We start from the raw sequence: 56,868 nt of genomic DNA, 5'->3' as shown, positions 1-56,868 counted from the left end.
TAAGGCATTATCGGCAATTTAATTATGCCTTTCCAATGAAGTTCTAAGAGAGGTTGTTAAAGAAACAGCAACCAAGAGTATATGAGAGAAGTTGGAATCACTCTACATGGCCAAGAGTGTTACCAATATGCTACTTTTGAAAAGTAGACTCTACGATTTACGCTTGGAGGAAGGTAAACCTTTGAAACCTCACTTAGATGAGTTTTATTCCATTGTTATGGATTTGCAAAACATTGATGTCAATCTTGATGATGAAGACTTGGCAATTTATCTTTTATGTTCTCTACCCCCTTCTTATAAAAATTTTAGAGAAACTCTACTTTATGGTAGAGATAATTTGAGTAGTGATGATGTGAAGAGTGCCTTAACACAAAGGGACCTTATTGATTCACAATTATCACAAAAGTCACAAAGCAATGCTAGTGATGGGTTGTTTGTGAGAGGGAGGTTACAAGAGAAAGGTTCCACTAGTGGGAGTGGAAACAAAGGTAAAGGGAGGTCCAAGTCCGTTAGGCCAAATAAAAATAAAACTTGTAATTATTGCAAGCTTAAGGGCCACATCAAGAAGGATTGTTGGAAGCTTAAAAAGAAAAATGAAGAGGAGGCTAGGGAAGGAACTAGTAATGCTAATGCTAGTTATGTGAATGATAGTGATGATGGTGATGTTCTTGTTGCCACTCATGAGTACAAAAATAATAATGAATGGATTCTTGATTCGGGGTGCACATTCCACATGACTCCCAACAAAACTTTCTTCCATACTTTTGAAAGTGTTGATAGGGGAAATGTTACCATGGGAAACAACACTACTTGTAAGGTTGTTGTTTTTGGGAGCATTAGAATGAAGATGTATGATGGGATTGTGAGGACCTTAACCGATGTAAGGTATGTCCCGGGGTTGAAAAAGAATCTTTTGTCTTTGGGTACTCTTGACAAGATCAAGTGTAGAATCACTTGTGAAGGTAGAGTTATGAAGGTTGCCAAAGGCTCAATAGTTGTGATGAAGGGTAAGTTGAATGGGAGTTTGTATGCTCTTCAAGGTTCAACCATTCTTGGCTCGGCAAATATTTCCACAAGCACAATGTCCGATCATGACACCAAACTTTGGCATTTGAGGCTTGGTCACATGGGCGAAAGAGGTATGTTTTAACTCTCTAAACAAGGTTTATTTGATGGGAAGAAATTTGGGAACCTTGGTTTTTGTGAACATTGTGTTTATGGGAAACACAAGAAAGTTAGTTTCAAGCCCGCCGTTCACAGCACTAAGGGAATTTTAGATTATGTCCATTCCGATTTTTGGGGGCCTTCTCGAATGCCCTCCCTTAGTGGTTGTAGTTACATGTTGACCTTTATTGATGATTTCTCCGGGAAAATTTGGTGTTATTTTATAAAACATAAAAATGAAGTGTTTGATGTCTTCTTGGAATGGAAGAAGATGATTGAAAAGAAAACCGGTAGGAGCATCAAGACCTTAAGAACCGACAATGGTCTTGAATTTGTTGATAATAAATTTCTCAAATATTGTTCTAATGAAGGTATTGTTAGACATAGAACTTGTGCAGGTCGTCCTCAACAAAATGGTGTTGTGGAGAGGATGAATAAAACATTGTTGGAAAGGGCTAGATGCATGCTAAAACAAGCTAATTTGGGGAAGCAATTTTGGGCCGAAGCGGTGGCTACGGCGTGTTATTTGGTCAACCGTTCACCTCATACCGCCTTGAAATTCAAGTCGCCACAAGAAGTGTGGTACAACACTCCGGTAAACTATTCTAGTCTTAGGATTTTTGGTTGTCCAGCTTATATTCATATAAATGATGGTAAGTTAGAACCTAGGGCTAGAAAAGGTATTTTTGTGGGATATGGAGTGGGTGTAAAGGGGTATAGGGTGTGGTGTAATGAATCAAAGAAAATAATTGTTTCTAGAGATGTTGTTTTTGATGAAAATAGCATGCTTGTATCTAGTGTTGAAAAATCTTTTGATAATGATGTAAATGATGATGCACAAGTGGAGGTTCAACCTTCTAATATTGATGATGAGGAAAATTATGATGATGTTCAACAAAGGTCTCCTCCTTTGTCCACAACTAGGCAAAGAATGTGATTATGTTGTTTATGCTCTCAACATTGATAGCGAAGTCGAAGGGTTAAATGAACCAAGTACGTACAAGGAGGCTATGGCCTCAAATGACTCAAGCAAGTGGTTGATTGCCATGAAGCAAGAGATGGAGTCTCTTGCAAAGAATGGAACTTGGGATATCGTTGTTGCACCAAAGAAAAAGAAAATTGTGGGGTGCAAGTGGATATTCAAGAGGAAGGAGGGTCCTTCTAGTGATATTCCTCCCATCTACAAAGCAAGGGTAGTTGCAAAGGGATACTCTCAAATTAAGGGTGTTGATTTTCATGAGGTTTTCTCACCGGTGGTGAAACACTCTTCTATAAGGGCATTGCTTGCTTTGGTGGCGATGGAGGATTTGGAGTTACATCAATTGGATGTAAAAACGTCTTTTCTTCACGGTGAGCTTGAAGAAGAAATCTTTATGAAGCAACTGGAAGGTTTTGAGGTAGCCGGTAAGAAGAATCATGTGTGTAGATTGAAGAGGTCATTGTATGGGTTGAAGCAATCTCCAAGGCAATGGTACAAAAGGTTTGATTCCTTTATGATTTCACATGATTTTATTAGAACTTCTTATGATAGTTGTGTCTATTTTAAGAAGTTTGAAGATGGTTCTTTATTATATTTGCTCTTATATGTTGATGACATGCTAGTAGCATGTAGTTCTTTGTTTAAGGTGGAGAACTTGAAAGAGTTGCTCTCAAGTGAATTTGATATGAAAGATCTTGGTGAAGCCAAGAAGATTCTTGGGATGGAGATTTTGAGAGATCGGGCTAAGGGTATCCTATACCTTAGTCAAAGGAAGTACATTGAGAAAGTTGTGCAACGTTTCTCTATGGATGATGCTAAAGGTGTGTCTACTCCTCTTGCTTCTCATTTCAAATTGTCCAAGAATTTGTGTCCACAAACAAAGGCGGAAGAAGAGCAAATGGTAAGAATTCCGTACACTAGTGCCGTTGGTAGCGTTATGTATGCTATGGTATGTTCTAGACCCGACATTGCTCATGCGGTGAGTTTGGTGAGTAGATATATGTCTAATCCGGGAAAGGGACATTGGGAGCCGCTAAAGTGGTTATTGAGGTATTTGAAAGATACTTCTAATGTTTGTCTCATGTATGGGAAGAATGCAAGCAAGCTAACCGGGTTTTGTGACTCGGATTATGGTGGTGATCTAGATAATAGAAAGTCCACAAGTGGGTTCGTGTTTACTTTGGGTGGTTCGGCGATAAGTTGGCAATCATCGCTGCAAGATGTGGTTGCTCTCTCTACAACCGAAGCGGAGTACATAGCCGTGGCCGAGTCATTTAAAGAGGCAAACTGGCTTAAAGGTCTTGTTGGTGAAATGTGCAATAAGGTGTGTGAGGTAAGTGTGCATTGTGATAGTCAAAGTGCAATTCATTTGGCTAGAAATCAAAATACATTTCATAGAAGGTCCAAGCACATTGATATTAAGTATAATTTCATCCGAGATGAAGTTGAGCACAAAAGGGTGTTATTGAAGAAGATTGACACTACGGAAAATCCGGCCGACATGATGACAAAGTCATTACCTTCTACCAAGTTTGAATTATGTGTTGACTTGGTAGGTTTAGCTCCTTGCTTGAAATAATGCCCTCTTGGGCATTTTGAGGTGTGTATGTTTTTATGAAGTGGATTGATGAATGTTTTGACTTGGGTGAACTCAAGTCAAGGTGGAGATTGTTATGAATGGTAGTGTGTGACTTGAGTGCACATTAAAGGAATGAATTCATGAGTGTGACTCTTGGATGGTGGTAACTAAATGGGTGTAATTATGTGTGGAGTATTCATGAAGAATTATGGGTGTTAATGAAGATTAATGAAGAAAATGAAAGGGTTTGATTTATTGTATGCTCGATCAAAATCTGACAGAGGAAGCAGTAAGGTCGCTCGACCTACCCGCTCGACCGAGCGAGTCATTTTGGTAGGTCGAGCGGTCAGACAGAATGCCCCAGTTTTGGCTGATACTCGCTCGACCGAGCCGCTCGACCGAGCGAGCTCTCTGATCCGGTCGAGCGGATTCTCTGATATACATGGGATGCTTGTTTTCGACCTTTCAAATCCTTAGAGTTATTTCATAGTATTCATTACTCAATAGTTTTCGACCTTTCAAATCCTTAGAGTTATTTCATAGTATTCATTACTCAATATTAACTATGTATTCAATTGAGCTATTCATCTTCATGTACCTAGTACTATAAATAGGGCTCTCATACTCACACATCAAATACATCAAACACAACCCCTAAGCCAAACACATAGCCATTTTGTTTGTTATCTCTTTCTCAATTGTAATTCTTCATTAAAAAGTGTTGTTTGTATTCTTTTGATATAATATAAACAGAAACTACACACCACGGAGGACGTAGCCATCATTGGGTGAACCTCCTTAAATCTTTGTGTCCTTTTTAGTTACATTGTCAAACTTTGTTTTGTTCGTTGTTGTTTGTTCTTAGCATCGTAACGATATTGGCACACATTTCAATAATCTTTTGATCTTACTTCCCATCACTAATACAAAAGAATAAGTTAAATTTTTATTTCCATAATTATTGTTATACATTTGATTTAATCATTTAACTATTTTCGTCATACTATTACTAAATAAAAATTAATTAATATGTCATGCATACATTTCTCAACCAATGATATTTTTCAATTGTCATGCTTCCTTAGAGGATGATGCTTGGAACTTTCTAACATTTTTATAATTTTTTATGATTTGTTTCCATAATTATTGTTATATTTTTTAATTTATTCTTTTACTTATTTTATTCATACTATTACTAAATAAAAAATTTATCGATATGTCATGTATTCATTTTTTAACCAATGATATTTTTTCATTTGTTATGTTTCCTTAGAGGATGACACTTAAAGTTTTCCGACATTTGTATAATATTGCATGATGATATGATGATTGTATGATATTTGTTTATGTCAAATACTTATTATCTATTTTTGTCAAGAATTTTAACAAAATTAATTGAATATATAAATCTATATATTTGTGACACTTTTTTTTTACATAGAGTCAAACACTTGATCTCCATACATGTAATAAAAGATTACATACATAATTATTTGATCAAAATTACCTTTGTTTGAAGATATCTAATTAATTTATGCTTTTATAATGCTCATAATATTCTTACTATTAATATATTATTAATAAATTGAGATTTAGATTTTGAGGGTTAAGCCTTAAACATCCACATTTCTAGGCTTAAATATTATTTATTACCAATTCATACCCTATTAGACTCACTAATTAATATCATTATTATATATATTAGTTAATTACTCCTACAAAAGATATATTTACCAAATTATGCAATTGTATAGGTATCTACAAACATGCAACCATGCACTACTTTTTCCATACACTATATAGAAAACAAACATAACCATTGTAACCAAAATAAAAAAAAAAAAAAAAAAGAAAAAACAATAATACAATTTCTTACAAATTTATTATTTATGTATAATTTCTTAAAATTATCTAAATTAAGCAAATTAGATCGAAACATTGAAACTTTTAAGCTTCAAATCCACTATTTTTGCTCAAAAAAACACTCTTCTTGCCTCAACATTCTCATTTTCATTTGTTCCTCTCCAAGTGTTTAAGAAAATCGATCAAAATTACTAATGTAACTTCCAAAATTATTCCTCCCCATAAACCAAAATTCTTCATACCTCTTAATTTTTTTTAAAACATGATTCTAATCCTTATGTTTCTATATTACAATTACAGTTATAAATCCTGATCCATCTTGGAGAGTTTAATGATACACCGAAGAACACGATCCCATCGTGGACAAGTGCATAAAATAAGCATGGCTTTATGTAAGAACAAATTTTGGTTGCTAATTATATTTTTGTTTACAATGTGGTCTCTTTTGATTTGCTTAAATTATTCATCTTTGATTGATAGTGTAGCATCTGTAGCTAAATTTTATGTATATTCTGTAAATTATAATCAAGATATTCCCATTCTTACTAATCGTGGGGAGATTTCTGGTACTAGTAATATTCTTAATGTTCATGACAAAACAGAGGAAAAATCAGAGGAAAAAACAGGGGATATAGAGGAAAAAACAGGGGATATTGAATATGATGAGATTGATGAGATTTTGAATGTAGATTTGAATGATCTTATGGAAAAAAATGATCATAAACAACCTGTTAAGGTTGAAGTGAAGATTAATCGGCGTCAACCCATCAAAGATTCGAGAATTGTTAAGGAAACAAAAAAGGAGATTATTCAGAAGATCGTAAATTCTAGGAAGAAAAAGAGAAGAGGGAAATCAAAAAGAAGAAAGCCTCCTAGGAATGTAGCAATTCCAAAAGTTGTTAGTACCAATTTTAATAAAGATTCATCATTGAATAATAATGGAGTGGAGGTTGTCGCCAATGCGTCTCACCCTCCACCCCCACCACCACCTCCTCGAGTGTGCAAACCGACCCGAAAATCTGACCCGGAATCATGTTTGGGACGTTACATCTATGTACATACCCTTCCTAGGAGGTTCAATGTGGACTTACTAAGAGATTGCAAAAATCTAGACTTATGGATGGATATGTGCCAGTATGTGAAGAATTCGGGTCTAGGACCCGAGCTTTTGAATGTGGATGGGGTTTTCTCCAAATATGGGTGGTTTGCAACAAACCAATTCTTATTAGAAGTGATCTTTCACAACAGGATGAAACAGTATGATTGCTTGACTGATGATTCTTCTAAGGCAGATGCTATCTTTGTACCATTCTATGCGGGTCTTGATGTGGCCCGACATTTATGGAATACGGATTCTGGAGTAAGAGATTCGGGTGGGTTTGAGCTAGTAAAGCTACTAAAGAAGAAACCCGAGTGGAAGAAATGGTGGGGAAGAGATCATTTCTTTATAGCAGGAAGAATTACATGGGATTTTAGAAGATCCGCAAATAAAAACGACCCAGATTGGGGAACCAAATTCTTTTACTTACCCGAAACCAAAAACATGACGGGTCTAGTAATCGAATCATCTCCTTGGAATAGCAATGATTTTGGGATACCATATCCAACATATTTTCACCCAGCAAATGATGCAGAAATCTTCCAATGGCAAAACAGGATGAAAAACCATGACAGGAAGACTCTGTTTTCCTTTGCCGGAGCTCCAAGACCCGACAGACCCGACTCAATCCGTAATCAGTTGATCAAACAATGTGAAAACTCAATCAAATGTATGTTGATTCATTGCAATAACTGGAAGAACAAGTGCCATAAACCAGCAGAATTGATGAAAATGTTCCAAAATTCTATCTTCTGTTTGCAACCACCAGGAGACTCGTACACAAGAAGATCCACATTCGACTCCATACTTGCGGGTTGTATACCCGTTTTCTTTCATCCAGGTTCAGCTTACATTCAATACTTATGGCATTTCCCTAAGGAGTTTACCAAATACTCAGTTTTCATCCCAATGTATGAAGTAAGGGATGGGAAAAAGAACATACAAAGTGTTTTAGAAAATATTCCTAAACAAAAAATAGAGAAAATGAGGGAAGAAATTATAAAGTTGATACCTAAGATAATATATGGTGATCCAAGGTGTAAATTAGAGAGTTATGAAGATGCATTCGACGTCGCAGTGAAGGGGGTTGTGGAGAGGGTGAAGATGATTAAAGAAGACATGAAAGAAGGGAAAGATGATAGTTTTGGTTATGATGAAAAGCAAGCATGGAAGTATAGATGGGTTGGGAACTTGCAGGAACAACATGAATGGGATCCTTACTTCTCTGGATCTTTTGATACTAGAAACTTTACTAATTTTTAGGTTAGTATGTCTCTGTTTTGGAAGGTAAGAGGAGCATTTTTATTGCTTTTTGTTTTTGATAGTTTTTGTGATGGAAAATATATGGATGATCAGTTTTTTTCAACTATTTCATTTGCAGAATTGCAAATTGCAATTGTTCAGACTATGCATGATCTTGCACTGTACTTGCTTTTTTACTGATACCTTTTCTTTTTTAAGTATTGGTGTGGGATCTTTAAACAATCCAACATGAGTACAACTCAGGGCCGACTCCATAAGGGACAAGAGGAATCTGTGCCGAATCATCCAAAAAATTAGAAAAAATGATGCTTTGACATTTAATATTTAGGGGCCTGTAATAGACAATTGTATATTTACTAATTAGGAGCCCATAATTAATTTTTTCTCCCGGACCTCCCGATTCTCAAGGTCGGCCCTAGTACAAGTACGAAATTTGGACATTTTTTTCAACACAAATTATTAGGGGTAAAAACCGAATATCAAAATACTCCCTCATATTCACCTAATGTGTCCCATTTAACTTTTCACCAATTTTTAGGTGGTCAAATGAGACTACATGTAAAAGAAAAAAGTATAGTGTTTTTAAATTTTAATAGGGGTAAAATAGGGTTAGTAGATGTAAAGGTGTGAAAAGGTTAAGTTTAGTACGAGTAAATTAATAAAGTGAGCAAACCCAAAATAGAATTGAGACATTTAGGATGACTTGACTAAATAAGAAAATGAGACACTTAAGATGAATAGGAGGGACTATCAAAATTTGCAATTTAAATAATTTGATTATCCAAATTTTTCGATATTTAAATATTAAATTTTAAGATTTTTTTTCTCAATTTAAATTTAAATTAGTGAATGTTAATGTAAAGTTGAGTTTTCTCTAATAATATTTATAGTTGAACACCAAGTAAATAAAGTAGTAAATATATTTGGTATGCATAATTACTTAGACTCCAAAGTTCTGAAGCTACTGCATTGCATTTTTTGTTTGCAAGTTACTGCCTAGATAGACGATGGCCATACGCCCATACGGTCATACCCCTTTATCTATTATCCTAAGGTTTTTTTGTTAGCAAGCTACTGCCTTGATGGCCAATTGCGAAACCCCTCTTTCTAGTAACCTAAGCAAATGCTTTTAAGGGGGTAAGTTTAGATTTTAAAATGTCCTCTTTTGTAGGATTATATTAGGTGCTATTAGTAAAATTTAGATAATAATTATCTATCATTCAATAAAATGATCACATGCGTAATAACAACAATCGTGTCAGAGTCTTAATCTCAAAAGATTAAAGTTGACTACATGAATAAATATATCAGTTTCAATGGTTGTTCATATGGATGCATCTTCTCCATTCATTTTGATTTTTACTATATTAATTTGTAAATATGAAACTCGAGATCTTTCATATTCTTTTCTACTTCTGTCCAACAAGTCATATTTAATCTTCCTTGTCCACTTTTTAAGTCTCAAGAGCTATAACTTTCTATATTTCTTGTTTGTTCGCTAATACTTCAGTCCAAGGTTTTTGCACATGCACAAGCCATTTTGAACCATTCCCTCCACTTTTCCTCAATATTCGCAACTATGAAAACCTTTTTATGTCTTCGTTTTGAATTATTTCCATCGAAACATTCGCATTTCCGCTACTATGGATCATACAACAACTAATTTTAGGCTTGTAAAACCAACTTTGGGTGTTAAAACACCTACTTTGGTTCTTAAATCACATACTTTGGGTCTTACAACATCTACTTTTACGACTTATAACACCTACTTTATTTTTAAAACACCTACTTTAATTTTAAAACACCTACTTAGAGTATTAAAAACACCTACTTTTTGAGACTTACAACACCTATTTTGAGTCTTATAGCATTTGCTTTTATGACTTGTAACACCGATTTTATGTGTTAAAACACCTATTTTGGTTCTTATAATACTTTTCATCTCATACTTCCTCCTTAGATATAAAAACGTCTACTTTTGTATCTTATAATATCTACTTTTAAATATAAAAATGCTTAATTTTAAAATAAAAACTTATCATCTCAATTAGAGATTGTGATGAGCAGTGGCAAACTAAGTATCATATGGGTTTGTCTTTGTAATTCTAGACACTTTCAATTCTCCAACAAATTTAATTAAAAAATACATGAAAAAAGATCAAACAACAACAGCAACACAAAAACAAAACAATCAAAATCAAAACAATGGTGTTCATCTATGGCGTCCGTCAAAGCGAAGAGAACACAAGTTTAGGTCGAGGAAGAAGATAATAAATTGTTTCTATCTCAAACTTCTCTCTCGTCATTCTTTCATAAATCAGTTTATTTTATTTATATTTATTATTTTTTGTCATGCAAGGCTAGCATAAATGCTTCACTGAAAGACAAACGCTCGCAGTCAATAATTGATGTTTTCATTGAGAGAGTTATAATATAAACATCTCAACGGATCAACTATTACATAGACAGCGTCTGTAGTCCAACGGTTAGGATAATTGCCTTCCAAGCAATAGACCCGGGTTCGACTCCCGGCAGACGCATATAATTTTGTAGATTTTTCGTGCCATTCCTTTTGGCTTCAATCCTCACCAGACCAAAGGGAATTTCGTCTTTTTAAAACCGTCCATGGGAGAGAAAATTTCTGATAAAACTTTCTATGTCCCTAATCCTCTAACTTTGATCTTCGAGTTTAAGCTGTAGCAAATTCATTCAAAAAGACACGGGAGCATTATGTTTAAAGAATAAGTGTAATCTAGAAAGCTGATGAAATTTGTTAATTCTGTAAACCTAATTACCAAGTACTAACTAGACATTTATGTTGAGTAGCTCATTATTCTGGAGTTAAAATAACTGAAAGGGAGGTATTAACCTCATTTAAGAATCACTAATTAAGGTTTAAGTGAAGGTTTATGATGTATAAATATTTTGGAACCAAATTATACAAGTATGTAATAAATGACGATAAAAAATGCATTATCAATCTTGGGCTACATTCACCATCTAGCCTGTTTAAAGAAGAGAATATAAAACTTGACGGAATTATAATGGAGATTTGTGTAAGGGAAGAAAGTAGCTAATTAGGGAATATACTTGAGCAAGTAAGGTAGCTCACTAATGAGACTTTGGTGCCATAGCGTGTATGTGAGCATAATATAACTTATACCGTAGAAGTTTAATGAGCCAGGGCCCGTTAAAAGTCCGTGATCCAGCCCATCTTAGAAGGGATAAGCCTGCTAATTTTTTAAAAGGGCTAGGCTTTTATCAGGAAGGGTCAATTTTAAAAATTAGCGAGTCGGAGTGAACTTTTAAAGAATCGACATATACTGATATACTACACATAAACTCCATTACCATTTGTAAAATTATAAACTAGATAAGCTAGCTGATCTTTTTTTCAATAGGTTTTTGTTTAATTCAATAATATTAACAATAATTATTACTATAATTATTATAATACTAATAATTATAGTAATCAGAGGTGCCTGTTATGCCACTGCTTTTTTTGGGTTTTATATCTGTTGCGGGGATTGAGGCATGGCTACTACCTCCAAATGGCTCTCTGCGCATTCAATGCACACTCAAGATAATAAAATTAATCAATACTAATAATTATACTAAAATTAGAGTTGTTAAGAAATTAATAAATTAATAGCTGTACCAATTTAATGCACACTCTAGATAGTAAAATTAATTTTTTTACATAATTGGCCGGATCGGCCTGGCCAATGGACTTTGGACCCAGCATGACCAGCAATTAAAAATAATTTGACCCGCCCCACCCCGTCCATTAAAGGAATTGCCCCGACCCGGCCCATCCCGTAAAATAATAGAGAGGTTGTTTCATAGTCAATCATGGACTTGGAAAAGGAAATTTATATATAGTACTCGTTTTAGGTAGTTTTAATGGAGTCTGGAGTGATTTTGGCACGACTACTACCAAGTACTTGGCCGCTAGACTTTCATGATGATTATAGGTTTCATTGTGAATTGCAGTTGAAAATGGTTGCTTAAACATTGGAAGAAGGGGTTAGAGTTTAGAGAAACAGTATACAACCTTTTGAATGATACTGATACTGTTATCTCAATCCTAAGGTTCATCTTCAATAATAAGCTCGAGCTCTACTACGCCTAGGGCATAATGATTTTCCGAGGAAGTGTTGAAATTGCATCGCACTAACCATCGTTTCTCATTTTGCGGCAGTCCATTTCAAAGCTTGGCAGGCGATGGGTTTACCGTCACAGGGAGATGTTTTGATATTAAAGCATTGGCTAGATGTACAAAACTAGAAATATCAAACTAGACACACACACGCCTAAATTTGTCAATAATTAGAACATGTAGAACTAAAGTGGTGAAAAAATTGATATCAAATGAATCCGAGGCTAATGTGTTGTGTTTGTACTTCACAATAAAATGCGAAAAAGAACAAAACTAAAAGAAATACAATGGTAATAAGGAAAGCATCTAATTTTTTCGGGAGATTTATGACTTATCAGGAAGTTCAACACAGAAATACAATGGTAATAAGGAAAGCATCTAATTTTTTCGGGAGATTTATGACTTATCAGGAAGTTCAACGCACAACTCATCGGTTTATCTCACAGCATATAATGATTGCTACTATTTTTAGCTTCACGAAAGAGTTCTTGCTACTGCGCCAATCAAAAGTGTAACAAGCTGTAAACTAGAATCCAGGCAAGCTGTAACAAAAGCAAAGGAAATTTTGGTTTTAAGCAGTGCAAGAAACAAAAAGAATTTGGTGTATACCATTAAAAAAAGAGTCTGAGTCAGAGTCTGAGTCCGAGTCCGAGTCATCAACCCAGTATCCCGCACAAGTCAAGGTCCTGGGGGAGGAGAGTAGCTGGGTAGCAAACTGATCATACCCATGCTCCCTCCAAGGAGAGAGCAAGGCATTAAAAAAGAACCCGGTAAAAATGTTAAAAAATTAATGTGATGTTAAGGAAGAAAAAGAGCATACCAAAAAGAGTGTCATTGATGCAAATAGTCCTTCTTGGAGAAGAGCTCCATGACCACCATATTCTTCTTCGTCAATCTTCAGTATCAATGCGTAATAGCCATACACTATAGCGGTCGAAAGTGCCATAAATCTGTGATAGTAACAAAGCAAAGCATGGAGAAATCAATTACCATTCACCAGAGATAGGAAACTGAACAAAACATAATAATTAAACAAGCAAGAAGACTCTTACTCTCCTCTCTAATAAAAAATCGGCTCCATTTTAGGGTAAAAATAAAAACTAAATTTTTATCATTTAAAAGTTTACACATTTGCCACTCCAAATTACTTACTTTATTTGTTTGTCAAGTAAAATATTAAAGGCAAGAGCGGAAAGTTAAAAGTTCAGTTTACCAATTTCAGAAATGACCTATTATTTAGGAGTTGAAAAAGAAATGAGGCCTGTTGTATAAGAATTGTTTCTAACATCCAAGATTTTATAGCAATAACGCGATGCAATTAGGCCGGCGTTGTTATATAGGACAAACTGTTGGCCCGTAAAGAAGGTTTTCAAACAGAGGATGAAAGTAACTGAGAAGCGTATGCTGAGGTGGATGTGTGGTAATACTATGATGGATAGGATAAGAAACCAGGATGTAGGAAAACAGGTTGAGATGGTTTGGACATGTGCAGAGAAAAACACATGACGCCCCAGAAAGAAGGATCGAATGCATCATAGTGGAGGCCATGAGAAGTCGAGAAAGACCTAAAAGAACGTGAGAGGAACAGATTAAAAGTGACATGCATGAACTTCATCTCTCCAAGGACCTGACCAGGGATAGGGGCAGTTGGCAGCGCCTTATTCACGTCTTAGATTACTAAACTCGTCCCTTTTACCCATCGTTTGTTTTTGTTCATTGCCTTTAATTATCACTCTTTACCTTCTTCTTTACTTTTATCTTTATTTTTTGTTATTAGTTAGTATTCTATTTATTCTATTTGCAGGTTTCTCTCTCTTTGAAGACCTTTCTCGAGCCGAGGGACTTTTTGACCACACTTCCCTCTATGGGTATGAGCTACAGACGTTCTTCCTTCCCCATACCCTGATCATAGTTTTCTATAAGCGAGATACACTTGGTATGATGATGATGATGACGATGATGCTTTAGTATACAAAGTTCAATTCTCCATACCTTGGCAATGTCGTCAGAAGCTGCTCAGTTACTAATTCCAAGTTAAAGAATTCATATCAAGAAATACAGCGCCGTAGCAAATGCAATCAGTCTTTTTCAGTTCACAACAATGAAATGGAATTCAATGAACTAACTAGGAAAAGAAATCTGACTTGTAGAACAATGAGAAAATATATGATCGACCTACATTTAATGGAATTAAAAGGAGATCTAGAAGATATGGTTTGATCCTCATTTGCTAAATCTAAAACCAAGATTCATAAATTAGAATCCTCATGCTGAAACTTGGACCAGTTGTTCAAACCCAACAATGATTCAATACATCGACAAATTTCCACAACTTTCCTATCCAGATATATGATATGGGCAAATGACAACTATACAAAATCGGTTTCCCATCATTAAAATGGGTACTCATAGAAACAACTATAAGAGGGATTCCATTCAAAATATATGAGCATAGGGAATACTCATTCCTACAATACATGCTACAACGAGATTTCATATTCTTAAATGGCAATAATAACCATATAGAATAAAGAATTTAGAGTGGCAAATGCAGTGACAAGAAGAGAACTCCTAGACAAATGATTTAAGGTAAAGTTGAACACATTTACCTCACTGAGAATCTAGTACAATAATGAACAAAATAGAGCAAACATGTACAGGGGAAGGCATTTCTAAAAGAACTTACAGTATGAGCCAAATGCCTCCAACCAAAGGAATTGCACCCCAAATCAAGCCACATACTAACGCCACCACTTGTCGAGTCCAATGCAGAACATCACTTAGTTGATCCTGGTAAACATTTAAAACTCAATCATCAACACTTGGGAAAAGGAATCACCTCCAACCAATTTCTTATTGATAATCTGAAAGAGTTTGAAAATGTAACAATGGCTTCATTTAAGTATTCAATACCATTTGTCACTTGAAACCATGGATAACCCATGAAATTTTCAAAACATGAGGCACTACATTCAGATCATTTCACTCAATCTAGTTAAAAAACCATTAGTTCCAATTTATTCAATTAAATGAAGGTCCGAAGCGACAACAAAAAAACCAGTTAAGACTGATTTTCATAATAAACTTCAAGAGATCAAAGAATATTTTGGTTTTAAGCTCCAACGGTTCCATTTATTCATCATCATCATACCCGGTGTATCCCACTCATAGAAAAGTATGAACAAGGTTTGGGGAGGGGAGGAAGGCGGCAACTCATACCCATACCCAAGAGCGCGGTCAAAGAGTCACTCAGCAACAGTTCCATTTATTGTTGAGCAAAAAATCAATAATTCCCCAATTAAGAAAGAATAGAAACTTCAATTAGCTCATCAATCAAGTTAGCTTCATAAGGCGGGTGTTTGTTTGTTAACTTGGGACTTTTCATCAAAATTTTCGCACTCTCACCTCACCTCCTTATCCCCCCAAACATAGAAGAGACTTGGGATCGAAAAAGTTTTAAACCCAAGTCTCATCTTTTATGTCTCTCTAAACAAACACCCCCGGCAATGCTTTTATAGCATAATTCATAGTATTCTCTATATTAATTGTCAAAGTTTTAAGCTTAGATCAAATATTTGTAAAAACCAACATAAAAATAAGAGAAGGGAGTACATAATAAGGGTTTCCTAATCCAAGTAACATAGCCACAAGCAATACAGAAATCGCCCCATCTAAGCCTCAATTATTGATATCCAACATAAATAACTACTTGATTCTACCAAATTTATGACATAACTTGCAAACCAAGGTTAAAAAGAAAGGTAGAGAAGAGAAGTTTACCTTTTCCCAAGTAACATCAGGATCAAACAGTTTACCCAATTTAAAAGAAGCGGAATGACCATTCTGATGCTGATTGTTCAATTTTGCATTTTTCTTATCCTTCATCTTTAAATACTAAATCTTGCAACTTAAAACCCAGAACTATTAGGGTTTTTGCCCAATTAAACCTCAAAGAATGAAGGTTTAATAGGGTTTTGAGCAAGAGGGTCAAAACCGTAGGATCAAAAGATGAATTAAGGAACAAATTAGTGGTGGGTTAAGGTTGGATCTGAAAGTGACTGAATATAATCAATGGTAATGAAGATCTAAATTTACTTCTTGAAAGAGTTTTATTAGAATAAACAAAACTGGATGAGGAACCCACGTGGTTAGGTCAGCTAATGAAAAGAGTAAGACAATTGATCTGTAATGGAATTGAAAAATCTGGAATTGCGACAATAATGCAAGATAGCAAGTAAAAGGGAGAGGAAAGGGAAGATTGGTAGACTGGTAGAAGTACACCCTCCGTCGCTCTCATGTGGTATTAGTACCCAACTTATTTATATTATTTACATTTTTCACCGTTACTATTCTTGAGAAACTGTCTCTATGAGAGACGGTCCTTAAGCCCAAATCCTTAATGCTGATTTCATTAATAATGTAATAAAAAAAATTTTAAAGAGCATTATAACTCAGTAACTAGCAGAGCTCCTTTATCAAGACACTTTTCATATTTCAATGATCATTAATCTCTCCTCTTGAAAACCACTCATGTAATTATTGCATTAATCTTTAAAAATAAAAGTTTCATATTATTAATAAACATCATTAACATTTTTTTTATATTATCAGTAGAAACACCATGGATGCTTTCATGGAAGAATTCGATATTCATATAATCGTCTCTAAATTTTGCGATATTTTTGTGAAGGAAGAAGAAAGACTAATATTTGGTTCTTGATTTTTTTTATGCGTGCCAATGCCTTAAACACATGAAAGTTAACCTTTTTGCCTACGTAACACCTGAAATAACTACAAAATAACCCATAAACAAGAGCAAGGTAAAATCATCCTTGATGTGTATAATATCGATATTATGAATATGTCTACAAGATTTTAGCTTGATTGAATTTGTTGAACATAAGATATTTCATTCTTTATGAAGGTCATGTGTGAAGACAAGTTTTGGAGTAAATATTTAGTTCTATCTCCTTTTATGAAACCTTAACTAACTTGTGCAATTTAAGAAGTGTTGTCTTCATAAATTATAGTTACAGAGTTAGTAATTGCACTCATTCCACATCCTTCTTGAATATGACCAATGACTGATACACATTCTCTACTCACTTTGTAAAGGATAATCAATTATGCATTATTTAATGATGTAGTAATCAAGGTTTGTTTTATGGATTTCAAAAATATTGCATTTACCTCCATATGTGAATAGGTTTCCATTTGTGATTTGGTCTTTTGTGAATTGGATAAGTATCCAGCATCTACATATCCCATAAGAGTGGTATCTTTCTTTGATTAATGATACAATTCAAGTTTTATGGTTCCTTGAAGGTAACATAAAAAATGTTTTATCCCATTCCAATATATCTTTGTTGGTGGGTTATTATATCTTGCTAATAGATTTACAGAGAAAGTGATACTGAGTCTTGTGTTAATGGTTAGATTACTAAATACATCAAACCACTAATTGTACTTAAGAATGACACTCTAGGGCCAAGAACTTCTTCATTCTCTTCACAAGGTTAAAACAGAGCATCTTTCACATTTAATGACATCATCATTGGAGAGCTTAGTGGATGAGCTTTGTCCATATAAAATTGTATCAAGACCTTTTCAGTATAGTTAGACTTGTAGACAAAGATTCCGCTATTTAAGTATTCTATCTGTAATCTAAAATAAAATTTTTTTTTTCAAGCTCTCTCATTTCATATTTGTTTATCAAATATTTTACACTCAAGCTCATTTGGAATTTCAATGATTATTTAAATCATTAATATAAATTGCAATTATAAAAATCTTGATAGAATTTGTTTAATAAATACAGAAGGAATGATTTGACATCCTCCTTTAATGAGATATTGACTAATTGGATTATCCATTATTTCAGATTATTTTAACCCATAAAGTGACCTTTTAAGCTTTATAGAGAATATTTCTCGTAGTTTGTGATATTCTGGTAATTTTTTTCCTTTAGGGACTTTTATAAAGATGTATGTATCAAGTTTAACGTATAAATGTGTAGTCTTGACATCCATAAGTCGCATTTGTAACATATTGGAGATAGTTAAACTTAACAGAAATGTTAGTGTAGTTGCGTCAACTACTAGAGAATATGTTGTCTTGTGCCACGAGTCTTGCTTTATATCTAACAACATTATTATTCTCATTCCTTATTCATACAAATACTCATTTATAGTTGATTGATTTCACACCATTTGGTGTTTAGCTAATTTGTCCAAAGATTTTCCATTTTTTTAAGTGACTTTAGTTCTGTTTGAATTATATCTTTTAGTATTGGCCAATCGTTTTTACAACAACATTCTTCTATTGTTTTTTTTACACATCATTTAAATCAAGTGTCATATCAATGGCAATTGAATGGGCAAATATGTCATAACTATATTTATTAGTTGAAACACAATTCATTAAAGCTTTCCTGTATTTGTGTTTTTATCGTTATTTTCTCCTTTTCTATGTTTTTCATTTTCAATAGGTTTTCGTGACAACTTATTGGAGAAACAATACTAATCACATCTTTTGTGGTTTCACTCAACCTTTTGGATTTCTTTGTATTAAATTTTTTAAACCAAGTGGTTTTTCATACTTTCAACGTGCAATATATAATTTCCAGTGGCCTTGTTATCCATAAGGATTTCAATTTGTGCAAGAATAAGAGTTGCATGAATATATGATTTTGTCACTTGCTTTGTATCTACAAATGCATCAGGCAATTGATCAATGTATTGATTATGACTTTTTTTTCTAATTTCTTATTCAGATGCATTCATTATTGGATCATATATTGCCAATTGCATTGCATTCCATATGAGTTCCACTTCTTTTATGATTGGGTCCACTTTCTCTCCCCTTAAGGTCAGCAATATTGTCTCGTTAAAATGACAATTGATAAACCTAGCATTAAATATATCGCCAGCCATTTGTTCAAGATAATATTATGATTGATGGGCATTCCAATCCAATATAAGTCTCCATTCGTCTTTGTGGACCCATTTTTGTGCGTTCAGGTAGTGCAATAGGCATATATATAGCACATCCAAAAATATTTGGTTCTCGACCATGCACCAATTGTTGCGTTAAATATTTCTCATAAGCATTTTGTATCAATATTATAAATGATAATGCATATACTATTGCATGACCCCAAGCAGATGATGATAATTTTGATTTCATTTAAATGGTCCTTTAATTGATGACAACCTTTTAATTAATGATTCAACTATACCATTTTGAGTATGAACGCGAGTCAGCGTATGTTCTATGTTTATTCCAATTAAAATATAATAAATTTTTTAAAAGTTTGAGATGTAAATTTTCTTGCATTGTCAAGCCATATTCGATATAGTTATATATATTTTTTTGGGTCCAAGCTACTTGTGAATAGATCTTGAAAAACGGTTGGTACAGTTTCGGTTGGGTCATTTTTGAGTCAGGTTAGTTTCGGATCAAGTCAGTTTCAGGTCGGATCACTTTGGATTTCAAGCGGTTTCATATTAACCCAACAAGTTACCATTTTAATTTTTTCTTTGGTCAACTTTTTTTGTGGGATTTAATTATTTTCGAATTTAAAAATAGATTATCTTTTTTTCGAAAAAATTATTTACTATAGCGCCTACTAAATCATGGTAAAGTAGCAACACAATTTTTAGACAATCAAATAATAATAATTCAACATAAAGAAACATTAACAAGTAAAGATATCCGGATGACTCAAACATAATACAAAATTTAAATATTAAGAGTTGAAAGTAAAGAACATGTTAAATTAAAAAAACATTAGTTGTTTTTTTTTGTTTGTACACCTAAATGGAGAAGTTTTATACTTTTTTAACAGCTGTACAATCCAATAAATCTAACCCAATCCTGACCTGTCTAACTCGTTATTAACAAGTTTCTCAAGTTCAGTCAATTATTGGATTCAGATCAAAATTTTCGGATTTCAATACAGTTTTTTTTTTTTTTGGGTTTCAGATCAAGTTTTTTCCAAAGTTTACTTGTGTGAAAAAAAGAAAATTTGAAAAAAATAGGATTATTTAACAACTTTATTCAAAAAACAAGCTTCGTTCAAACTTTATTCCCAAAATAAGCGTCCTTACCTCCAAACCTAGGCTTGGTGTAAACTCGCTTTTACTAACAACGAATTAAAGCAAATGGTCAAAAAATAAGTCAAGGGTCAAGTCGCTGTTAGTAACAGCGACTTAAGGAGTTGACTGGTCAACTCATATGTCGCTGTTACTAACAGCGACTTAATGCGAGTTAAATTTTCCAGTTCTCCTTCTTCCTCATTTCAGTTTACTTCCTAATTCAACCTACGAGATCTCCCTCTTCTTTCCACCATTAAAAATCAACTTCAATCCTTCAAATAATCTCATCAAATTCCAAGTTTTTACTACTAATTAGTTCTGTCATCTTCCTACATTCACTTAAGGTACTAGTTTTTTGTATTTATTTTCTTTTTTCGAAAAATTAGGGTTTACAAATTCTTAATCAACTTTCACATAAATGTAGGTTCATAAACTTGCAATTTACTACTTCTTGTTGATCTACAGCTTATTGAGGTACCTTTTTATTATAAATTTTTTATTTGTTGTTGATTTTAAAATGTATGTCATTTATAGTGGTCATTTACACTTAAACTCTATGAATATGTCGAATGTACTTGTTATTTGCCATGATCTTCATAATGAGGTTGTTTGTTCATGAATTTAATGTAGAAGATGTTTGAGTTTAATGTAGAGAATGTTTGAATGCAAACCCTAAATTTGAGTTTAATTTAAAGAATGTTTGAATGTAAAACCTAAATTCAATCAATGTTGTTATATATGTATATATTTATGAACTTGATGGTGATGTTGATTTTGTACGTATTGTTGTAGAAATGGCTTCATTTCGTGTGACTGTTGTATGTTTTTGGAATGGTTCAATTCGGTCAAGTAGTAGCAATGTTAAGTATGTTGGGGGAAGACATAAACTGTTTGCATGCAACTCAAACATGGATTTGAATGAATTTAAACATCTTATATGCTCTAAGATTGGCATTGACACTACAAGAAGTACTGTTAATGTAAGTTTTAAGTACAATATGAGTGGAGAATTGTTAGCTTTTCCGGTTGAGGATGAGGAGGCTATAGATGCAATGTGGGAGTACTCAAAGTCTACCTCTATTCCTTCTTTAGAGTTATATGTAGAAGAGGTACCCCTAGGGAATCAAGATGTCAATGTTGTAGAAACAAATGCATTCCAATGTAACTTCTTCTGCTCTTCTCATACGCCCTTACCTACCCAAGAAACCCAAAATCCCATTATGCCATCTTCCTCTTCTCCTTCTAATGAACCCAATCAACTTCAAATTCAAGTCTCAAATGATGATACTTTTAACTTAAAAGATACAAATGAGCCTTGGGGTGATGTTAATAGTGGGAGTAATGAATTCGTTGAAGCTCCTTTTGAGGACGATGTGGGTGTTGAGGAGGAGGCTCTAGCTAATGACATGAGCTTAGGCAACATTCCAGCAATCATTGCTCCTTCACCTTATGCACTAGTATTGAGGGTTCAAGTATTGCAAACCCCTTATTGTCATTGACGGAACACATTTGTATGGTAAGTATCGCCATACGTTGTTAACTGCGATTGCTCAAGATGGGAACAAGGAAATCTTCCCGCTTGCCTTTGCTTTGGTAGAGAAAGAATGCATAGCCGCGTGGTCTTGGTTTATTGCGTGTGTTCGTAAGCATTTGATGATAGTCCAGGTTTATGTGTTATTTCCGATAGACATGCGGGCATTCTAGCAACCATGGAGGAGCCCAAATGGCAACCTCCGAATGCCCATCATAGGTTTTGCTTGCGGCATTTGTTAAGTAACTTCAACCGTCAAATGAGTAATGTGAAGTTGAAGAAGATGTATGGTAAGACTGCAGAGCAAAGACAACCACATAAGGTCATCGAGGGATTGAAGGCTATTGGTGTTGCTAATCGAGAAGCTCTTTTTTGGATTGATCAAGTTGGTGATATGTGTAAATGGTCAATATGTCATGATGGCGGGTATAGGTATGGTGTTACTAATACTAACTTAGCCGAAGTATTCAATAACGTGATGAAGGGTGTACATTTCTTGCTTATAACTACTCTTGTGGAGTTCACCTTCTACCGTCTTAATGATTATTTTGTTTAAAGACGCGAGAATGCAAATGCATGGCTAATTGGGGGAAGTAAGTACACTTCACACGCCACAAGAATTATCTCCCGTAACACTGAGAAGGCAAACTTCCATGAGATCGTCGCATTTGATTACAAACGAGGCCTTTTTCAAGTTAAGACTGGACGTGGTAATAAAGGATCCGCCAAGGGTGGTAAAATACAAAGTGTGGACTTGAGAGAGATGAAATGCACTTGTAACAAACCCTCCATATATCACTTAGCTTGTTATCATGTTCTTGTCGTCTGTATTAAAAGACACTTATCGTATGAGCGTTTTGTCGACTCTTGCTACATTACCCAGAGCTATGTGAATACATATGAATCCATATTCATGCCGTTGATTGATAAGAGGTTATGGCCTCAATACACCGGTGTTGAGGTGATACACGATCCAGATCACATTCGTGGACTAGGAAGACCTAAGTCAAGGAGGATCACGAACGAGATGGACGAAGGATCAAGGAGACGCAACGCTTGTTGACGGTGTGGTAGTGAAGGTCACAACACTAGAACTTGCACGTCAAGCTAAACAGTATCTGTTTTTGAGTATATAAACATAAAGACTATGAAACAAATAAATAGCATAAGTAAACAATTTGAGTATTTCTTAAGTCTTTTTACGTATAATTATAACTACAACTTAGTTACTGTTGAATTGCAGTAGAGATGGATCCAGCAGCTCCAGGCTCTCGAGACCCTAGTGTACTGACGATGCAGGCGGATCACAGGAGCAGTGTACTATGGGATGTCCAGGTTAGTGAACTTAGTATTTTGAATGTACATGCCTTTATAACTTTATGCTAATATAATCTTTGCGTTTAGGTGTCCGACGTGGAGACCATATACACCAGGCATCCCGAATCTGCTCCGTGGGCCATTGACGCACGGATCATCCCCTACCTTCAGCGAGCGAGGTTGTACGACTTCCACCTCATCGCTTATGGAAGAGTCAATCAGGCGCTAGTCACGGCTTTAGTCGAGCGGTGGCGCCAAGAGACACATACTTTCCACCTACCTCTAGGTGAAATTACTGTCTTTACTTGACGTAGCTGTGCTTACACGGCTTCCCATCGAGGGACATGCCGTCTGCACCGTTGGACGCCAACTCGAAAGTTGGCAAGATAAAGTCCATAGATTATTAGGAGTTCGACCTCCCGTAGAGGTAGCCAAAGGGAGTGCGTTACGCGTAACATGGCTTGCGCAGAACTTCTCGCACCTCCCTGAAGGTGCTGATGAGGCTACCGTTGAAGCGTATCTCTCATATCTGATTGGTGCTGTCTTGTTCTCCGACAAGACTGGCAACAGGGTACAACTTTTGTACTTGACATTGCTTGATGCGCCATGAGAGGTCATCTCCGGTTACAGCTGGAGTTCCGCAGCCCTAGCTTATCTGTATAGAAGAATGTGTGAAGCTTCACGGAAGAACGTGAAGGAGATCGTTGGGCCCCTGATTATTCTGCAGGTAATACTAACTTTACACGTTAACGCTTTATTTCTTAATTTGTTTTTGTGTTTCATTTACTTACTTATATCTGTAATTCATAGCTTTGGGTGTGGGAGCACATTCTCATTGGGCAACCGATGAGGAGTGTGGGACGTGGTATCACAGTTCACGCAAGGTCGGGAGCCCAAGAACTGGTTGGATATCAACTAGCGCCATATAGCTCGTTGGGATCACAGGCTGGAGCTGCTGGCCCAAGGTGCGCCGATCGAGGTTGTAGGCGCACCTACTTCGGCGGATTACATGCTGTGGTTCCTCTCCATCACTTGTCGATGGATGACACCACGAGGTATCATTGCGGCAGCCCAGTATGCTCCCACAGCATCGACGATGACACACTTTGTAAGTATTCTTCAACATTGATTATTATCCATAGAACTTACATGTTATACATTTCATTAATACTTCAGTCTTAATGTAGGCACAGGGCATTGCATCTGTCATCAGCTCCACCCAAGAGGAGCATGTACGGGAGATTGCCCAAGGCATACTCCTAGGGACACAGTTTCAGCACTTCATTCCAGAAGTCGCTGTGCCCGACACCACTATGGACGAGCAGGGGTTATCTCCTCGTCATGCCGACGTTCATCTTGAGGAGGTAGACTTAACGTGCCCCGACTATGGTGCCGGGTCCTCACAGGGGGCTGGATCATCACATTATCAATCACCTCCCCTACCCGAGCGTCATGCGACGACCTCTTACTATCGTAGGAGGCGTCGTAAACCGTCACAGTTAGACAGGGTACAGGAGGAGGATTAACATTAGTATACTGTTTGTACATATTGAACATTAGTGACATTTTGTATATATTGAACATTTGTACATATTCAATATTTGTAACATTTGGACTTTTGTGTATAATTTGTAATATATATGTAGATTTATATATTTTTATCGTATTATCACACGTTTATTATGAATAAAATGATGTTAAGTACTCAGTGTTTTCGGCAATGAATCATTTCGCCTAAAATGCAGTATGAATTTAATCAAAAACAAACAGACAATCATATTCAAATAGGGAAAATGCTCTCAAAAATTCAACACAATTTCATTCATGTTCAACGAATCCATATCAAATTACATAGTTCATTCGTTAAGTTAAACCACCGTTGCTAACTAAGATTGTTTCTTAAACTTTCTCATAATCCTTTCAGTCTCTTCTTTCCTATGTGCCATATCATCTATTTGTCTCTTGAGATTAAATATCTCATCTTTAAGCTCTTGTTTTTCTTTTTCAAGCCGTATTATTAAGTCTCTCTGCCATTTGGTACCCTCCGGAGCAATCCATTTAAAGTATGTGCAACCTAATCCTTCAACCAAGTAGAAAGAACAAGCAACAAAATCACGGTCAGGATCGAAGTCGCTCCAATCTGTATTAATCTCAACTTCATAGCCACAATCACAAAGCTCTTCAATAGAATGTTCCTGTGACATCTACGGAACACATATGATATAGTAACGTAAGTAAACATTCAAAAATAATATTAACATTTATAAATTGAGAATAACACTAACATAATACCTTATGTTACCTTTAAAAAATGATTAACTAGATTAACTAGAATAAGAATGATGGAGATTGGATACAATGAAGTAGGGAAATGATGAAGTTATTTATAACACATAATAACAACGGCTATTTTCAACTTCATAACGACTATTTTTCAATTTAACAATGACTAGTTTAATTCAAACAAGAAAGTCAATAAAAGTCAAACCACTCAAGCCTCAAGTCGTTGTTAGTAACAGCGACATTAAGGTTTTGAGGCTTGACACAAATTTTGACCATTTGCTTTAATTCGCTGTTAGTAAGAGCGAGTTTACACCAAGCCTAACTTTAGAGGCAAGAACGCTTATTTTGAAAATAAAATTTTCCAAAGCTTGTTTTTTGAATAAAGCTTGTTAAATTATCTAATTTTTTTTAATTTTTCTCGAAAAAAAAAACATGGCCTTTCAAAACTGTTAATAGATGTCAACTATTCATTAATGTCACTTGATCACTTCCATTCCATACCTTATGTTTAGAACTTTAGAAGCGCGCACAGTCTCCACTCTCCTTATTCAAATTGATATTATCTGATCGATTTCGCGTAACTTAGGGTTTTGCATCGCAATCCCCAATTCACTTCCCAATCAAATTTCAATTCCAAGTCAAAACATGTCAAGCTCCAGGAACAAGTTGGAAAATAAGGGATTTTTCGCTTCAATGTCGTCAAGCTTATCAATGTTCAGTAACGCCATGCATCGATCCGTCAATGGGTTCATCTCTTTCTCTCTCTTTCCCGTTTTACCTTTTATGTCAAATTGAATTAATAATGGGCATCCCTGAACATTGATTTTAGTTTCAATTCGATTTTATGCTGATTTTGTTATGTTTTGTGTTGGTGAGTTAGTATTTTTTATTGTTATTATTAATTAATTAATTTGATTACAATTATTTCTTACATTGGAAAACAATTAAGTAAATCTAATTTTTTTGTAGGTTATTAGGTTATGAGAATTTGGAAGTTGTAAATCCTGAAGGAGGTAAAGATGATGCAGAGGAAGAAGCACACAAAGGAAGGTGGAAGCAAGAGGTGTGTCGTGTGTTTGTGTGCATATAATTAACATTTTTTAATCAACAATGTTGTCTTGATGTTTGTACGTAAGAAAATATGGGACTTTGAGGTTGTGTTGTTTTAAATCAATGATCTTAGAAGATAAAACTTCGTATTGGTATTTTTCGAGCAATGACATTGGTACTGTATTATGTAGCAAATTTGCATATTGATGTCTCGGGCTTTTGTATTAGGAGTGTACGTGTCATACATTTGACTCCCCATTACACAACCTTGCTGGCATTGGGGAAACGTAATGCAAGAATGAGGCGATCCAAAATATAGCTAGAGACTTAAAGTGCTCATAATATAATTCAGTAGAAAAGAGTATAGTTAAAAATTGTGCAATTGCAAGCTATATAGTCCTTGTTTTCTACAAGCTATGGTTATACTCAATATTTCTATTTCTTTAAATTTTTTACCGAAAGCCTTAAACTTTTTCTTTCAAACCGAGAGACTAGGGTTTTAGCTTCCTTTTTATGGCCAGGGATTTCTAGTACCACCACAAATATTTTGCAAATGTATCTTACTATCACAATTATTTTACGAATGTAACTTGAGTGTTGAAAATATTAGGAATCAATATTCTTAGGGGCTGTATGGTATGCATTATTAGACTCAAGAAACAAATTTTATTAAGCTAATCTCTTATTTGTTGTTGGGTTTAAGAGATGGTTATCCTTTCCATTTGTTTAAGGTAACCAATACCGTTACAATGTTACCAAACAGATATTACCGGAAACAAATTCATGAAAACATGTGTTTGTATATTTCTTTCAGCTCTGTTGTAACCTTTTTCACCTTCTTTCTCGCACGAAGCCTAATAATCCGTCCTTATCCCACAAGCCAACCACCGCCAAACTTGTATAACCGATCACCACCACAACATGCACCAACCAGCACAATCGACCAATCACTGCAATTAATACGAAGAGATTGTAAAATTAAAAACCACAATTTCAAAAGTTAAAGCCCTAAATAAACCTAAAATAATGTAAGGTTTGTAATTTAACCTCTATCATATGTTTTCTTTTCTTGTTGAAGAGGATAGAGAATTTGGAAAGATCCGAATAATTTGGGATAAAGAATAGATTTTCTTCTTGATGAAAACAATAATTGGTATGGAGTTTCAATGGCAATTGATATATCAAACAAGTTTTTTGTGGTAATTAAATTTTAGGAAAGAGGAAATAAAGGAATATGCTAGATATAAGAGTAGATAAGAGATGTTGGTTTTGAGAAGAAAGAGAATAATGGCTGAAAGAAGCCCTAAGAACAACAAAAGTTTGATTGTTGAGCTATAAGTATTGATTTTGTTACTTAGGTAAAACCAAACAAGTAGGGAAAGTAACGTTTACATTGTACATTACCCCCTCTTTTCTGATTCTATTTCCTTTCCATTTTACCTCATATAACAAACAACTACTTAGTGGAAACAACAACATCAAGCTTTTGTCCCTAAAGATTGAGATCGACTACATAAACCATATATTAGTTTTAATGGTCGTTCACGTAAATTCTTCTTCTATGCAGAAATTTTGACTTTTAACCATCTCAATCTGTAAGTCTAGATCCTTTACATCCTTTCCAATCCAGCCCTTTAAGTCATCTTTGATTTTCCTCGCCCTCTTTAGTCTCCCTATCTCTTACTTTCTATCTTCCTTATCGGTTCGCTTATACCCTATCTTTGTACATGTTTAAACCATCTTAAACAATTCTCTTTCACCTTTTTCTTCAATATTTGCAATTTTTAAATTCTTTCTTATATCTTTGATTCAACTTCTAACCTTCAAAGTACGCCCCCTCATCCATCGAAACATTCACATTTCCGCTACTTCCATCATTCTATTATGATCCTTTCTAAAAGCCAGACATACTGATTCATATGGTAGCACTGCTTTGATAATGATCCTCGCTTATTTCCTTGATCCTTTCATTAAACATTTCTTTTAGCTTTATTGGGATGCTTTCTACATTGTGAAATGTGCCTTTAAAGAAGATATCAAACTATATTGAATTCTCTCGAAGCAACAATGGGGTCTAGACATGTTATGGTTAGAAAATGGATTGAAGGGTTTGATTGCAGGAAGAAAATTCTAAGATGTATTCCATTGTGGGTTAAATTGTCGAACCTCCCACTCAATTGTTGGGGGGAGGGATCTTTTGGCTGAATTGGGAGTGTTTTAGGACTTCGCATGTATGGAGATGAATGCACGAGCTCTCAATTGAGAGCTTCTTATGCTCGAATACCTGTGGAGGTAGATGTGACTAAAGATCTTCCAAAATGTATTATTGTAGGGGATATCAGTGGCAATGAATTTGAACATAAAATCTTCTTTTAATGGGTGCCAAGATTTTTCTATAAAAGCCTAATGTTGGGTCAGTGTTGTGGGACAAAAAAAGCTCCGGAAATAAATCCACCAAAGATGAGGACAATTTGGGTGCCAAAACAACAATTATGTAAAGCCACTAGCTCGATACTGCTGCTTATGTCAAAAAGCGGGAAGAGTTGTATGCCTGTAGCCAATAGAAGTCCCAAACTCGCTCCTTCGAAGCGGCTTGTGAAGGCTCTTTTGTTACCTCGCTATTCAACTACAATTGCAAAAATCCATTCCGGGTTGAGGACGACGACTTGGATGACTCCGATTTCTCCGAGGAGGGATGGCCCCCCTTAACATAGCATTTGCTACTGCACAACAGTGCAAGGTGGTGGGTAGTAGGGGACCATAGTGCTGTTAGGTTTCTGCTACTGTACTGTTTGGGTTGGATGTCTGGTCTCGTCTGCTGGGCTAGCTCTAGCCTGGTGTTGGTGCTGTGTGTTTGCTGGTACTTTTGTATGTTCAAGCTTTAGCCTCTAGCTGTTGTCTTCCTGAGGGTCTGGAACATCATCTCCTCTGATGCTGCTAGTTGGTGCACCTGGGCTGTATTGTAGGTATGTTTTGGATGTGCTCCTAATTTCAGGCGTTGGCTGTTCTTTTCTCGTGCAGCGGGCTGGTTTGTTAACAGACGTTGTGCTAGGATTCAGGGACTGTGTACCTTTTGACTGTGTTGCTGCTATGTTTGTGGTCATCTAGTTCTGCTGTGCTTCTGGTGTCTGCCGAGACACTGTTTCGTTAGGCTGCTGCAATAGGCTCTAGGCTGGCATTCTCCTTTGTTTCATCATTTGTGTTGTATTTTTGTGAAGAGTAAGCTTGTGGGATTTATTATAGCTTGCATCTCCTTGCTCCTCGTATTGCTTTGATTAGTCTTTACTTGGTGGTTGTAATAGAGGTTTTGGCTTTTTGGGTGCCCTTGCAAGGGGTATGGCTTCTAAGCCTTTCTCTCACAAGGGTAGCGTGTGGCTCTGCGTGCTTTGAGTCGTGCCTAGCTTGAGTGGGTGTGATTTAGAAGGCTTTTGAGGTTTTTGCCTCCCAGGGTTCCCCTTATACTTAAATTGTTGAGTGGTTATTAGTATAACTATCATTGTTGGTGGCCATTAAGTAGCTGATGCTTTCTTTTATTTTATCGGGTTGTATATTATGGTTTGGCTATCATTTATACTTTAGGTTTAACGTTTTACCTCACCTGTTATCCTCTCTTTCCTTTCATTGTCATTTTCTTCCTCAGTTTTTCAGCTCCAAAATTTTTCATTTTATCCTTGGCAATGTTTAAACATAATTTCAACCATTAATTGATATATAAAAAATATAATTACTAAATAATTTAAAATTATACAACAAAGCGAATCTTACAAGATTCCACATATTGTTCCAGAATAACAAATCACCAATGAACGATACACAAATTAGAGTATCTACATAGTAACAAAGTAAAAATTTAGCAACTAAAAAGGAGAGGGATGTTTACTCCTGAGAATCTGAGATTGTCTCTTGTCTTCTAGCAAGCTACTTTTAGTATGTATTGTAGGTCTTTTGTCAAGTACTACAGGAAGACTTCTTCAGGGCTTCAAATTGTTTCTTGACGGGGTAAAGGTTGGGTGCTTTAGTTGTTGTCTCGCCATAGTCAATGTTGTCCTTTATTAAATTATCAAAGAATAACGCCTTGATTAAAGATGGCATTCTTCATAGACAATGCTAGTGTGCTGAACCTTGAAGAGTTATCGGAGTTTGTGCTGAGAAAATATTTATACCTTGGGGCTGTTTCTCATTTTTCACAATGCAGCTAATGTTAATCTTATTTTGTCAACTTGCGATGCTTACAGGAGAGAGATAGTTACTGGAAAATGATGCATAAGTATATTGGATCTGATGTAACATCAATGGTGACACTTCCAGTCATAATCTTTGAGCCTATGACTATGTTGCAGAAAATGGCTGAGGTTTGTTTTGTTGATCTCTTGTTTCTCATTGAGAATTGGGCAGTGGTGCTCTGTGCTTAACGCTTCTTTTGATTTCATTGACACTAAAATACGGTATATGTTGTGGCAGTTAATGGAGTACTGCCACCTGTTGGATCAGGCTAATGAATGCGAAGATCCTTATTTGCGATTGGTTTATGCGGGTAAAGAGGCTTTCTTAAATCTTAAAACAACTTAGGCTTACTTTTATATCATTTTTTGTGAAAAGTTTTGATATTTTGTTTGCAGCATCTTGGGCAATATCTGTATATTATGCATTTCAGCGCACATGGAAGCCTTTTAATCCTATTCTTGGTGAAACTTATGAAATGGTGAATCATAATGGAATTACTTTTCTTTCAGAGCAGGTGTGTATGTCTTCTAATGTATTTCAATGAACACATGCTTGTATATATTCTATCAAAGCAATGACGTTTGAATTAATTCTCTGTCTAATTGTGGGGCAAATTCATGTGTGTTTGACCTCAGACATCTTTTAGGATGTTGCTATTTTTAAATCTGGTATTGCTTATTTTACACTTTTTGTTACAATTTAGGTGAGCCATCATCCTCCTATGAGTGCTGGGCATTGTGAAAATGAGCATTTTACATATGATGTGACATCCAAGCTGAAGACAAAATTCTTAGGGAACTCCCTCGATGTCTATCCTGTTGGAAGGTAAAGATGTTGTCTATTTGGTGTGCTTATTGGTTTCTTAGAGGATATATGTTTATTTTTTCTTGTCATGCAACCTTTATGTAGATGGTGTATTCTCTTCCAAGTCCTTTTTGTGTGTGTCCCACATTAATATACTAGGTTTTAAGAAAAATTTTGAAGACTATAATTTGTAATTGCTGCTAGAAAAAAGGCAATATGAATGAGAATCATACAAGGTTATCTGAGAAGAAGCGCCAACAATTTTTCAGATAAAAAACTCTCAGGGCATAGGAAGAATCTTTTCTTTATTTTAACTTAATTTGCTAATCACTGAACAATCTGAAATCTAATAAGCAAACTCTTGGGACCTTCGTCAATACCTGATGTGATGAGTCAACATCGAGGTGCCAATATGAGAAAATTGGAGAGTTTGAGATAACACATCTTTTTATTTCATTGTATGTTTAGATAGAGGCTTATGAGATTGACAAAAAATTTATCATTAAGGTAAACCTCTAAGGAGATTAATTCAACGATATATGTTTGAGAAAGTGGTTGTCAAGTATAGGAGTTTTAACCTTTTCAAAGGCTTGAACAATCAAGAAAGTATAATTCTGGATCCAAGGCTTGAGTTCCACTCACTGTAGCCTGGATCGAAGGCTTGGCAGGCGTACGCTGATCCAGATTGTTCGATCCCAATTTCGGGTCATTTGCGATTTGGATCGCTCGGGGACGTGATCTGGTTCGTCATGTTAGTCGATCCAATCTCAGCCTTAAAATGCTATCAAAAATTGAAAAAAAGAAAAGAAAAAATTGCCATTAATGGGCATTGAACTCGACATCAATGGAGAAATTGTGAATTTCGTTGTTGAAGATGAACCTTTTCAGTTCAACCGCCATCCATTTAGTTTCTTAGGGTTTTTTTCTTTTGTTTTGATATAATTAGTGTTAGGTTTGGGCCTTTGGGCTACTAAAGTTTAAAGCCCATTTCTAAACCAACATATTAAAACTTAGTCTTTGGGAATGAAACTAAACGAGAGTTATGGTCTATCCTTTTCTTTTTCTTTTTTTTCTTTTCTTATTTTTTCACTTGTAAATTATCTTACTTTTAAGGTAGAAAGTACTTCATTTAAAGTAATCGACCCAAAATTGTACCTCGATCCAGAATAAATCATTTCGCGAACCTAAAAAATCAAACCAAAATCGTTTCGTTCCCACCTCAAATTTCTAACACTAGTGAATTGCGACCCCGATCCTGTTCCACGACCGAGATCGTACCTCGATCCTAGTAACAATGGTTCCACCTAAGGTAGACACTTCCATGATAAATGTTCCTCTTGAAGAGGAATTGAGCTCAACTGCGCTCTCTCGTCACAATTGTGAAAAGGATAGATTCCGCACGACCGCAATAGTTATCATACTACTTGACTTGTATGCTTTTCACCAACATACTTAACTATTTCAAATTGACCATTGGCCCTAATCAAATTGAGATATTTGAACATGGTGAAAATGTATATAAGCCAAGTTAACCTATGAGGCTATGACTATTCTATTATGCTTAGAGGAACCTTTCTTATAAGATACAACTAAACAAGTTTTCCTACTTTGTATTCCGATTTCCTTTAAGCTTCAATATTTTTCCTTTTTCACTTTACTTGCATTCTTATTTTCTTTGTCAAGGATGCCTTTCCTGGTCACAAGGTATGTGGAGGTAGCAATCTAATAATATGAAAATACTTCTAGATAGGCAGTGCTTTTATTCGGGTAGGTTGTTCATTCATTCCTTTCCCATTACATGGTATTGTTATACGTTCAAGTCTGAACGATGGTGCTCATCCGAAGGCTCTAGATGTGGAAAGGGAAAATGATGGTTGATGATATTCGTCAAAAGTATTTCTCTGGAATTACAATGCCATAAAAAAGCCTAGGTAATATTGTTGACCATTACCTCTACAAATTAGCCTTTCACTTCATCACAACGCTTTGATGACATCATTGAATGGACATATAGCGAGTTTATAGGGAAGCATACCGCTCATAAGGAGATCAATTTAATTCTCATTGCTCAATATTGTTAAGATGTTGAGTTTTGTTTCGGGGAGGAGTTGGTAGGGGGCAGGGAAAGATCTTCCAAGAATGTGTTGTGATACCAATCAAATTACAAGGTATAAATTTTCTTGCTCCCTTACTGGTTTTTCCTTATCACAAGCATATGATTTTGATATTTGCTTTGCAAAATTTGTAGCAATAATTAAATTTGCTCAATGTGCTTCTGGATCTGATTGATATATGTTTGTATCTGAGTGTAGAGAAGATGAGAGTAGCACATGTTTTACTTTTGAGTCCAAATAGAAAACAATTTTTACATATTGCTAAGTTTTTTAATTTCTATGTGTTTTTTAGGCTAAACATTTTCAAGCTGTTAATATATTTATACTAAAAGAGAATTGCTAGTTATATGTCTTCATTGTATTTTTTGTCGATTTAAGCATTTACGGCTTGAGTAATTAACTAAGGAGGCGCCAAGTATGTTGACAAGGGTTGTAGTCTAGTAGATGTGACATTAGTATTTAACTCTGTTATAGGATAGCTTAAGTTGTAGAGCTTGCTTGAAAGTTTTTGCTCCATCTTCTCTCTTTTTAAAGATGTTTGTATTGTAGGAAAGCTCTCCTGATTACTGTATGCATCATTAACTTACATTTCGATTGAAAATTTTCTTATTTTTCTCATCTTTCAAAGCGGTAAGCATCATTTTCATGTGCTCCCAAGTAGTCCCAAGTTTAAAACCCTCTGCACTTACGTTCTAAACTTCATTTTGCCAACATTTTCTATAGGTTCAAATGTTCAATCACTTGTCCTACGCATTTGTTTAATTGCCTACTATCTCTTTAAATGCTATAATCTTGTTTTTGGAATATGGCTGAAAAAGTGTCTGTACTCTGTAGCCAGTAGCCACTGCACTTGTGCATTTTCTTTTTAGCCTTGTCATCATCACCTTTTAAATGATGATAGTCGGAAGATGTTGCTATCAACCACCTCGGTGTTTCTTTGACAAATTCCACTTTAGGGGCCTTAATTTTAGCTTCAGTTAGCTTCAAGTATTAAATTATCTCTGTTTTGTTATGCTTCTCAGATTTCAAATCTCTTTTATCACACCCTCAAAACTCAGAGTGAGGTGTTTGCATTTCCATTGCATATCCTATTTTTGGGTCAAGTTCACCTATTTACTTGATTGTGTTGAGTTCAAAGCTATCATTCCAGTGATACCTTGTCACTGATTTTCTTAGATTCCTTGGTTTATTGGATATTCTTAACTGGCGTGGCGCTGTGCTTGATGAAATCACCTTTCTAGATATTTTTTTTGTTTCTTTAGCAAAGACTTAGGTATTTCTTTTTCTTCTAATATACATTTTTTAATATTGAAATAACCAATTGAAACCTCTTGACATTATTAATCATTTGAAAGATTCTAGGGAAGTTTTGTTAACTTTTGAGATTTAGAAGTATTATCTTGACATCTCTTTCGTCATTCTAATTGAATTTATGTTGGCATTGCCTCTTTGGACCATATTTCATCTGCAAAAGCCATGTCATCTTTTCCAAATTAATCTTTGGTGATTGGAGGCTCTATACTTTATTTCTAGCCTCTATTGAAAACAATGTTTTCAGCCAAGTGTTGTTAAAATTAATCACCGGACCCCTCTAGTTATCTTTTTTTGTTTGAGACTAATATGTCTCATTGACCTGTTCCTTTGTAAGTTTGCATTTAGTCATGTCATATGAGTTTATTTTTCTCAAATTGTGGCTTGGATTTAGGATGCTGCTGTTCAAGCTTTAATCTAGGAATTCCTCCTCACATTTAGTCTTTGCATGCCTCACTGTGCCAATTGTTATGAGCCTTTTAAACACTGGGTTAGGGATGGGAGTCAATTTGTGGAGTTTAAGATTGAGAATATTGGGGGTTTGAGGTAGGAATGTAGATATGCTGAATAGGATAGTATGCTTTGGCCAAAATAAAGAGGTGGTTGCCGGTGGGTATGGAGGAGGTTAGATGAAGTTTGGGTGAGGTTGAGAGAGCTTAAAAGTCAAACATCCATTAAGAAACCCACACTATGTTTCAGATCTGCATGAAGTTTTTACCTAAGCTCTCTTGTAAGGTCGCTGTGCTTGGTGAGTCAAAAAGAGACTTCTCCAGTACCTCTGTAGCTTCTCGCCTAGGCAGTTCGCTTGCCTGTGGCATGGTTTTCATAATTGAGGTTGATACATTACTAAAACCAACATCCCAAAGTTTTTCAGAATATATACATGAAAAGTGATGCTCCCACATCAAATTTATTTCTTGATTAATTTTATACATGTATCTTGGTTCATGACTGATTTATTTTCATGGGAATTAGTATAGTAATAAATAGCGTTTAGTGGTGAAGTTCATAACTGAAATGTCTTTGCCTTTTACCGCTTTTTTCTTCTAGTTCCATTTGTATATCATGTTTTCGTATGGTTTTTTGGATGCAGGACACGCGTCACTCTTAAAAGAAGCGGTGTAGTGCTGGATTTGGTTCCGCCACCTACTAAAGTGAACAACCTAATTTTTGGTCGAACATGGGTGGATTCACCTGGAGAGATGATACTAACCAATTTAACTACAGGAGATAAAGTTGTGCTGTATTTTCAGCCATGTGGTTGGTTTGGGTGTGTATTGATATCTGAATCTTTTAATTTCATGAGTGGTGATTCGGATACTGATATCATTGTTTTTCTGTGACGTTTGTATCTGTTTTTATATGTATAGCAATCAATACTTTTATTTGAATGATGCCAAGGGAAGGCTGGAGAAGGGTTTAAGATCAATGCATCTTTCGCCTTATAATAAGAAAGAAGCTGTATTTGGCCTCATACCTTTATTTCTGTTAAACTGTGTACAAAAACGTTTGATTAGTCTGGTAGTAATCAGCAAATCATTAGATGGTGTTTCGTCCTTTACTCTCTTAGTGTATTTTTGTTACTTGCTCCTTTTTTTCCAGTTTAGTTGACACATTTAGTTATTCCTAGGAACTGGCTGTAGCTGCTCTTTCAGTGTACTTGTGTTACCTGGACTTTCTGTTTTATGTTTTTGGGATTATATTTGTAATATGTTCCTACCTTGCGCAAGTATTTCTAATTTTTCAAGTTGCCTTTTTTATTATTGTTTTGGCCTCTGCCCCTCCCTTTTATACTTTTACACTAACATTCAATGTGGCTCTTCTTTCTATCCTTGTATATTTTGCTTAGTTGTTTGGGTTTGTGTTTCCTTGCAGGGCTGGTAGATATGAGGTGGATGGTTATGTATACGATGCTAATGAGGAGCCTAAATTGTTGATGACCGGTAAATGGAATGAGTCAATGAGTTATCAACCCTGTGATGCTGAAGGGGAACCTTTGCCTGGCACAGAACTGAAAGAGGTTTAAGAATTACTATTTTTGCTTTTACTTTCTTGATGACTTGCTTATTTAACATTCTGTGAGCTTCTGAAAGCTTCATGCTGTATGGTATTTGAATTTCCAGCTTATTGATTCAACTTGCAATGTAAATGTTTCCATTTTGAAGTCCCTAAACGTTTGAATATTTTAGTTCAGTTTATTTTTGTCATTTATTGCATGCAACTGAGTCATTCTAGCTGAATGTTTTGTAAATTATGCTCTATCAATCTTGATTAACTAGTTGCTTATCTGCTACTCTGCATTCTGCTTGAAGTATACAACCTTAAAGTCTCTGATTTACTACCTAATATCTATAAAATAGGTGTCTTGGAGTCATCTTCGTGCTCGTCTGAATTTGCTTTGGAGTTGCACAACCTAATGGTGATTGATTGTGTACTTTGCAGGTCTGGCATCTGGCAGATACCGCGAAAGATGACAAATTTCAATATACCTACTTTGCACATAAGATAAACAGTTTTGACACGGCACCAAAGAAGTTACTGGCTTCAGATTCACGTTTACGGCCTGATAGATATGCTCTTGAAATGGGTGATTTATCTAAGTCTGGTACTGAAAAGAGCAGGTTTCTCCTCTGTCTGTAGTTATATCTGTGAATATAAGCTGTTACCTCTATGAAATGATTGGCCAAAGTGCAAACAGCTGATGGATGACACTTATGTGGTGAATCTGCTATAAACTCCATCCAATACTCCCATATGGGCTTCTCGCTTGCTATTTTGAGATGTCGATAACTCTACCTCACCAGTTCTCATTTCCCCTCTTCATTGATCATTCATTAATCCGTCTTTCCCGAAATTTAATCTTACTGCTGCTGCAACCTCTTGTTTTTATTTAATTGTAGGGAAGGCGGACGGGGGAGTGCAATTTCACATGCTTCTTTTTTTTTTTTCCTCCTTTTATCTGTGTTTGCTTCAATTAGTTTATCCTACAGTATGACATAAGTTTATTTGGAGCAGCAGATTGTGTATTCATTTTCTATGTGTCGATTAGGATATTAGCCTTTACTTTATGGTTGAGTTTTTTTCGTCTAGGAACTTAAGTCTCTGAGAGAAATCAAGTTTGCTAGGCTTTACCGGTAAATACGAGATTCTTTATGATAAACTTTTTGTTTGTAGAACAATTTTGCATTATACGTTTATAGTAGCTTGTAGGCTGGAAATTATTCTATGCGTCTATAAACATTGGTACTAAACTGATCCTGTAATGCTTTTGGTTGTATACTGCCTTTTCTTGCAAGGAGGTGGTAGTGCGGTAGTGTCATGAGTCTAGATGTTTTTTGTCCTCAAACAATATTCATTTTAGTGGTCTTGAATCCTCTGAGCATGTGATTAAGAGCGGTTATGAGAATATGCTCTTGTTGTTGCCTTTTTCTTAATCTGGCATTACTGCACATATGAGATAGAGGTTGTTTTGTTGCCATGAATTTTATAGCATACAGCACTAGTTAAAACAATGATAAAACAATGAGTTGGGGTGGTTTGCTTTTCCCCTTTTAAAAAGTCAACCAATTCAAAGAAATAGTAAATTGCGGGAAAACTTACGGTGAATAATACAACCTTTCGTTAATCTCCCTACAATAATACAACTTTTGATTAACCATGAATAACATCAACTTAGGGGTTTTTTTTCCTAGAATAATACCCACTTTAGTTTATTAGCTAATTAACTAATTTTTTTGTCATATAATCTGCTATAGTTTGATTTTTAACATATTAAGGATGTTTTCGGGAAATATACCCCTAAGTTAGTATTATTCATGGTTAATCAAAAGTTGGTATTATTGTAGGGTAGTAAAAGTTGTATTATTTTTTTGGTAATTTTTCCCAAATTGTGTGCAAACAATTATATTTGTAATAATCTGTCAAGTTATTGACTACTGTTTGGGCTATTGTTTCAGTTTGGAGGAGAGGCAGAGAGCAGAAAAAAGAAATCGAGAAGCCAAGGGTGACCAGTTTTCTCCAAGATGGTTCGATCTAACCGAAGAGATTGCAACTACCCCGTGGGGTGACATGGAGGTTTACCAATACAATGGTAAATATACTGAACATCGGGCAGCAATAGATAGCTTGGACATTGTTGAGGTCGAAGAGTTCAAAACCAAGGAGTTTAACCCTTGGCAGTACAATGATTTTTCTGCTGCTTGAACCTTCAGGTAAAATTTTGCCTGTATGATAATACTTTGTAGTACGTAATTGTCGTCTAGCAGAGATTTAATTTTTTACTACCTTGTCAACCCTTTGCTTTCCCATGATGAATGAAACCGAAAACCAAGTTTGTACTCATCAAGCATGTCAATTACTCTTACATGGGTAGGGCCAATAAGAACCTAAATGTAAGAAGACATTCATGAAGGTTCCAACCGAAAGTATGTTGGTTTGTTTTTTTAGGAAACACCTTGCTTTGGGCGCCAACCAAAACAAGGCCTTTCAGGATCAAGTCTACTAAACTGCCCGGTCAATTTTCATAGTTGCAGCATCCGGAATATATTCACGCAGTTACATCTATAAACTGTTTTGAATATTTGGTTTGTATTAATTAACTAGAGCGATAATAGCCCTATCTATACAAGGATTAAGAGGACTAAATAAGGAAACTAAATATTCTATGGAATAATTACAAATCATAATATTCTCTAAAAATATGCATAATATATTCCTATGCTCCCCCTCAAGTTAGGTTGTCGGATCACCGATACCTAACTTGCACAAAGCAGCTTCAAAAGCTTCAACTGTGACTGCCTTTGTGAGAATATCAGCTAGTTGATCTTTGGATCGTACAAATGGTTGCTTTATAAAATGTTTGTCTATCTCCACATGCTTTGTTCGATCATGTTGAACTGGGTTCTCTGAGATGTTGATGGCTGCTTGATTATCACAAAATAATTACAAGCTTCCTTTGGTGGGAAGTTCAATTCGCACAAGAGTTTCTTGAGCCATAAAATCTCTGGTACTCCTTTGGCTATTCCCCTAAACTCTGCTTCGGCACTTGATAGAGCTAGTACCTTCTGTTTCTTACTTCTCCAGGTGACTAGGTTCCCTCCTACTAGGGTAAAGTACTCTGTGGTAGACTTTCTACTATCCCGATCTCCTACCCAGTCTGCATTTGTGTAAGCCATGAGATCAAGATGATCATTTTTCCTAAAGAAGACTCCTCTGCTACTAGTGCCCTTCAAATATCTAAGTGTCCTCATTATTGCCTCTGCTACTAGTGCCCTTCAAATATCTAAGTATCCTCATTATTGCTTCCATATGTGGTACTTGTGGAAGATGCATGAATCTACTAACTACCCCAACATCATATGAAATATCAGGTCTAGTATGGGATAGGTAGATGAGTTTTCCCACCAACTTTTGATATTGTTCTTTATCGGCTAATTTTCCATCTTGTACTGTCTGAAGCCTATGGTTGGCAACAATTGGGTTTTCAGCTGGCTTACAATCAAGCATCCCATTTTCTGCTAGGAGATCAAGTATGTACTTCTTTTGATCGATGGAGATTTCTCGTTTTGACCTTAAAACTTCAATCCCGAGGAAATATTTCAGGTTTCCTAGGTCTTTCATTTCGAACTCCATAAACAACTTCTTCAGATTACTAATCTCTTCTTCATTGTTCCCAGTGATAACCATATTGTCAACATAGATTATCAAACAGGTAATCCTTCCTTTCTCTTTATTCAAGAACAAAGTGTGATCAGAGTTGCTTTGCTTGTACCCAAATTTCTTCATTGTTGTAGTAAACCTACCAAACCATGCTCGCGGAGATTGTTTCAAACCATACAACGTTATTTTGAGTCTACACCCTTCTCTTGATCCATACTCATCTGAGAACCCCGTTGGTGCTTTGATATAGACTTCTTCAATTTCACCATGGAGGAAGGCGTTTTTTACATCGAATTGGTATTACAGTCAATCTTTATTTGCAGCTACTGAGAACAGGACTCTGATTGTATCAATTTTGGCAACCGGGGAAAAAGTTTCTGAGTAGTCTACCCGGTATGTCTGAGTATACCCTTAAGCTACCAGTCGGGCTTTGTATCTCTCGATGTTCCTATCGGCATGATATTTGATCGAGAACACCCATTTACAGCCTACTGTTTTCTTCCCTTTGGGTAACTTATATTTCTCCCATTTGTTGTTCCTTTTGAGGGCTGATATTTCATCTTCCATAGCCCTCTTCCATTTCGGATTCCGAAGTGCTTCTTCATCGTTCCGGGGTATAAAACTCGAATACAAGGCGGCATTAAAAGCAACAGCAGATTGGAAAAGATTATTAACATTATCCTGATTAATGGGGTATCGAGATCGCTGTGCTTCAAACTCAGGGTCATATCTCTTTGGAGGAATACCCCTCGTATTCCTTGGGGGCAACTCATATTTGCGAGGTGACGCAACATTAGAAACATCATTAGCAATATCAAACAAAGGCTTAGGAATTACCTCTCCCTAGATGCTTCAGACATGACAAAAGTAATCTGAGGAGGAGGATGTAATATATCTTCAGTGGCAACAGTTGTGAGATTACCTATTTGCTATGTAGGGTCATGATCAATTATAGGATCTAGATTGATAACAGTAGGATATACTAGCCAACTTAAGTCATCACCACTCATAGTCTCCCCCTGAGGACTAAGCTAGGGGTAGTAGTATGAACTCTCAAAGAAGTCGCAGTCCATGGTGGTATAGAGTTTGTTGTGGATTGAATTAAAACATCGATAGCCTTTCTGATTCACCCCATACCCAATATGAGGTTCAAGTTTATTCCGAGCTTGTTTGGGAAGGTGAACATATACAACCCAACCAAATATACAAGGAGGTAGGGAATGAGAAGATGGAATAGTAGTATGGGTTTGAAGTGTTTCCAATGGAGTTTTGAAGTGGAGAGCTTTTGTGGGAAGGCGATTAGTTAGGTAAGTAGCAGTGGCAACTTCTTCTGGCCAAAAATGAGCTAGGACATGAGCTTCAAACATAAGTGCTCGGGTTATCTCAAGGAGTATGCGGTTTTTTCACTCAGCAACCCCGTTCTGTTGTGGATTGTTTGGGCAAGTGGTCTGATGAATTAAGCCATGAGTTGAGATGAGGTGTTTCATGTCCAAGTTTATGTTTTCCCCCCATTGTCTGACCGGAGAATTTGAGGTTGAGCTTGGAATTGAGTTATGAGTATGTTATATAATTTCACAAAAACATCGAAGACCTCAGATTTATGTTTCAAGAAGTACACCCAACTCATGCGAGTACAATCATCCACAAACAAAATAAAGTACGAAAGCCCATGTGTATTAGATTCAGGAGCTAGACCCCAAACATCAGAATGAATCAAAGCAAACGGTTTTATACTGTGAGTCAGACTCGGAAAATAAGTGTGCTTATGAATCTTTGCTAGGACACATGCCTCACAATCCAGAGGTGCATTACAATTATTAAGAGATCGGAAAAAGACATTTCAAATACCCCAATGAAGGATGACCAAGACGACTATGCCACATCCACATTTGATGATCGGGTGACCCATGAGCAAGCAAAGTGTAACCCTTTTGAGTCACCTCATCCACATAGTACAAGCCTCCCCTTTTAGTATCACGACCGATGATCTTTCCTGTCTGAGCATCCTATATAACACAATCAGTCGAAGACAAAAGAACAGTGCAATTAAGCTCTTTAGTTAATTGACTAACAGAAAGTAATTTATGAGAAAGATTAGGAACGAGGAGACAATTTTTCAAATGTAGAGAGGGAGAAATATCAGTAGTCCCAGCCTGGGTAGCATTAACACGTTCCCGTTGGCCATTTGAATATGCGTTTGGTGTGTGTAGGAAGGAGAAATAATATCAGAGGGATCATAAGTCATGGTGTCTGTGCCCAACAATCAAAGATCCAAGAGGATTGAGTTGGTTTGCAATGGGAGCCCAAACTTGCTGCATTGGCTTTAAGGAAATGGAATGGGCTTGCCCATGGGTTTGTTGTGGGTAAATGGAAGGGTTTAGGATAAATAGATCCGTGAATGCCTCCATAAACAAAAAGGCTGATTTTAATTTGCTTTTTCCTTCCCCTTGAGTCAAATTTTCTCTCTCCTCCCTTATACATTTGAGTTGCTGGGCTAAATCATTTTCTTTGAAAATGGTAATTTCATCTCTCTTATCCCGAGCCATTCTTCGTAACTCTTTTTCTCCTTCACCCACCACTTAATTTTCTCTCTCCTTCCTTATGTTTTCCATTGTCTATGGTTTCTCCTTCCATGTTTTCAATCCAGTTGGTGGGTAGGCATTCGAAAACAAGGTAGCATGATGTGTCTTGCCACCGGTTCAGATCTTCGGTACCTTGGAGGCGGCCATCCAACTTGTTCTCTGATTCAAAAGGCCATTTCCCATCCGGCAAAGGAAGAAAATGGGTCGGGTTTTTTGTTGCTTTGATTTTCTGGGTATTTGGTCTTTCGATATTCTGGATCTTGGTTTAGGGATTTGGTTTTTAATTTTGGGTAATAAGACACCGGTGGTAGATACCTCTTTGTCGGTGTTTAACCACTTCAGTTGCGACAAAGGGTTCGGTGATGTATGCCGGATTCCAATTTCCATTATAGGTAAGTGCTTTTTTCTTCTGTAGATGATGAACCTGATATGGTGGGCTGGGATAATATCATTTGGCTCTGATACCATGTAGAATATCATAATGCGAAAATAATAAAAGTACGACATTAGTGTTAGGGGTTTTGAATACTTGGTTTGTATTAATTAACCAGAGCAATAATAGCCCGTATTTATACAAGAATTAAGAGGAGTAAATAAGAAAACAAAATATTCTATGGAATAATTATAAATCATAATATTCTATAATATTCTCTAAATATATGAATAATATATGCCTACAGAAGATGGACTGCAAGACCCTCGATAGGAATAGTAAAGAGTTGAAATTGGTTTAGCAACAAGTTAAATATTAGAAAGGAGTTTTTATGTATCGTGCTATGCTTCATTATGACCCGACCTTGTATCTTGTTTTGTTTGCAAAATTCAGGTGCAGCATCTTCTAGACTTCAAATTGCATAAGTCATATGGTGAATTCATCCAAAGGATGTTATAATCTCTCTTGTCAGACAATTTGAAGCTGCGAGAAGTAGATAGACATGTATTCTACATTTGAGATTTGTAAATCCATCATCATTAAGAAGATTTCTTCAAACAAAATCAACAGAAACACTTATGAAGCATTCCTCCCTGGTTTGCATCCTCTGCCGTGTTCATCCATAAGTTTTGGATGATTTTTTGGTTAATCTCGGGTGTTTTAATAGTTTCGGAAACCAACTTTTTATCTGTCCAAATTAATTATTGCTTTTTAATGGTATTCTAGCTTTTGGTTGTGTAAAACAACTAATGGGAAACGTTTCCTCTTGTTCAATCTTTATGTTGATGGTCAATGTTTAGTCATTGTTTACCATGATGCATATGCCTTTTTCTATCATAGTATCATCATATATATATATATATATATATATATATAGATAGAGAGGTCAAGTTCCAGTGAGAATCAAGTTAATATGATAACCGTGAGAAATAATTTCTCTGATAAAAAATGTGTTATTTTTTCACAGAAAATGTTTTACTTTTGCACACAAAAATGTTATTTTTGTCTTTAAAAAAATCTTGTACTTTTTAGCCAAAAAAAGTGTTACTTTGAAAAAAAAATATAAATACAAAGTAACACATGTTTTTCGAAAAGTAACAACTTTTTATGTAAAAAGTAACACCTTTTTGTGATTTTTTTCCAGAATTTTTTTCTTAAAATAACACTTATTTGCCTAAAAGTATCATTTTTTTATAAAAAAAGTAACAATTTTTTTGCCTAAAAGTAACATCATTTTAGTAAAAAAAAAAATAAAAAAATAACACTTTTATGTCAGGCAAATTGGATTTCACGATTTTATTATAAGGATGGTTTTTACTTGAACTTCTACTATATATAGGGGAGGGATCCATTGAGTAGGGGTTGAAAATGAGAAGGGTAAGAAGGACTCTACCCCTTGATTTCACTAAAATAAAAAAAATCTATGGTCACGATTGAGCAAAAAACTCATAACTGTAAAAGTAACTATGTTACATAGAGTGATAACTATGAAATAATTTTTAAAATATTCTTAATTTATAACATAGTATGCTTTTTTGTATATATATTAACCAAACAAAAATCCTTCTCACCCTTCTCATTTTAAAATCTTTCTTATTTGATCAAATATATATATATATATATATATATATATATATATATATATATATATATATATATATATATATATATATATATATATATATATAATCAAATAAGAAGGATTTTAAAATGAGAAGGGTGAGAAGGATTTTTGTTTGATTTTGTTTGGTTACTATATATACAAAAAAGGATACTATGTTATAAATTAAAAACATTTTAAAAATTATTTCGTAGTTACCTTTCTGTGTAACATAGTTACTTTTTCAATTATAACTTTTTGGCTCAATCGTGACCATAGATTTTTTTGTTTTAGTGAAATTAAGGGTGTAGAGTCCTTCTAACCCTTCTCAATGGATCCCTCCAATATATATATATATATATCCACACGAATTCAAAAACGCTTTGACATGTGGCGGTTTTATAATTAGAGTTGAGGAATTCCTATTATTATTCACGTGTCACTTTGCTCAATTATTCCTTAAATCAAATATTGTTTTCTTATTCCTTAATTATATATTGTGTTTTTATTTGCTCAATTATTTTTAAATTAAATATTGTCTTTTTATTTGCTCAATTACTATCAATGGCTCTAGAGTGTAAATGTTGTTTTCTCTTTTGCTTCTTCATATACATAATTTAAATGGACTTCTTATAAAATAAAATATCTTTATATATATTAAATTTATTTTTTCTATTGTTGCATTGAATGTAAATTTTCAATAATTTACATTATAAATAAAATGTCTACTTTGATCGAGTATATAAATTTTTTAATATGATTATTAAATACCTTTTTGTATCTGAATGATTAATAATTGTGCTATAAAAAAATTATTAAAATAACTAAATTACCTATTTTGTACAGACATTATATCAGATCAAAATTAAAGAACGTGTACGTTTTTTTGGTACCAAAAGCTTGAAGTATATAACCAAAGAATTAGGGTTTAGTTAGTTTATCTTTCTCCTATTTGTCTAATTCTCTTTATTTTCTTTTGTAATTTATTTTAGGGTTTAGTTTCTCTTTTTCTCTTCAAATCACATCATCCTTTGAGCGGTTTAGAAGGACTTTGACTCTAGCAAACGTATACATGGTCAACAACGATCCAAATCGCGAATCTTTATGGTTCCGCTACGAACGATCCGAAAGGCAATATAAGGGAATGTCTTGTGTTTTGCATTTTGCGCTTTTATGTTACAACCTTATAGCCCGATGCTCCCTGAACTCTAAAAAATATACACTCCATTGTTTTAAGTGCACATTATAACTCTTGCATTTCTACCCATTTGGTAATCAGTATTAAAGGGTGAAAATAGTAATGAAAAAATAATATAATTTTAGTAGGAATATCTATTAACAAGTTTAATAATCATGTTTATTTTCATTTAAAATTTTATCTTTTTTTATAAAATTTATTTTAATGCATTACCATTTGAAAATATGATTTTAAGTAATAATGGAAAATTGTGAACAAAAACTTTTTAATAATCAAACTTTCATGTGCCATGAGAATGACATGATACATATATGAAAATTTACACAATAAATTATTCTCATTCCTACTATTTAATACCGATTATCAAACGGGCCCGTTAAAATTCCAATGACTTGATATTTCTTAAACATCCATGGTCTGTAATCACTAGCTACAGTTCTTTTGATTTCTCTTCCAAGGCGTTCCATCACTGGTTCTCATTCGAGAAAACACACTGACCCTAGATTGAGAAACATTCTCAGAACTTCTTTTCCGGTTCCACATTTTGCATCTAATGTCCAATCCTTGCATGATCTCCTTACAACTGTCCACCTTAATACCACCATGACAAGAATGTTCTTCTGCCTTCACTTCTCCAAGCCCTGACAATCGTTGGAATGTGCTTGTTCTGTTCATTGAACAATCTGAGTACATCCCCTGAGACCGAATGTCACTGGAATCATCAATTACGTTGTGGCAAACTCCAATGTTTCTCGTAGAACCAGAAGAAAAGCTAGTTACTTCTGAACATTCTGAATATTCAAGATGCTTCGTACTACAATCAGTCTGCTTTTTATCTTCTCCGAAGCTGCTATGATTCCCTGAAGACCATGCAACTGGATTGAGGAAACCACCAACTTTAGTAAATGGACCTGCATTCCCGTGAAATACATTAGATGGGTCTTCAAACTCATCAGGTTCTATAGAAGGCAACGGTATGTAGTCGTCAAGGTGACCAGGAAATTGATCATGCTCAGAAGCATCTATGCTGCCCAGCTTTTCTGATTTAGACTCTTGAATTGGATCTTGTGTTTCTGGAACTTGCTTTTCTGAATTTGAATCTTGCAAATCTATCATTGACTCCTTCAAAGGGTCTTTAGAAGGGTCCTCAAACTTATCAGGTTCTATAGAACACAATGGTATGTAGTCTTCATGGTGAGCGGTAATTTTTTCATGTTCAGAAACATCTATGCTGCCCAAATTTTCTGGTGTAGATTCTTGTATCGGATCTTGCATTTCTGGAACTTCCTTTCCTAAATCTGAGTCTTGCAACTCTGATATTGACTCTTTCATTGATTCTGAAATTACCAGAGAACCCTGGTGTGCTACAACCACATGCTCACACGCATCTAGATAATCCTTCTTTACTTGTATCGACTCTTCAATCTGATTTCGCATTTCTTGAATTGATTTTTGCTTTTGTGAAATTAATTCTTGCAATTCTGATATTGACTTTTTGATAAATTCTGAATTTTCCGGAGAGCCACAATGAGCTACAGCCATATATTTTTCCATTTGGATGCTTCTCTGATCTTGTCTTTCCCTAATAGGAAAAGTAGGGGTCTTGATCATTCTTTCCTCAAACAACGAGAGAAGCCTTCTTACCTGCAAGAAAAGAAAAAACAAAGAGACAAATTAAATAACTTCTAGTTCATATACTGGTGAAGGATGCACAATAGCATACAAGCATCCATTACCAAAAAATGAAAAACCTCTAAGTCTCTTATGACAGACAATGACATTATCAATAAGTACAGGCACAAATGAAATAAACAAGAAAGTTCCAGAAAGTAAGGGAGTGTATAGGTATAGTTGCCTTAACACCATGTAAACACATGAAGTTGGAGAGATTTCATATCGTATCTCTGCGTTTCAGCCAAATATATTAGATTTTGGAGCAAAACAGAAGTTCACAAACTTCCCAGCAACGCTCCACCCAAGTACACAATCGAACCCACTTCATCAGTAAACAACTTAAAAATTTTGGTAAGTTTGGTAAGTGGTTTTTTGATAGAGCTATAATGGAAGGGTTCATTTTCAGTGCTTTGTCAAAATAAATTGACTACTACAAATACTTTCAACCAATGATATTTCTTTTCATCTCTCAAAATGAGATAGCAATGCTTGTATAGTACTCAGATCATTCACCAACCCCTTCTCTCATTAGCAATTATAAGAATACCTTCGATCCGCAGAACTGTGATGAATAGAGAACCCCAAAGACACACAACAAACTTCCTTTGTCAAAAAGAAGCTGACAATAAATACCAACGCACAAATCATGTGGTAACATTCCTTATAATTTAAAAAAAGAAAAGCAAAGAACAGGGAACTTGAAGGGGAGCCATTGGTATAAGTGCTCAATATTGAAGGGATTGTCACCATATTTCAGAAGGTAACTCTGATAAATGGGATACTCAAGGGAGAACCGTCATTTGGAACTTTTGTCATTCCAAAGCATGAATAACAAGCTCTCCCATTTGACATTTCCATGTACAGCTCATCCAACCTTTTCCCCCACAATAGAATTATGGGCATGAAGCATATTGGTCCAAAAAGAAATTGGCAGCAACAAATGACCATTAGCAATCAAAAACAAGGAGTTTTCTTCACAGAGGCATCAAATAAAGACCGTGATAATAAAATTTGAGCCGAGAGAGAGAGACTACCTGATCTCTAGACAAACTAAAATTAAATTTGAAAGGTGCATAGTAATTTTCCTTGATTGCATCGCGAAAAGCATGCTCAGGAAGAGGATCACAGTGCCAAAGTGTACTGAAGCATACCTAGAATGGGATAAACAATAATTATATGTTTGTAAGACAAAAAAAAAAACAAAAAAAAAAGAGGATTCGTCTAATTTATAAGCATGATGTTGGAAATGAGGAGAAAACATGAAACATAAGGCACCTGTGCTGGAAACTTCTGGTGTGATATTGAGCTGTAAGCATTTGGTATTATATTCATAGCACCATCTGAATCCGCCTCAAAAACTCCATACAACTTTTTATCTTCGAAATCATAGAGAAACAAAAGCATCCCAGTCTTAACTCCCATCACAAAGTCAGCATGGTCATATGGAAAACCAAAGATTTCCCTTTTAAAGCATTCTTCCCTGGTAGAGTTGTTTGCCATAAAGATTGCCCCATACTGTTTTCTTTTCTGAGCTAGCTTTTGAGGCTCCTTGGTCCTTATCATCAAAATCAAGAAACATATAAGATATTAACAAAATATAAAAGCAGTACAGTACCCATTGGCTGTAAGGAAGGTAATAAACAGGGTTGAATTTCTGATCAGTTCCACTCAGATCCAATAATGAAAAACATAATAATTTAACGGTCTGTATGTATTAAAAGGTAGGAATTGGAAATCTAATGTAATTTAGCCAAGATTATTCTTAGACAAGGTTTATGGTGGTAATGGGAAATTATGAAGAAAAAACAAGATTGGGAATAAGAATGCATAGCAAAGTTCATCAAAATCAACACAAACAGATTCCCCTAACCCTTTAGTACCATTAACCAACAAGGAGTAAGAAATTACGTTAAAGGTCTGATTTCCCCTTTAGATTACACACTTGCATAACATAATATTAACAATGGATAAGTAACAAAGAATTAAATAGTTAATGAAGACAATAACGTTAAAAGAAAAAAGGAAAACAATAATTAAAAAAGATAGACCAATACTCTTAATCACGAAACATTAAGAATTCACAATGGACTGCCACTACCATAAACAATGTTTCTTCTCTATACCTCCAAAGATGTTTTCCACCATAGTTGGAGGTTTTCAAAAAGATGAAGCTCTGCTGTTAGTCTGGGAAATTCAGCAACTTGGCAAATTTTGATAGCTAGGAGAAACAACATGCTGACGAGCAAAATATATAATTGGGGTCAATCGAACTGCCAACGAATCATTAATGAAGACATGGCAAGGGTTAAGTTTCATCCATTAAAACAAATGTTTTGCCTTAAGTCTCACCTCAATTGGGCTTCGTATGTCATGCCTATATTCATAGTAATAGGTTGGGGGGGTTGGGGAGGGAGGATGGGAGATTTTGGAGCTGAAATAGTACAAGGGTAATGGGGGAAATTATTCTTGGAGTAAATTTTCTTATGGTTTGGCATTTATATATGATAACTTTATACCCTCAAATGAAACAGTTACTGAGATGTTTAGAGTGGCAGTCATAGTAAACACAAAATATCATTAGTCTTTGGATTTTATTTTTTGTTTTATGTTTGTAACTTGCAAAATTGTCAAATAACTTTTACAATAATGTTAAAATCATAATATTACGATCTTGTTCTGGATCTAATTTATTGCTTGAGCTATCGAGATACCATGAACCATTCCAGTTCTTCACACAATCAAAACTTAACATTCTTAGGGGCTTTCAACATCAAAACCAATTTATCAACTTGCACATTGCTACCTCCAATTATTTTCTCTATCATAGTTTCTAAACTTTTTTGCATGCTTTGAATCTCTTTGTTCATCCGGGCCTTTTAGTAGTATTCTTAAAAAAAGTCTCATCCACACCCCTGTTGTTAGTTTCTTACACTTCAATAGGCACCTTATGTTATTTCTTGAATGTTATCTTACATTGCCTCTTTATCATCCCTATCAGTCGGAAGTAAGACTTTTGAACCCATTATTCTATTATTAGTATAGATCACCTCAAGATCATCATATGGTGGAAAATATTTTCAACACATGCTTTTTCTTTGTCTCTTTATGACTGTGATAATAGCAAAAAAAAAATCAAAAAAATTAAAAGATGATTGCCTAACTGTCCCTAAAAATGCCACAAAAAATACGGTAGGATTCCTAATCAACGGCCACTTAGAAGTTAATTTGGATCATTACTAATATAGTAGAATTTAGTCAATAGTCATCTATAAATACAAAATTAATTGGTGATATTAACAAACAAAATATGGGAGAATTGCACATGTTGATAGACTACTTTCGATGTTGATAGACTAATTTCGATGTTGGAAGCCCCTAAGAATGACAAGCTTGGATTGCATGAAGAACTAGAAATCGTTTGCGGCATCTCAAAAGCTCAAGCAATCTCATTGTGTACTAAGATGACTGAGGAAAGAATCGTAATATTATGATTTTCTTTTAAGGATTTTAACATCATTGTATAAGTGTTATTTGACAATTTTGCAAGTTACACATAAAACCAAAAAAACAAAAAAAAAGACAAACCATTCATTTCCTTCCAGCTCACTTCAATAATAGAAAATCATAATATTAAGAATTCAGCATAATTAAGCATAACATCAGCCCATGTCAATAATAAAAAGAACAGCTAGCCTACTATTCATTTTAAAATTCCGCATGCAAGTATCGATCCAATAAAAATCATGGAATGACCCTATGTAAGTAGCTAAAAAGAATTTATAATAAAGTTGTCGCCAAGTAATGTTGCATAATCTACAAAAGCAAGTCCATGTGAATAAGAAAAAGACCAACACATGCACCAGTGTCCAGTGCAACTACAATAATATCCTTAACGTAATATATATACTAGCAATAATCCACAGGGGAGGAAGACAGGTTAAGGGCTCCATTATACCTCGTGTTTCCTCTGATCCTCTCCCCTTGCTTAATGCAACCAAGTACTGCAGCTCGTCACCTCAGCCACCCAACACGTAATGTGTCACCGATACTAGAGTGTCAAAGTCTTATACAGACTTAGTGCACCCTGATTTTACCGTACAACACTCCTTTCCTTAATCTCCTTCCCACCAACGCACACTCTTTAAATCTCCACTCCACAAAAACACTAGCATTTTAAGGTTAGTACTATTTTAGGGTGCATCGGGTCCATATAAGAGGTTCTCATGGAACTCTAGATGTAATATCAATTTATAGAAAATTATAAGATTTTAATTCTACAAAACCGTAAAGAGCTAGTTGAATAAGAAATCTAAAAACGCTAAACGCAATCCTATCAACAATGTAACAATAATTATAATTCGAACCATAAATCCTACTGCGTACTAAGCTTTTATCAAAAGTTGAAAATCCAGTAAATTTTCGTCAATCAACAGTCAATGGCAACAAAATTTAGGAAACATAACGCACAGAAATTGAAGCATTTTAGTAAATATTATACGCAATGTGCAAAATCAAAAGATGAAATGGGTATTATACCTCATTGAGATTTGAGAAAGTTGGAATGTTGAAGAAGGAATAGAATAAGAATCGTTGAAGATAACCGTGGTATCTGATTATGCGTAGATTATGTGGAGAGCGAGAGATGAAGAGAGGGCAAACAATATCAAGCGTTCAAATTAAAGACTACTACAGTTCTCTTAAGTCATAACTTCCCCGCCGTCAGTGACCTTCACAATCACAGCATTATATACAATAGTAATTTCTCGAACGTTCCTTTTTACGCTTATGGCTTAGGATCAGCGGCGGATTCACAATTTTAGCATTTATTAATGGACGAAATTTTGGTAGAATTTCATTTGTAAAATTAAAAACTATTTTCCCTTGCTAAAATTTTAAATACGACATACCATAAAAAAAATGGAACAAAAAATGAGTTAAAATAAATAAATAAGACAAAATTACTAAAATGAGGGAGTATTTATCGTTAAAAGATTTCAGTTTTAATTTTACATTTTTACTCTTACCAATAGAAAAGTCTACTTAAATTTTTTTTAAAAACGCCTAAGAACACGTGACCCCGTGAGATCAAAGGTAGCTCCGGCACTGCATTCGATTCTCATTTCCTCATATGCACAAAATCTTGTACGTGGTCCGGTGCTTGTATGAGTGGCCCAATAAAAAAGTTTATTCTATCAACCTTCACACATTCTTGTGAGAGACGCTCTTTAATAGACCTTTTTTAATTGGCCGGTTCATTATACATTTTTTAAAATATTGTAAGTAGGCATTAAAAATGATGTAAGTAGATATTTAAGATATTGAAAGTAGGAATTAAAGATACGATAAATAAGCATTAGGGATAATGTAAGTAAGCATTAAGAATACGGTAAGTAGGCATTAATCTTTAATGGGCTGGGCTTAAGATACATTACTCAAAGAGACGGTATCTCAAGAGACTAGCTGAACAACTTTAAGTTTTAAAATATCGATTTTAAGATTTAAAATATCAATTTCAATATTTAATATACCTACTTTAAGTCTTAATTTTTTTTTACTAAATGACTTAACTTAATTTTTTTTTTTACTATCTACTCTAATCCTTAGAACACTTATTCCAAGACTTAAAATATAAATTTCAACTCTTAAAACTCATACTTAAAGTCTTAGTGTTTGTTCTGCAAAGTCTTAATTTTATGTTTCACCAACATACTGTAATCGTTGAAATTTCCATTATACTTAAAATCTCTATATCAATATCAAGGTTTAAAATCTCTACTTCAAACCTTAGTCCTTCACCAATGGTTAAAATTGTCTACTATAAGACTTAAATGTCTACTCCAAGAGTTTAAAATTGTTAAATTTTAAATTTTAAATGTCTATTACAAAATTTAAAATGCTTATTCTTAAACTTTAAAATGGCACCTCCAAATTATTATTTTTTGAAAAAACCATATTATTTTCGAAAAATATTTAAATAGCTGAATTTACTAAATGGGTCGGGCCTGAAAATGGTTATGTAGTTTTTCTAATATTTTTATAGTCATGTCTGCCTCAAAATATGTTTAGACATAGACTAATTTTTTTCACATATGCTACATTTTAAACCAACTTTACATCCATTTGAGCTTATTTTAAATCAAGGTTCAAGCTTTAAACCCTTAAAACCCAAAAACTGTTTAAATGGTGAAATATGAAATCCGTGTCTCTTCCAAGAGATCGTTTTTATAAGAGATGGCTCTTCAGGTCCAAACCCAACAAATAAAAAAAAGAGAAAAATCTAAAATTGACGCGTGCGTTTAATTTTATTTGGAGCTGGTATTATAAACTATTGAAGTTGGTGTTATAACCTATTGAAGTTGGTATTATAACCTATCAAAATTGGAATTTGGAGTTGGTGTTATAACCTATTAAAGTTGGTATTATAACCTATTTGGAGATACCAACTTTAATAGGTTATAACACCAACTTCAAATAGGATTTCATAGCGCGTGTTTTTCTGGTAGTTATTTTTTTATTACTAATGGGCTAGCCCATTTGAGACGCGTCTTTTATAAAGACGGTCTCAACTTTAGATGACTTAGAAGATCTCTCTATCTTCTCTCACCACGTTCTTCCCCTTGAACAACGTCTTACAAGTTGCTTTAATAAAAGATCTAAACCTAATCTCACAAAGAAAAAACAAAATGAATACTTTAAAAAGTATCCAAACTTTAGGCGTAGATGAAACTAAAATTCTAACTCTCTTTTTACTTTAAATCCTATTACAAATGTGAGAGCTAGATGAACTAAGTTTATAACACTTTTTGAATATTAAATCTCAAAGTAAGCAAAAAGCTATTTTGTAAGTAGTGTTGCAATCTTTTAATTCTTGATTGAAGCCTCTTATATATAAGTTACGCCTCAACATAGTCGTACAAACCAATGAAACTTCATCCTATAATTTCGCCAATCTGGTCATGCTAAATCAGTCTTCAAAACCTTGAACAACAAGTAAAATCTGACGTTCCACTATAAATTATTCAATACACGTTTTTGTTATTATTTTTAGCTCTTTCAATTCTTTAATATACTGCCACGTTAGTACTCATGCCAAGCATTGAACATTAAATAATTCAAACAAAAAGAATAGAAAAACATAAGCCACATAAAGATCCTAGATTTAAGTTTAATTTGAATTATTCCTATTTTTTAGGTGAGCTAAAAAATAACTCCATACTTATAGGAAAACCTATAATTAGTATTAATAACTTGTTTACCAAGTAAATTACTCATTCAAATTATCAAGTAATAAGACGTGTAATTATATGATAAAACGTGTAATAACTTCTTAAAACATACATTTATATTTAATCTTATCTTATAAAGATGTTTAACTTAAGTCAACTTATTTCAACAAATTTTGGACTTAAATTATTTATCAATTAAACACTTTATATCTAATATGATTTTAGACCTATTAAACAACTAAATATAATTACTTAATTTATTTGTTTAATTTTAATATATGTTTTGAATATTATTATTTAAAGGAGTTGAGTCTTCAAAATATTCTAACATTTCTAAGTGAATACGATATTGCTACGTATTGCACATGTGAAAGAGGAAGAAAGAGGAGGTCCTTTTGGTTATTTTATTAAATATTTTTCTAAATTAGGAAAAATATTATATGCTTGGTCTATTTTATTTTACTCACTATTCGAGTTGAAAAGATCATTATAACTCTTAAAGAGATAAGTGTAAAAATTAATGAGGTATGGGATCTAAAAAAGGCGACAATATAGACATTTATTTAGTTGTTTTTTTCAAAAATAGTAGTGTATAGCAAATAATTTTAAATACGTATATTAAATAAGAAAAGTTTAGGAAATATGATAAAATGTGGAGTATATATAAATCCTATGATCCAAATATAATTGGTTTGATTGTCTTATCATCCTACTTGCTTGTATCTATCAGTTGAATTCTTATCAATTGGGTGTTGTTATACCAATTGATGCCTAAAATATTACTCCAAAATAAAATAATTGTAATAAAATTTGTGTTTCGTTGGTAAAGTCGAGGAAGTTAGCCTCATTGATGCCTACTTGTCAACTATTTATTGTAAGAGTGTTTATTTGGACAATGTTGTACAATTTCATTCGGTCTACTAAATTTTATTCGTCATTTTCCAATTATTATAAAATATGTATTTCATATTTGATTCGAAAATTAATAGATACTAGATAGATTCACATGTCATGTATAGCATGAAGATTGGAAAAAAGTTTGAGTTAATGTTATACTTGTATAATATTTATTTTAAAGATTATTTACTTTAAAGATTATAAAAAAAATTATTTGTTAGTATTTTAAAGATTATATATATATATATATACATATATATATATATATATATATATATATATATATATATATATATATATATATATATATATATATATATATATTATAAAATTAGTGTGTACATCATAATGGTGTAATATCACTAAGATAGTGATAACAATGGGTGTTGTATGCATAGACTACTCTTATGTTTCTAACTTGAGTGGCCTGATTCATGGTTTCCTCCTTTAATGGCTTTATCTCCTCCCAGAGTTTTTTTATGCCAACGATTTTAGTCTCTTACGTTATTAGTGTATTTATCAACAATATTTCCAATTTACAAACAAAAAAAGAAACGACAAGAAAAGAAAAGAATGGACTTTCATATTAATAATTAGAGAAAATTATTTTAAACTACCTTTTCTATACACTTGTTTGCAAAAAACTAGCTTATGTAAATTTTTTTGCAAAAAACTACCTTATATAATACATTTCTCTGCAAAAGACTACCTTTTAACGGTTTCTTAGGGTTTGACCGTTAAAACTAACAGTTGACCATCACGTG

General features: G+C 34.5%; 5 protein-coding genes and 1 non-coding gene across 10 annotated transcripts; 3 read left to right on the top strand and 3 right to left on the bottom strand.

Annotated features, from left to right (window-relative positions):
• The first annotated feature begins 5,916 nt into the window (after window positions 1–5,916).
• On the top strand, window positions 5,917–7,976 carry LOC130814285 (xyloglucan galactosyltransferase KATAMARI1 homolog). The gene has a single exon (XM_057680388.1). It carries the CDS (start codon window positions 5,917–5,919, stop codon window positions 7,945–7,947), a length of 2,031 nt encoding a protein of 676 aa, XP_057536371.1. The 3' UTR covers window positions 7,948–7,976.
• A 2,439-nt stretch (window positions 7,977–10,415) lies between these two features.
• TRNAG-UCC (transfer RNA glycine (anticodon UCC)) lies at window positions 10,416–10,487 on the top strand. The gene has a single exon. It is a non-coding gene; the product is annotated as a tRNA-Gly (tRNA).
• Window positions 10,488–10,621: 134 nt separating this feature from the next.
• LOC130814284 (uncharacterized) lies at window positions 10,622–16,395 on the bottom strand. Of its 4 annotated transcripts, XM_057680385.1 has the most exons (5): window positions 15,887–16,388; window positions 14,793–14,896; window positions 12,927–13,056; window positions 12,716–12,821; window positions 10,622–10,641 (listed from the first exon to the last, which is right to left on the bottom strand). In XM_057680385.1, the coding sequence occupies exons 1-5, from the start codon at window positions 15,989–15,991 to the stop codon at window positions 10,637–10,639; spliced, it is 450 nt and encodes a 149-aa protein (XP_057536368.1). In that variant the 5' UTR covers window positions 15,992–16,388; the 3' UTR covers window positions 10,622–10,636. The 4 variants fall into 4 exon arrangements, with proteins under 4 accessions (XP_057536368.1, XP_057536369.1, XP_057536370.1 ...); XM_057680386.1 differs by lacking the exons at window positions 10,622–10,641; window positions 12,716–12,821 and adding an exon at window positions 12,266–12,648 and having other exon boundaries at window positions 15,887–16,395; XM_057680387.1 differs by lacking the exon at window positions 10,622–10,641 and having other exon boundaries at window positions 12,266–12,792.
• Window positions 16,396–25,804: 9,409 nt separating this feature from the next.
• On the top strand, window positions 25,805–44,325 carry LOC130814115 (oxysterol-binding protein-related protein 3C-like). Of its 2 annotated transcripts, XR_009042299.1 has the most exons (12): window positions 25,805–26,079; window positions 26,303–26,396; window positions 30,619–30,735; window positions 30,845–30,917; window positions 31,003–31,121; window positions 31,311–31,432; window positions 35,930–36,106; window positions 36,712–36,856; window positions 37,279–37,457; window positions 38,793–39,047; window positions 39,283–43,468; window positions 43,903–44,325. XR_009042299.1 is itself a non-coding variant. In XM_057680127.1 (11 exons), the coding sequence occupies exons 1-10, from the start codon at window positions 25,979–25,981 to the stop codon at window positions 39,037–39,039; spliced, it is 1,374 nt and encodes a 457-aa protein (XP_057536110.1). In that variant the 5' UTR covers window positions 25,806–25,978; the 3' UTR covers window positions 39,040–39,047; window positions 43,903–44,325. The 2 variants fall into 2 exon arrangements, 1 of the variants encoding a protein (XP_057536110.1); XM_057680127.1 differs by lacking the exon at window positions 39,283–43,468 and having other exon boundaries at window positions 25,806–26,079.
• On the bottom strand, window positions 39,699–40,620 carry LOC130813496 (uncharacterized mitochondrial protein AtMg00810-like). The gene is made up of 2 exons (XM_057679333.1): window positions 40,092–40,620; window positions 39,699–39,991 (listed from the first exon to the last, which is right to left on the bottom strand). Exons 1-2 carry the CDS (start codon window positions 40,618–40,620, stop codon window positions 39,699–39,701), a joined length of 822 nt encoding a protein of 273 aa, XP_057535316.1.
• Window positions 44,326–46,515: 2,190 nt separating the features above from the next.
• On the bottom strand, window positions 46,516–52,683 carry LOC130814114 (uncharacterized). The gene is made up of 4 exons (XM_057680126.1): window positions 52,518–52,683; window positions 49,257–49,536; window positions 49,016–49,132; window positions 46,516–47,951 (listed from the first exon to the last, which is right to left on the bottom strand). Exons 1-4 carry the CDS (start codon window positions 52,520–52,522, stop codon window positions 46,734–46,736), a joined length of 1,620 nt encoding a protein of 539 aa, XP_057536109.1. The 5' UTR covers window positions 52,523–52,683; the 3' UTR covers window positions 46,516–46,733.
• Between the last annotated feature and the right edge of the window lie 4,185 nt (window positions 52,684–56,868).

Source organism: Amaranthus tricolor, chromosome 5 (assembly GCF_026212465.1).
Source record: "Amaranthus tricolor cultivar Red isolate AtriRed21 chromosome 5, ASM2621246v1, whole genome shotgun sequence".
Taxonomy (NCBI): domain Eukaryota; kingdom Viridiplantae; phylum Streptophyta; class Magnoliopsida; order Caryophyllales; family Amaranthaceae; genus Amaranthus; species Amaranthus tricolor.
The sequence above is the reverse complement of the archived record's forward strand: the minus strand, read 5'-3'. Positions and strand labels throughout refer to the sequence as shown.

Bases quoted from the DNA above. Each gene is read 5' to 3' on its own strand.
- LOC130814285 (XM_057680388.1), top strand. From the start codon at position 5,917: ATGATACACCGAAGAACACGATCCCATCGTGGACAAGTGCATAAAATA.
- LOC130814284 (XM_057680384.1), bottom strand. From the start codon at position 15,991: ATGAAGGATAAGAAAAATGCAAAATTGAACAATCAGCATCAGAATGGT. The intron at 13,057-14,792 runs GTAAGTTCTTTT...TTACTATCACAG, and splicing joins GGAGGCATTTGGCTCATACT to ATTTATGGCACTTTCGACCG. The intron at 12,822-12,926 runs GTATGCTCTTTT...GGGTATGATCAG, and splicing joins CATCAATGACACTCTTTTTG to TTTGCTACCCAGCTACTCTC.
- LOC130814115 (XM_057680127.1), top strand. From the start codon at position 25,979: ATGTCAAGCTCCAGGAACAAGTTGGAAAATAAGGGATTTTTCGCTTCA. The intron at 31,122-31,310 runs GTGTGTATGTCT...GTTACAATTTAG, and splicing joins TTACTTTTCTTTCAGAGCAG to GTGAGCCATCATCCTCCTAT. The intron at 31,433-35,929 runs GTAAAGATGTTG...TTTTGGATGCAG, and splicing joins GATGTCTATCCTGTTGGAAG to GACACGCGTCACTCTTAAAA.
- LOC130813496 (XM_057679333.1), bottom strand. From the start codon at position 40,620: ATGAAGAAATTTGGGTACAAGCAAAGCAACTCTGATCACACTTTGTTC. The intron at 39,992-40,091 runs GCAATAATGAGG...ACACAAATGCAG, and splicing joins GAAGGGCACTAGTAGCAGAG to ACTGGGTAGGAGATCGGGAT.
- LOC130814114 (XM_057680126.1), bottom strand. The intron at 49,133-49,256 runs GTGCCTTATGTT...ATCCCATTCTAG, and splicing joins ACCAGAAGTTTCCAGCACAG to GTATGCTTCAGTACACTTTG. The intron at 47,952-49,015 runs GTAGTCTCTCTC...CTTTTCTTGCAG, and splicing joins TTAGTTTGTCTAGAGATCAG to GTAAGAAGGCTTCTCTCGTT.